The sequence below is a fragment of the Ursus maritimus genome, unplaced genomic scaffold (genome assembly GCF_017311325.1).
Source record: "Ursus maritimus isolate PB19 unplaced genomic scaffold, ASM1731132v1 scaffold_2, whole genome shotgun sequence".
NCBI lineage: Eukaryota > Metazoa > Chordata > Mammalia > Carnivora > Ursidae > Ursus > Ursus maritimus.
Window position 1 is genome coordinate 103,259,775 of NW_024424452.1, and position 67,839 is coordinate 103,327,613.

General features: G+C 56.5%; 5 protein-coding genes across 10 annotated transcripts in view; 1 reads left to right on the forward strand and 4 right to left on the reverse strand.

Annotated features, from left to right (window-relative positions):
• Positions 1-2,308, forward strand: part of SOX13 (SRY-box transcription factor 13) — a 44,253-nt gene extending 41,945 nt beyond the window's left edge. For all 3 annotated transcript variants that reach the window (XM_040636492.1, XM_040636490.1, XM_040636491.1), the window contains exon 14: positions 473-2,308. In XM_040636492.1, the coding sequence (XP_040492426.1) occupies positions 473-746 (274 nt within the window). In that variant the 3' untranslated portion in view covers positions 747-2,308. The remainder of the gene's footprint in view (positions 1-472) is intronic.
• Positions 2,309-5,176: 2,868 nt separating this feature from the next.
• ETNK2 (ethanolamine kinase 2) lies at positions 5,177-23,034 on the reverse strand. Of its 4 annotated transcripts, none has more exons than XM_040636494.1 (8): positions 22,616-23,034; positions 20,633-20,892; positions 17,521-17,643; positions 12,855-12,997; positions 12,174-12,257; positions 9,515-9,586; positions 7,991-8,064; positions 5,177-6,406 (listed from the first exon to the last, which is right to left on the reverse strand). In XM_040636494.1, exons 1-7 carry the CDS (start codon positions 22,871-22,873, stop codon positions 8,000-8,002), a joined length of 1,005 nt encoding a protein of 334 aa, XP_040492428.1. In that variant the 5' UTR covers positions 22,874-23,034; the 3' UTR covers positions 5,177-6,406; positions 7,991-7,999. The 4 variants fall into 4 exon arrangements, with proteins under 4 accessions (XP_040492428.1, XP_040492427.1, XP_008683380.1 ...); XM_040636493.1 differs by having other exon boundaries at positions 9,515-9,660; positions 22,616-23,028; XM_008685158.2 differs by lacking the exon at positions 22,616-23,034 and adding an exon at positions 19,147-19,256 and having other exon boundaries at positions 9,515-9,660; positions 20,633-20,673.
• Positions 23,035-25,080: 2,046 nt separating this feature from the next.
• REN (renin) lies at positions 25,081-35,264 on the reverse strand. The gene is made up of 9 exons (XM_008685160.1): positions 35,167-35,264; positions 31,980-32,130; positions 31,293-31,416; positions 30,571-30,689; positions 29,449-29,645; positions 27,166-27,285; positions 26,632-26,776; positions 26,260-26,358; positions 25,081-25,411 (listed from the first exon to the last, which is right to left on the reverse strand). Exons 1-9 carry the CDS (start codon positions 35,262-35,264, stop codon positions 25,250-25,252), a joined length of 1,215 nt encoding a protein of 404 aa, XP_008683382.1. The 3' UTR covers positions 25,081-25,249.
• A 14,622-nt stretch (positions 35,265-49,886) lies between these two features.
• Positions 49,887-52,227, reverse strand: KISS1 (KiSS-1 metastasis suppressor). Its single transcript, XM_040634516.1, has 2 exons — positions 52,125-52,227; positions 49,887-50,224 (listed from the first exon to the last, which is right to left on the reverse strand). The coding sequence occupies exons 1-2, from the start codon at positions 52,225-52,227 to the stop codon at positions 49,887-49,889; spliced, it is 441 nt and encodes a 146-aa protein (XP_040490450.1).
• A 3,713-nt stretch (positions 52,228-55,940) lies between these two features.
• GOLT1A (golgi transport 1A) lies at positions 55,941-59,698 on the reverse strand (the record flags this gene model as incomplete). Its single annotated transcript, XM_008685161.2, has 4 exons — positions 55,941-56,284; positions 56,919-56,982; positions 58,234-58,412; positions 59,414-59,698. Coding segments are annotated over 4 exons (567 nt in total), but the record flags the coding sequence as incomplete, so codon positions are not given.
• Positions 59,699-67,839: the final 8,141 nt, after the last annotated feature.

Here is a 67,839-nt window from a genome sequence, read left to right on the forward strand (position 1 = left end):
TGGTTCCCCCCCCCCCCCCCCCCCCCCCGTGGGGCTGCAGGGGTGTAGGGTATAGGTTTGTACCTGACTGGGGTGCACTGGCCGCATGGACCTGAGAAAACCGCGCCTGTGAGTCACAAACTCCGTGAAAAGGTGCAGAGCTACGACAAACAGAGGTGCTTGTTACCCAGGGGGTGCCTGACTCGACGGAGCCAAGCACCGGCGTGGGTTCTTGTGAGCGGGAACCCCCCTGGGGCATTTAAGTCTCTAACTGCCTAATGCGGGATTGCACACACGATCCGCCGGGAATATCCATGTGCCGGCCTGTAGCGGACCGTGAACGTGGCCATCTGAAGGCAGGCCCGGGGGCTGTGTGTGTGTGTGTGTGTCAGAGCCGAAAGCGTGTTGGTGGGGTGGGAGGGCATGCCCCAGAGCGGCCCGGGGGTGCAAAGTGAGGGTCCCTCTGTAAGCCTGCCTCTTCTCTGCCCTGCAGCCCCCAGGCCGGCCAGCTACAGATGAGCTCCGACGTCCTGTACCCTCGGGTGGCAGGCATGCCCCTGGCTCAGCCCCTCGTGGAGCACTACGTGCCCCGGAGCCTGGACCCCAACATGCCCGTCATCGTCAACACCTGCAGCCTCAGGGAAGAGGGGGAGGCCACGGAGGACCGGCACTCAGTGGCGGAGGGCGAGCTGTACCGGTACAGCGAGGACTCGGACTCGGACGGCGAGGAGAAGAGTGACGGCGAGCTGGTGGTGCTCACAGACTGATCCTCGCGGGGTGGGCCCGGCCCTCCACCCATGCGCGCAGCCGGCCGGCCTGGACTCTGTTGGTACTTGGACTTGGGCCTGCCCGGGAGAGGGGCGCAGCCGTGCACTTGTAGATAGCCTCCTGAGGGGAGATGCCCCCCACACCCCCGCCCGTGGCCTCGCCCAAGGAGCTGCTGGCCTCGCTGGGCAGGAGCTATAGAGTGGTCGGGGCTGAGCGCCTCGGCCTGTGGGGCTCATGGCCAGCGGACACTGTATGACCCGCCCCTCCTGCAGGTCCCCTCAGCCCAGGGGTCTGGCAGCTCCAGACCTGTCCCCCTGGGGCCCTATGCTTTGCTTCCATTCTTGTCCTGGCTGGACCAGCCCCCATAGGACCCACACCCCCCCTCACCTCCCCCCCACTCCCAGATCGCTCCTTCCTCACAGGATCACTTTGTGCAAACAGGTCTCTCTGTCTTGATCTTCTGCCAAGCCTGTCGTGCCTCTGGCTGCTGTGTGTAGACGCGTGCACGTGCACACACGTGTTTCCATCTGCTCTGTCCTCGCACAAGACAGTTATGGAGTGCCGCTCCGTGCCAGGCACTATTGCTAAGTTCCTGTGGGTGTGTCTCTCGATGCTACTCTTGCTTCTCTGGGGGCCTCTCCGTGCTTCATTGTCCCCACATTGCTACCTCTTTGTCAGTCTGGGTGTCTCAGGTTCTGTGTGTCCTTGTGTGTTTCTGGCCTCGTTTCTCTGCAGGGCTGTTCTTCTGTCTCCCTTTCTTGGGATCTGCCTCTGCCCTTTTGACACCGCTGGTCAGTCTGGGTTTCTGTACGGCCCGTGGTCAGCCCTGGGGCCCACCAGCTGCCCTGACCTCCCCTGTCTGTCCCTTCACTCCCTCCCGGACTCTCCCCCTGCCGGTTGGTTCCCACAGAGCCATTTTTAGCTCCCAGCAACAGGGGAATGTGCTCAGCCTCCAAGGGGCTCTGTCTCAGTGCCCCAGCCCCTGGTCCCAACCTGAGTGCCAGAAGTTGGGGACAGGAGGATTGATGGTGGCCCTCCCTTCCTGACAGTTGACAGAAGCCCTGGAGAGCCAGGGCTCCTCCTAATGGCAGCTGGTGAGTAGGGACTGGAGGGGGGCTCCCCAATCTTGATTGGTGAGGATAAGACTCTGCCCCTCCGCCGCCTGCTCCTTTCCTCTCCCCCACCCACACTGGGGAACTTGCGTCAGTTCCTGCTCCCATGGTAAAGCTATTTCCCTCAGAAAAATCCCACTGACACCTGACTCCAAAGATTCAGAACAGCCCTTGGGTCAGGGTGGGAAGGGAACCCCCAACCCCACAGGGGCAGATATGGCGTCTGTGCCTAACCCCCTCCCCCAGTCTTCTCCCCTTCCTCTCCCCCACCCCCCTTCCCTCAAGCCCAACTTCTCTCCAGGCTGTTTCTTTTTTTATGACTGTAAACATAGATAGTGCTTTATTTTGTTAATAATAAGATAATGATGAGTAACTTAACCAGCACCTTTCTCCTGTTTACACTTGGGGAATTTTTTTGTTTTCTGTTGGCATAATAAAGACAGACCATTTCAGAATCTGGTCCTTGTGGGGGGGTGGGGAGCGGAGGGGTGGGGGGGGGGAAAGCTGGCCTGGAGCCAGAATTCCTAAATGTACCGCCAGCCCAGGCACCACTGCCCCCTTGTGGCAACTCCAGGCAGCTTCAGGCATGGGATCTGGGCACAAGCCTCTGAGGCCAATGAAGCCCAGGCCAAGCCTTTGGAGTGACAGATGCCACCCACAGAACCTGCAGCCCGGAGAAGACCCCGCCCCGGCCTCCAGGAGGTAAGCTAGACCTCACCACCCATTGCCTACCGCGGTCCTAGGAAAGAAGGCAGTAGTGAGAGCACCGTCAGCAGTCAGGAGACCAGAGCTAGCCCTGGGGCCTTGGCCGGGGAGGCGGGTGCCAGGTCTCCCCTCTGGCTTCATCCTCCTCCTCTGAAAACACGGAGGTTAAGCCGTATCCAGAGTCCTTAACCTCCTTGTGGAAAAGGAGCCCAGTGAAAATCTAATGAAAGCGGTGGGCCTTCCTTCCAGGAAAGGGCTCCCACGGACGCCCTGAGCCCATTTGGGAGCCTTCCAGGATACTGAGTAACTAAGCAAGGGCGCTAATGACGTGCTTCAGGGCTCTGTGACCTTTGTTTTGCACAAAGCTTTCAAATGTGTACCACGCTAAGAGAAATAACAGCCCATTAAAGGGCTGATGACAAACTAAAATTCTCGAAGTGCTTGTTAACAATAAGACAACCAACTCTTATCAAACATTAATCCCACTGTATGGGGGCAGCAAAGCTGAAGGGTAATTCTAGTGGAAGAGGGAGACGTGGGTTGGATTAATAGAGGTGTATGTTCATAACCAGGGAGATGGGAGAGGATGGTGGTGAGAGAAGTTAGGTGTGGTTCATTCCAGGGCCTCTAACTCAGGAGTGAAGACTCCTCCAGGAATTAGGTCCTGGACTTTTGAGCTAGGGAATGTCCTGGCTGCTGGCCTTTGCAGGTTTTTCCCAGCACAGTCTCCCTGGCCCCCCAGGGAAAGACACAGGTGGTCCTTGGGAAGAGGAGCTTGGATGACTGCGGCGCCTGCCCTCTAGTGGTCATGGGGAGAATTGCTCGTTTTAAGTTGGCACTGTCCTCTCCCACTCTCCAGACTCCACTACCTCCCACACTGTGTTCCTAACCAAATCAGGGCAGTCTGTCAGGACACTCCCAGCCAGGCTCACCCCGATCCCCTGCCGGTCCTGAGTTCCTCTCACTTCCCTATTCCCAGGTCCTCTGTGGCTTCAGGAGCCTGAGGCCAATACTGTCGTCCTCCCACTCTAGGAACTCTTGTCCTGCCCTCACTCCAGCTGCCGGGATGGAATTACATGCCTTGCATCCTTTTAGGACAGACAATGCCCTCCACGAGGACCTCTGGTTGGTGCCCTGGAGCCCTACCCCTCCTGCCCAGGAGAGGCAGGATAGGCTGCCAGGACCAGAAGGTCCTGGTCATTGCCAGGAAGGCTGGGGCGTTCTCTGCCCTCTGTGTCTCCTGCAAAGGGCGAGGGTCAGAGCCCAGCAGAGATGAACCTCTGTCCTGGTGTGCTTTGCCCAGAGCTCCTGCTCTGTGTCCAACAAAGGTCAGAAAGAGTAGAGCCCAGGCCCCCCTGGGAGTTGCCAAGGCCTGGTGCTTGGAGCCAGGGCGCAAGGGTTCTGGTTAGTCTGGGGTGGCAGTGAAAGAGACGACTCAGGCTCGGGCGGGGGGTGTGTGTGTGTCCTAAACTACCCCCCCACCCCCTCCCCTGGAGCACTGGAGGAGGGAGGATGTTTCCTCAAAGGCAGTGGGATGGTGCCTGCAGGTTCGCTCCTTTGGTGCAGGTGGTGGCCGGGGCTGTAGGGGCACGGGATGGTACCTGGGGGGGGCCCTGTCCCAGCCAGTCCCTGCTCACCACTGCAACACCGTCTCCAGCGCTGTGACATCAAGGCCCCAGGAGGCTGGAAACGAAGCTGCCTTCACAGTGGTTATTTCTGCCCTCAGCTCCGGGGATGGATCTGAGAGGAACAAGGAGGGTGGGCACTGCCCTTTAGTCCACGAGAAGGCCCTGCCCACAAGCACCTGACCCCACGGTACCCCTCAGGGGCCCTGCCTGCCGGCCCCGGCACCATCCTCCATGTACCCTTCCTGGGCTTGATCCAGCTAGCTACCTCTGGGGGCCCGGCCACACTGGATCACCGTGACCTTGAAGGCCCCAGCTGCTGGGGCCGGCTCCGCTCCAACGGTTGCCATGGCATCCAGTGCTCTTGCCGGCAAAAGCCAAACAGCCAGAGTCTACCTGGCAGGCGGCCACTGCTCTCCCCGCTCTTCAGGGCACTGGGTACCTTCTGGGGGGGCCCTGGAGGTGGCACCGCCGTAGCAGCCCCAGCTGCCGAGAGGGGTGCCCCGGCTCTCCTTTGAGCTGGTCTCCCCTCCAATCTTCTGTGAAAGTAACAGATTCGTTCCAGAAGTCATCCTTGCCTGGTCTCCAGCAGAGCGGCACCCCTCCCCCTCAACGGCTAGGAGCCAAAAACCGGCCCAGGAAGAAGTCCTGAGTGCATCCTGGCAGGATCTCGCTGGTTTACCGCCTAGTGAGGCCACAGCCTAGCTCCCTTCCCCAGCAGCAGTGTCCTCCTGGGTTCCCCTTATTCTAGCAAGACGGTCAAAGGCAGGAGAGTGGTGAAAGCACTAGCCGGGCCCAGGCCTATCCCAAACCAGGAGCCCAGGCTTTGTGAGCCAGGTGCATGGAGGGCAGAGTAAGAAGGCCGCAGCCCCAGGGAACCCTGGAGAAGTGGGCTGTAGCACCCCCCCACACCCCACTGCGGGAGAACTAATCCATCATAACCTCTGTCAAAGTCAAATCCTCACCATAGGCAGACACAGAGTGGTCCAGAAATGGCCATTTTAATGCAGAAAACCATGGTAATTTACAAATGAATCACTTTTTAGGCCAGAGCCAAGAGGCTGTGAGGGCAGACAGGAGTTGGAGGCTGGTGAGAGTCCAGGGCCGTGAGCTCGGCACCTTCACGACCCATCCTACCCAGGCTCTTAGATGCCCGGTGAGCCCCGAAGTCCCTAGCCCAGGCCCCTTGACTCCCACTACTCATTTTCTAGTGGGAAGTCCTTGGGTCAACTTCAGGAAACTTCAGGACAGAAGGTGGAGGAGAGACAAATCCTTGGAAATGAGGGCCTGGAGGGCAGGGAAGGAACAAGGCAGGAAGCTGCTGGTTGCTGCCGGCCACCCCACTCTGGGCTATGTCCCCTCCGGCCAAGCAGGAAGCAGAGCTGGGCTCTGGAGGCCCAGGAGGGCACCACTCCCTTGCCTTCCCTCCCATCAGGTGGCAGAGGGACAGAACAGAGCACAGAGCAAAAAGAACATGGGAGGGGAGGGAGCGCAGGTCCTGGGGTGGAGGTTAGGGAAGGGGTGGTTTGCTTGGATCTGGCTTGGAGAAAGGGAGGGATCTCAGGTGAGGCGGCTTTGGGGGGGGGGGAGCCGTTAAGCCTAGTTCTAGACCATCCCCCCCCCCAAGATCTGTACATCCATCCGTCAGAGTTGGCATGATGCTGGTCTGGGTTCATCAGCACCTCCCACGTGCGGCATGCAGGGGGAGATGGCCGGAGGCTCAGGGCACTGGAGGTAGAAAGGAGCCCTCCCACCTCCCCCTTTCCCCAAGCCAGGAAGGTCAAAGACACATCTAAGGCAGCCCAGACCCAGCAGGGCCTGAGGCCAGGAATACTGGGCTTCCCAGGGGTGGCTGTGGTCCAGGCCCTGGCTGGCTACAGGCACTTCCCCAACCCCGCTCCCCCTGCCAAGTCTGGCAAGGTGAAGGGGACCCCCAGAGCTGGGTCCTATCAGCCCCTCCAAACAAAAGAATGTGGTCTCCAGCAGCATCCACTAGGGGCTGGTGGCAGGGGTGGAGCCTTCTCCCTGGACACCCACCTGTCCCCTCTCCCACCTTGTCCAAGGGTGTGGACCCCAGAGCAGAACCGAGCCCTGGAGAACAGGTCTGGCCAGGCAGACGGCTAAGGGAGAGATGGGGAAGCTGGTCACTTTGGCATCTCCAAGGCAGACACTTGAGGCTTCACCTTGAAGTACTGGCGGAATCGGATCACCGCGTACCTGCCGGAGGACAAGAACAGGAGCCCGGGCTGAGAAGGGAAGCCAGGTGGGCCCAACTGGGGGACTCCCACCGGGAGCAAGTCTCACCAGCTCAACCCCAGGGCAGGTGGATGTTTGTGTTTTTAACTTCAACTATTTTTTTTTCCTTAGATCGGACTGGTGCAGCCCTTCCCCAAATGCTGATTCCCACCCCCGCCCCCCAGTTCTGCAGTGTTAAGCACCTTTATATCATTATACAACAGCTAAGACTTTCTCAATTTGCAAAACTGAAACTCGGTACCCATTAAACAGCAACTTCCCGTATCTCCCTCCCCCCATGAATTGGCAAAACCCACTCTGTTTCTTTTTTAAAAAATTTCTTACGTAAACACCCCACATGTGGGGCTTAGTCATGACCCCGAGGTCAAGAGTCGCATGCTCTCCTGAGCCAGCCAGGTGCCCCCCTACTCTGTTTCTATGAACTTGACTAATTTAGTTATATAAGTGGAATCCTATGGTATTGGTCTTTTAGTGACTGGCTTCTTTCCCTTAGCCTGTCCGCAGAGTTCATAGGTTGTAGCATGGGACATGGTTTTCTCTCGCTAAAAGGCTGAGTAATATTTCATCATGGGTGTAGACATTTTGTTTACCCATTCAGCCATCCATGGATCTGGGCTTGCTTCCACCTCTTGGCTGTTGTGAATAATGCTATCCACATGGGTGTGCAAATCTCTCTCTGACCCCCTGCTTTCAACTCTGGCTACACACCCAGCGGTGAGAATGCTGGATGGCCCAGGAATTCTATTTTTAACTTTTTGAGGAAGCACAGTATTATTTTCCCCAGCAGCTAGGCGTCCAAGGGTTCTGGTTTTCTACATCCTCCCCAACACTTGTTTTCTGTTTATCTGATAATAGCCATCCTAGGTGTGAGGTGAGAGCTCACTGTGCCTTTCCAGTCGCTGTAACGCTGCGAAGTCAGGGTAGTGACTCCTTTCCAGCTGAGGGTGGGTGGGGAGGACAGGGCAAGAAGACTAGACCAGAATGGAGAAAGACTAGACAAAATGATGCCCAGTCCTTAAAGACAGGCATACTTGAAGGGATGGAACCCGGAGTCCATATTCAAGTGCGGTATAGGCCCTTGGACCTCGCTGCAGGAGGAGCTGGGCCCCATACCCCACATGGTAAGCGCTAAACCACCTGAGTGACCTCAGTGAGTTGCTTCCACTCTCTGGAAGAACTCTGTCCCCTCTGCTATAAAATGAACAGTCCCTTTCACCACCAGGCTCCGTGGCTAAGAGCAGTGGCCGCAGAGCAGGAGTAGTGGACTAGGTCATAAGAGGTAGGAGGGAAAGCGAATCTCCTACTAGGCACGAGGGGAGGGTTCGAGAACTTCTGACTACTTTCAGAGTGGTGCTCTGGGCTCACGCGTTTCCCTTAAGAGTGGTGACCCCACTGGATAGGGGGTGGCTGGAATAGGGACAAGTTAGGAGAGCAGAGGAAGGGACTTCGGATGTTCTCTCTGGGCTAGCCTTTGCCCCCACACCCTTGGCTCAAGCTCTTCCTTTCCTCCACTCCCCACCGCCCCAACTTGCCCCCTGCACTCACCTGAGGAAATCAAAGTCGATGGTGGAGAACTGGTTCTGGATGAGGGCCCAGAGTGCCCAGAAAAAGTGAGATGCCTGGAACGGGACCAAAGTGAGTCAGCAACGTAACCATTCATGCCTGTCATGAACCCCACGGAGCTAGAGGAAACGGTCACCCTAGAAGACAGAACTAGGACGCTGGCAGAGACACGATGGAGTCTCCCCAGCACAAGTCGGGGGAGGTCAAGTCACTGGACAGCATTTGGGGGCTTCACTCCCTTGAAAAAAAAGGCAGAGTTCTACCTGCCCCAGGTGGGGGTCAGCGGGATGGTGCTTCTAGAACTTTCAGCTTGTTCCCCAGCCTAGGCCTAGCTCCATCCCTAGCTTCTCCCCTGCCTAGGGGAGTGTCCTGGGGCCCGCAAGGCCAAGGTACCAGGCTGAGATGAACCCCTGCCCCAGAGCACAGGCCCAGTCCCACAGTCATCAAGATGGACCTCCTCCACCCCCTTTCCCTCTTCTGTGTGCGAAGGGAATGTAGATGTGAGAAGAGAAGCCCTGAGTCTGGGCGTTTACTAAGCCTTCAACTGCTCTCCCTGTGGCCACAGGCGCCCTGGGGGCCAGACCATCCCTAGCCTGCTCCTGAGCAAACCGGCAGGGACATCATGACTATCCCAGGCCAGAGCCCCCCACCCCATGTCCCGCTCGCCCTAGGGCTAGCTGCATAGTGCCTCCCCCCACTTTTAGGACTTCAAGAGGCCTAGGTCAATTAGCCAAGTGTCAATGATTACATGAAAACATTTAGCAAGAGGAAGGCGAATGGGGAACGGTTAAGAGGAAGAGCCTGATGGAGAATCAGTTTTGTGCCAATGGGGAAAACGGGAGAGGTAATCCAGAATGACAGCTAAGTAAAGATTCTACTTAAGCTCCATGATATATTGTGAAATTCAGGGCAGTGGACCTGTCTTCTTGCTTCTACACGGCTGACAATAAGACTAGTTAGCAATCCCCTGGGCACACACCAGAGGAGACTGGGCATGAACCAGGCACCCTGGATAAATGGCACTCAAAGTCAAGAACTGACAGCTCCGTGATTTGAGCAGGAAGAGCCTGATGGGGGAGGCTCCCATGGAGTTGAGTCAGTGCAGGTAGTTAACAAGGAGGATTAGAACTGATTCTTTATCTCCACCAAGGCTTAAAAAAAAAAAGATGCGCTTAACTGCAGCATGAAAGGCTCAAGTTAGACACTAGAGAGAACTACTTGTCCAAATGAGGAATGGCTAAAACAGGGCCCTTGGAAGTCTTTCCCCAGGAAGGAGGGAGAGACTGACGGGGTAGGGAAAAGCAGGGAACAGGGCATCTCAGTATTCTGGGGATGCCCAAGAGGGCTCTTCCCAGGCCTCACTTCTAGGGCGGGGTTCGGGAGCATGGGCTGGGGTCCCAGGCCCTCACACCTCCCCCTGGCCTCCACTTCCTCCACCCTGGGCTGTGAGAGCAGAGCAGTTGGGAGTGGGTCCCTCCTCCGCCGCCCCCCCCAGCAGGCACTCACCAGGGCAAACTTGTTGACTTGCACGTAGAGCCTCTCCACCTCCCTGGGGGTCACAGCCATGCCCTTCTGAGCCTGCAGGTAGTAGCGCAGCCACTGCAGCTGGCTCTCCCGGCCGGGGTACCGGCCGTAATCCACCTCGTTCACACCTGATGGGGAAGCGGCCCACGCCGCAGTGCTGGGAGAGGGTCCACCTGGGAGGGGGGCTCCTCCAGCCCAGTGGGTGTTCCCTGCTCCCCTCAAAACCTCCACGTACGTCCTGCGGGGCTGTGCCGAGGAATACAGCCTCCCGACCACCAAACTTAGCCGGTGTGTGGAGCTGGGGGGCTGCTTTCCGTGGGCTGGAGGAAGGCATGCAGGCAGACTGCTTGCAGGGTGAGGAACTGTCTTGGGTGCGACAGGGACCCCCAAGACAGCATCCCTGTTCCCCCGTGCCCTTCGTAGGAACTAGGGCCCCCAGGAGGTGCTCGGTCGCACCGCGTCAGGGGTCTCATCTTTGGTGGGATGCTGACCAGTGAACCCTGCACAATGCCTTTCCTCCCACTGGCCGGGGCCTCTCATTCAGAAGCGTGGGGCCTCTGACTTGGCCTCCTGGACCAGTGTGGAGCAGGCTACTCCAAAACACTGCCTGGCGACCTTGGTAAAAACACGGGTTCCCAGGCACCTCTAGCCCCCTGTCCAGTTCTCCAGATGACTCAGAAATGCAGCCAGGCTTGGGAACCCTGGACAGGGTGGCTTCGATTCCTTCTGGTCCTGCTCTTCCTTGAGTCCTCGAAGTCCCAGCCAAACACCCACCAGCCACACCCTGGGCCGGTGGCAGAGGCCTGCCTTCGAGCTGGGACAGAGAGCCCCAGTGCATTTAAGAGAGGACCAGGACCAGGCCACCTTGCCCATGGTCTCTTCCTCCCTGTCCTTCTCAAGCTTCCCTCATACTCCTGGAGAAACACACTTAGTCTCCTGGGGCCCCAAGAGGATGGCTGGGAAAGAATCCCCTGGTGTTGGTGTAGAAACTCAGGCCCAGAGAGCAGAAGCTGGCTCCCGGTCAGCCAGGTAGAGGTGAGTGCACAGTTGACTCTTAACTCCTGCCTCCCAGGACTGGGTCTCCCTGCTCCCGAGAACCCAGGCATTCTCCCTCCCCAGCTCCCAGTCTCCTTCCCTGCCTTCCTCCTCCATTCTCCAGCTGGGAGCAGGATACAGTCCACCCCTTTGGAAAAATTCCAGCCGGACCTTGCTCTGTGTGGTGGTGAGGAGGGCTTAACACGCTGAAGAACGATCCCCTCCGGAAAGGCCAGCGGGTCTGGCAGCTGCGCGCTCACAGGCCCAGGGCCCCACCGGTGGCAGCCTCCGCTCGGTGCCGCACCCCACAGCATAGTGGCTCCGCCCAGCTGAGGCCCCGCCGTCCCTTGGGTTCCTAGATGCAGCTGGTGGCCAGCTGGGGAAGTCATACCCTCAGGTACAATGAGTGCCTGACAAACCCTGTCACCTGGGGTTCTCGAAGGGACACAGTTGGCCAGGCGTGGGCCGGGGAGTGGCCGAGGCTGGGCCAGGTGGCGGTTTTACAGCTGGCCTGGGTGTGCCTCCCCTGTCCTGCACCCCAGGGCCCGGCTCCGTCACGCTGAGCACCCCCCACTGCCAGCCTGATGATGTCCCTCCAGCCCCAGTGTCCAGCTCCATCCACGAGTTGCCTCTCCAGCCCCATCAAACCGTTTAACAATGAAGCCCTCCAGCTGGAAAAACCTGCCCCGCTTCTTTCACACAAATGATTCTATTGTACCTATGGTGCCTTTACTGAGCAACTGGCTAGCGCAACAAAACACCCCTCCTCCAACCTCATCCATCCCCGCGCCGGTCTCCCTTGCCGGTCTCCCTTAGCTACCGGAAGGCTTCGCTTCCCTGCCCGGTGTCAGCAAACACCAGCATGACGCTTGGGATGTGCCGTACTCATGTGTCTCTCACACTGACACGACGAAGTAGGTTAGTATCTCCACTTTGCAGAGGCCCAGAGAAGGTAAGTAAGCAGCCCAAGGGTCACACAGCTAGTAAGCCACAACGCCAGGATTTGAACTGGGACAGTCAAGTTGCAGAGTATACGCTTTCCACTAGTGCCACCTAGATGATTCTCACCAGGCCACCAGCTCACTGTGCTCCTCTGCATGCAGGACCCCTGCGATCGTGCAGGTGATGCTGGGCAAAGGGACAGGTACAGGCTGTGTCTGGCCGGAGCTGGCCCGTCTGCCAGGGGCTGTGTCTGGCCAGAGGAAGGGGGCTTTTTCTTTTGTTAAGTTTTTAAAATTTTCTAAAGTAATCTCCACCCAAGGTGGGGCTTGAACTCCCAACCCCAAGGTCAAGAGCCACATGCGCCACTGACTGAGCCAGCCCCGGGGTCTGTTTCTAAGTCACACGCCAAGCCACTATCCTTCGGGACCCTACGGAGGGCACATTCTGATCAGTAGCAAAGTGCCAGATGGGCTCGCAGGGGTCTGCTCTGCGTGTGGCTCCGGCCTCCTCCCCCGGACTTGGAGCTCCCTCAGGGCGGGCTGTGCCTCCCCTCCCCGAGTTGTGAGATTCTGGAGGACAGAACTGCTCTCATCCTCACCCGGACGCGGCCAGCCACCATGAGGAAAGTATCTTGGGCAAGGACGAAACGGCAACGCCCTCTCACCTGCAAACTCATTGAAATGGTTGCCAATGTCAAAGGCTTGGTAGTTGTAGCCGGCGTACTCGTAGTCAATGAACCGTACGTGGCCTGTGAGGTGGGAGAGAGGCGATGAGGGTCGGTCCCGGGGCACAGGGAAACGGGGGCCTGGTCAAGTTCCCACAGACCTCTGGGATGCACCCACGGACTCTGGCTGGCCTCTGGGGGCAACTCAGCCCAACCCACCCTCCTCTGTGACTGTCTGCGAAGCTGTTCGTTTGTCCGGCCGTCCCTCTCACAGAGGTGGGTCCTCGAGCTCTGCTCATTTAAAGACACCTGTCCTCAGCATGGCCGAGGGCCAGAAATAAAGGTCAGGGCTCCCTGGGGGTGGAGCTCTCATTAGGCACAGAAAGGTTCTGTCTCCAGGAGGGCCTGGGCCTCCCCAGATGTCCTCAGAAGCCCGAAGTGTCGGGGGGAATGGCTCAGGCGGCCTCACGTCAAGGACCTCCGCCAATCAGTTTCCAGTTCCTTCTGGGCATTGATTTTTCTAAGTGGAAATTTATTTCCTTTTCCCTTTCTCTCCTAAATTAACTTGAGATCTAAACCGGAGGGTCACCTTCTGCTTGTCCAAGGGCCGGTCTGAGGAGCGGCACCCCGAAGGCAGCCCACCCCTCGGGCCCGGCCCGGCCAGAGCCAGGGAGGACGTACCTTTGGTGCTGTCGTAGATAATGTTCTTACAGAGCAGGTCATTGTGACAGAACACCACCGGGGAGTCCAGCTGGGACAGGTGCTCCTTCAGCCAGGCCAGCTCCCGCTCCAACACCTCCACTGTGGGGACATCTGCGGAAAGGCTGGGCCGCGGCAAGAAAGGAGGCTGGTGAGGGGAGGGCCGACAGGAGACAGGCGGACGCTGGGTCTCTGGAGCCCCGAGCTCTGGCCCTGTCACTACCCGTTCCTGCAGAGGAGCCCTGGACGGATGGCCCGCCCTTCAGACCCTCACTTCTGTCATCTGGCACTAAGGCGTCCTGATTTCCTGACTTCCTGCAGTTACTCTAAGCAGCTTATTCAAACACGGGCGGGCGTAAAAGCAGTTTGCAAAGTGCGTCCCTGATCCGACCGGCATCCCTGCTACTTCGTGAAAGGGGGTGGGACGTAAGGAAGGAGGCACAGAGCGAGGACAGGAGGGGACAATGCGTACCCACACTCAGTGACTCCAGATGAAGAGAACAAGGGCAGAGGGGAGAGTTGCGAACAGACCCTCTTTCAGGGCGCTGGGAAAGATGCCTGGGGGGAGGTTTGCTCTCAAAAGAAGACTGTGTGGGGAGGCATCACAGTGCCCTGCGGAAGGACTGGAGCACGGACACTCCTGGTCGGCCCCCTCCCCCTCAGCGGCTGGTGTCACAGGTGGAAAGGACCAGAGAGCTCATAAAGCCTAACTTCTCATCTCACAGACAGACCACTCCGGCCCACTTAAGAAAGCAAACAAACTGCTTCCTGGGCTCACTCCTACAATCGAACACTTGCTCCGTAGCTCCCAGGGACTTGTCCCCTGCACCCTGAAGTAGGAGTGTGTGTGTGTCTGTCCTCGTCCAGACCACACGTGCGTGGGCAGCAACAGATGACAGAGGCCACCCCTCTTCCTGCCCTACCCCACCCCGCAGCACCCAAGGCCTTGCTGCTGCAAGAAGCCCACGCTGAGGAATGAACAACCGGGTCAGTCGGACCCGCAGCAGAGGCCCCGTGCAAGTTGGCGAGGGCACACTGTGCTGGGACGCCCTGAACTTTGGTCCCAGGAAGCACACGGCCCTGTGTACACTGAAAAGCCAAATAGTCAGCACAGCCCTTAAAACCCCAGAACCACCAATGGGTGGAGGGGAGGAGGCGGGGGTTTGACCTCTTCTGTCGCCATGTAGCTCCTGTTTGCTTTCTTATCCGGGGCAGCCAGAGTCTGCGCAGGAGGAGGAGCACGAGGTCCTCCTCCCGATCCTCCCAAAGGGTGCCCCGTCACCCCGTCACGCGGCCCAGAGGCCAAAACATGGCAAAGAGCATTCAGCGACTAAGGCGTCCCCCTGTCCCCCTGGGAAAGGATGAGAGGCAGGCTCCCTCCCAGACTTTGAGAAGGTCAAGGCTAGCGAGGATCTTCGGCCTCTGGTCCGACTCTTTGGGGAAATGGAGGCTCAAGGAAGGGCAGAGGCCTCCCAGCTTCCAGATGTTTCTTGTACAGTTGGACCCTCTTCCCCCTCACCCAAGGGAAGCAGTCCTCAGCCTGTCCACAGATGCAAAATCAAGCTGAACCTCTGAGCTGCGAGGGCCCCGGTGCCCCTCAGAGGCTCTGCACAGGCCACTCTGAGCTGGGGAGAGTCTAGGAGGGGGGTGATCTGGGGGAGGCCTGCCTTTACCCTCACTGGAGTTTATCTGTGTTGACCAGTCTGCATAAACGCATTTCAGTCTTGGCTCTCCTTAAGAAGATACCTTTCAAGATCCCCCCCTTTTTTTTTCTTTCCCTTGGCCTAAAACCATCTAAAGATAAGAATTAGGAGGACCCTTTGATTTTCCCGGGTCTCAGCCTGAAAAACATGTCTTTGACATCTAAGCTACCTGCTGCCCAGGCCCTGACCTCTGCCTGACCCCCACCTTACCCACGCCAAGGCCACGCAGCTGGTTACTGTGGGAGCGATCTATCTCCCTGGGCGGCCTCCCTCGGCTGCCCCGCTGCCCTCCCCTGAGCACTTGAAACACCGCCAGCTTTGCTGCCTTCAGCCCCGACACTACGGGACGCTCTCCAGGCTGTGGGGTTGGCAGAACAACAGCCGCCAGCGCATCACAGAAACTGTCGCTCCCCAGGCAGCCCGCTCCTCCCGCTCCTCTGTCCCTTAGAGGCAGCAGGAGGGGGATGCAGGAGCTGGGGCCCCCCTCCCGGGGAAGGCTGGGGGTTCCTCCTGATGAAAACACTGCCGCCGGTTTGCCAAATATCCACTCAGCTCTCCGGATCCGGGTGGAGGGAGTACCTTCTCCCACCGCCGACTAAGTGCTGGAGCTTCTGGCTCAGCACCTTGGTTCTTCTACCACTCGACCCGGCCGCATCTCCTCCTGATGCCCCCGAAGCAGCCATCGCCCCCACCTCTATGCCCAACCAAACACCGAGGCCGCCAAATCTATTTCCACAGGGTCCCTGACGCATCCCCCACCCTCCATCCCCCCACTCCACCACCACGAAGCTGCCCAGGGATCTTGCCCATCCGGTTCTAACACTCCCTGAGCTGGTCGCCCTACCGCCAATCCCTACCTCACTTCCCCAAATCCCACCGGCTTCTGTCCTTTACAAGGCCAGACAGCTTTCTTCCTAAACCACACTCGTGCTCCCTGGCTCAGAGGCCTCCACAATGACTTCCCACCATCTGCTAAATGAAATGCTGGCTCCTTAACCTGGATTGGAAGGGTCCTCCCCATCTAGCTCCAAGCCACCTCTGCACCCCACCTCCCATAGCCCTCCCCGATCCCCCCTGCAGGCCTGCGCCAGCCACCCTCATCCACTCGCCACCCACAAGCCCAGTGTGTTCGCACCCTCTCTGCCAGCCCGAGCGGCCTCCCTTCCCAGCTCTGCCCCGCTGCCCCTGCCAGGAAGACTGGCCCTGGTTCTCCCACCCCCACATGCATTATACACCCTGCCTTCTTTTGTCACTATGCACGGGCGTGTCCTATTCACCCGGATGGTTCCTAAGCTCCTTGAGGGCAGGGCCAATGTCACGTCTGTGTTTTTCATTGTTTTAAATCCCAGTTGATGTTTGTGAAATGCAGGACTGACCACATCAGGGTTATTAGACTGTGACTACAGCTCCAGTTTCATCTCATCCAGGTGACTGTCATCACTGCCCCACTTGGGGCAGGTTACGCACTTTAAGGCAGGCACCGTCCCCTAAAGGGGCTCCAAGAAGTTAAACAGCTCCATTTGCCAAGGTCAAAGGTATGACAAGAGCAAAGGTAGTCGGTTGGTCAGCTCTTCTCCAGGGACCACACTGCTCCCAACAAGGTCACCCCTGAAGGTTACACAGTGACAGTACAAAGGAAGCTAAAATGACCAGGGTCGTGCCTGAGCAGCAGGTCCGGACTCCAGCCCTTGAGCTGCCACTGACCTTGGGCAAGTCCCACCCCCTCTCCAGGCATCAGCTTTTCCATGTGCCAAACGAAAGTGGCGGGCTGCACGGTCAGAGGGTCCCGTGGCTTCAGACACCCCAGGATCCTGCTCTCCACGTGCTGTTTTAGCCCTAAGCGGGTAGGCAGTCCTTGTCCCAGATAACATGTGGCATCGAAGGTCTGCATGTGGGCCATCCTGGACAAACAGTCCTAAAGCTTGACAATCATTAGGTGGGAGGATCTAGATAAAGTCACGGCAGTCGTGTGTGTGTGTGTGTGTGTGTGTGTGTGTGTGTGTGTGTGAGCACGCGCGTGTGTGTGTGTGTGAGAGAGACAGAGACACATGACGAGGATAGAGTTAATTATTGTCTTGTCTTAGAGAAGGGAAGGAGATACCCTACTCCCATGAACCTTTGGAACAAGGGAGACGTTCAACCCAGCAGGGAACACAGAGGGATCAGAGACTCACTACTGCGTTTTCCTGGGGGGGACAAGGGTGGACACTCTTCTTTCCAACTCCCCATGCCTCCTTGAGCACCCAACAGTATGCTGGGGAGCCAGGCAGCTGAAGGCTAGAAGCGCTCTCAGGGGGCCGGCCAGAGAACCTAGCTGCCGGGGGCCCGTCTTCCCTGGGGAAGGGCACTGTCAGGATGCGTGGAGTAAGGGCGGCAAGGAAACGGTAAGCTGTCAGCGCGAACAAGGTGAGGAGCAGGGACCCCAGGGGCATGTGGGGACGAGAGGCGTCTGGGCAAGTAGCAGGAGTCTTGATGTCCCACGGGCTTGTCAACTGACGAGCTGAGCTCTGACTGTGAACTCGGCCTCACCCCATTCTCAGAGGCCAGGCTCTCCCTTCTGGTTGCTCAGAAAGCAGCCTAGGTGGGAAGGGCCCTGGGCTAGGAAACAGAACCCTGGCTCCTGACACTCCGAGCCCCTGACACTGGGTCAAGTTTAGTCTCTGCACCTCAGTCTCCTTTAAGTCAAAGGGGAGACGCCGTCTCCAACCCTCGTCTGGACCACGACCGGAAGACTCAGAGACAACTGAGCACACAGGCCTGAAGCTGGGGATCTAAGTTCCTGAGACTCAGTTGATCGGCCCAACTCCGCTTGGGGACAGAGACGCAGCAGTCCGGACTGAAGCCCCTCCAGCTCAGGGTTGGGGGGACGGAGCCAAAAGAACGGAGGCGGGATCACACGAAGGCGGCACAGACAACGGCGCCTTGAACCCTCCCCGATCTCGTACCTGGGGCTGATCTCATTCTTCACAAGGGTGAAATAATTATGCATCTTGTGCCAGAGGGTGGGCCTGGGCAGGCTGCCATTGGCGTGGATGGCGTGAATCTTCGCCATCTCTAAGGCGATTAGCCTATGCAGAAAACAGGAAGGGCAGAGTATCAGTGTGGGGCAGGCCCATCCCCACTCAGCCCCTCCTGACCAGAAAGGGGTCCTACAGGGTGAGGACTGGGGGCCAGCCACAGGGCTGAGTGCGGGGACAGCTCTTTTAGGGCCTCTTGCTGCTGCAGGAGGAAGGTCTTAGCAGAAGGCATGAAAATGACTCAAGGCCTTTAGCCCAGCACCGACCTTTCCAGAACCAGAGCTGGGGCTGCTTCAGGGAGCAGGAAGGCAAAGCAGCGGGCCCCTGGCCACAGGTCAGTGACCCTGCCCCACCCCAAGGTCATGTACCCACAGCAACCCCTGAGGACAGAGGGCTCACCTGGGGATGGGGGCAGTGGCCCTCCTCCCTCCTTGGACTCTGATCCATGCCCTCGGGGGGAGGTGAATGCTGGGCACCGAGGGATCAGGGGGGTGGGGATGCCAGGCTGGGAAGAAATGCCCGCCTCTTATCAGCCTGGCCAAGGTGGGGAGGGAAGCAGGCCGGCCCAGGGCAGCCCCTTCCTCTGCGGCAGGGAGTTGATGCTGGCGGCCGGGTGCCAAGGACGCAAAACAAACCAGCGTTCTATTTTCAAGTTCTCCTGTGGACATTATCCAAGGTCCCGGGAGAGAAGGAGGGGGCGGTGGGGAAGGGGGCTGGGAGAGGGCGGGGGCGGATGGGGGACTGACCGGTCAGAGAGGGAGGGCCTTGATAAGGACCCCAGCGTCTGAGGCCCTGCGTCCTAGCTGGGCTCCCCCAGCCCTCTGCCAGCTCTCCCTGCTGGAGCCCCACCCCCAACCCTGCTGCCAAGCCTCCAACATTCAAGCTTCCTTCGCCTCTGCCTGTTGCTCGAATAATAATCACTGGGAAAGACAACAAAGGCATTGGCTGTTTGAAACCTTGTTACTGAGCTGTTCCAGGGACACCCCTCCCCTTGCCAGGTCCTGGGAAGGGGCAGGCCGTCACCCAACAGGATAACAGGGCAGTCTAGGGTCTCCTCCGGAAGCCCCCAAGGCTCCCACCTCCTGAAGGGTGGAGGGGGCAGGGGGCGTGGCAGCCACCGAGAGGGTGAGCCATGAAGGCCGCGCTTTCAGAGGCTAGAGGCCCCGGGGCAGGAGGGAGCCCGCCAGGGTTTTAGGCGAGGCAGGGAAATAGACCTGAGACCCAGGCCTTCCCTTCCCGAAGGAAGATTCCGACTAGAGCACGAACAGAGCGTTTCCTTGAATATCAATAGGGCTGTTGTCTGGAAAAGCAATACAAGTAACCTCAACACTCAGCATTTTTACTCTGCAAAGTCTCAGCAGGAGAGGTTGGGAGGTGGGCTTCAGGGGCACGAGGACATGCCTCCCCAAGGCCGCCTCCTCGCCTTTCCCGCAGAGATTCACCTTCACCCGAGAAAGATAACGGTCTATCCTTGGAAAATCATCAGGGAAGAGCCTACCTCCTACACCTATCCCAGTTTCTGGCTCTCCCCCAAAGGTAAAGTTGTTATCGAACCTACATCCATCTTCCATCTTCCTGACAGTGGTAATTGTTTCCACAAGAGAATGAGGAACAGCACCGCGTTCACAGAGGCGGCCCGGGACTGGAAGTGACCTGGTGAGGACCTGCCGATATTTGAGCTTTATTTACACAAGACTGAAGGAGAGCCAGGAGCACCGCGTGGGAGAAGCCAGGCCAGGGTTCCCCGGGCCCCCGCCCTGCTCTGACCTCCTATCTCCAGGCTGGGCACATTTGCAAGAGCCTGAGAAGACCATTGAACAGGTTTGTATGTCCCCCTAACTCCACACACACACACACACACACACACACACACACACCCATACATCTCAACATAAATATTCCAGGGCCTGAGCAGCCCCAGAGGCAGCGCTCTGGAGCACTAGAGGGAAAGGCATCTCAGAGTCCCTTCTAAGTCCCCGGAGGGCCTGCGAGGGGCTCTCTGTAAATAGGCCAGGTGCACTTACTTGGGGTTAACTGGGTAACAGGTGAGGAAGCAAAGAAACTTCTTGGTCTACTCCCTAGATGGGCTTTTATTGTTTCTCCTCGGTATTTGGAAAGCTCCTTCTCCTTGGGTGGGATGGGACTGATCCCAAGGATTCCAGGCCCAGCCCTGCACTGCTGTCCAGGATGGAGAGTCAACCTCAGCCTGCCTGGGACCTCGCTGTAGTCTGAGGGCTCCGCACGCAGGTGTGGTGCAGGACGGAGAAGGTGGGTACTGCCTGACATCCCTGCCCAGAACAGTTAGAGGAGAGAAAAGGCTCTATGGGCACCTCTTTACTTCTGCCCCTCCCAGACCCCACAGAGGCATCCACGATGCTTGAAGGTTAAGTATACTTCCTGGGTCCTGCACATCCAGGCATTTAATGGGAGGGGCTCCTAGGGGGTTAGGGGATCTTGCGAGCCTCTGGAAGGAAGCCTTGGCAGCTTCCCCACTTTGTCGGGGAACCTGGAAGGAGCTCAGACTGGGGGAGGGCTGGTGTCTCTCTGGGCTGCTAAACCCAGGCTCACCCTGGAGAGGGCCCATTCTCCTAGCATGCCTGAGTTCCTGGCAGGAGGGGAGGGGCAGGAAATCCTGGGTGCTCTGGGGATTTGGCTCAGATTTCACTTCCAAGGCTCCAAGATGTTTCCAGGTCAGACGAGGGGTGGGCAAAGGGCTGAGGCATGAGGCCAGGAAGCAGAGCGCTGCTGCATTTAGGGAACTGGGTCCTTTAGTCCCAGGTTCACCAAATTCTCACTTGCCTCCCTAAGAGGCAGGGCCCCCTTCTAGCAGATGCCACTGAAAATCCATACAAAGCGATGGCCCCTCTCTGCAGAGCAATGCACACACACACATAAGCACACACACGCACATTTTTCATGCAATTTCAGGAAGTTCACAGACCTTATGACTCATTCATGGACTCTACTTTATGCCAAGGAAGTTGGCCAAGGCTTGAGGAATCACAGAAATGAATGGTCCACCCCAGGGCCACCTTCTCACCTGAAGAGCCGGGGCTCCCGGATGTGCTCAGGTCCCAGAGCCATGCCCCTCATGTACTCGTAGCACAGCCCGTTCTGGAAGGTACAGTAGAGTTTGGGGGCGCAGCCATGTGCTCGCAGCAGCTGGAAGTTCCTGACCTCATTCTCCCGGTCCACCAGCAGCTCAGTGCGCTCCCCATATACCCGGACCAGCACACAGTCCCGCATGTCCTCCTCCACGTAGCAGGCCACCAGCTTGTTGGTGATGCCATCAGTGAAACGCTGGCATGGGCAGAGGGCAGCACAAGAGTGTGTGGGGCAGGGTCTCTGCTCTTGCCCCATGGCTCCCCAGCCCCAGCATGGGGTGCTCATTTGCACGCCCCGCACAACCACACAGAAACACCCCCCACCCATCCTTTGTCCTCTAACTTAAGCAGGAGCTCAGCACTGTTCCTAATGTTTTACCCTTCTCAGTGCTTGGGATAGCCTAAGAGTTCGAGAAGAAAACCTCAGCCCAGGCACCCTCCCCTCTCCTGGGCCTGCCGCTGGCAGATAGGATTTGGCAGTGGAGGAATTTCCACACTCCTTGGTGGGAGAACCCCCCCCCCCTTCTTACTCCTCCATCCCTGAAAGAAACCTCCATGGACCAGAATGTGGCCAGGGAGGGCTGGGAGTTGCCCGGGACAAGCACATCCTGAGCCAGCAGCCTCTCATCATCTGCGCAGCGAGGATTCTTTGAGGCCCCTCATGCCCCAACCAGCCCAGGAGGTGCGGGAGGTACGGAGGCTGGCACCCAGCCGAGGGCTTTGGTGGTCAGAGCTAGTTAGGGCCTCTGAGTTCCAAACCAGAAGTGACAGTAGGCCATGGGCTGGGGAGAACAGACCCTCTGGGTACCGTGACAAGGAGGAATGAACCATGGGATTTATGGGGCCCGGTGTGACAGAGCTGGTAGGGGCTTCAGAGGACATCTGAACCAGTTCTAGGTGGGGAAACTGAGGCCCAGAGAGGTGAGGGACTGGCAGGTAGCATGTTCAATCAGGGCTGGAATTAACCTCAGACCTGCTTGATGCCTTGTGGTTTTACAACCAAAGTGGGTCTTTTATTTTGAAAATGCTACCCACCCCTCCTTCCCCCAAGAGGTGTCTGTCAACCTCTGCACTTGGTCGGGGAACCTGGCCTTTCCCCACCCAGAAGGCGCCGCAGCATGGAGCGCCTGCCACTCCACACTAGCTGCAGGTGCGGGGCGCAGGACTCCTTCCTCCACAGGCAGCTCTCCGGGGGGCTGGGCGGGGGAGGGGGAGCAGGTGAAGACTCTTCAGAGGACGCGGCTCAGCTGGGGAGTCTGCCTGAGGCTCCTCAGTGGGAGGCTCTGCCCACATCTGTGTCCCCGAGAATGTGCCCAGCTGGGGGTGGGGAGGCCCCCGGTGTGGGGGTGCTGAGCCGGAGCCTGCGGCGATGGGGAGGGTTTCCACCCAGCGCGGGGGCTCTGGGCTAACCGGAATTCCACCCGGTGGCTCCTGGGACCGGCAGGAACCGCTCAGAGCCTGGAGACTTTGCTCCCACCACCGGGGGGAGAAGGGGCAGGGATGTGTGTGTGTGTGGAGGTGGGGGGTTCCCTTAAAAGTTCCTGCCTCCTCAGGTTTCAGCGCCCGCCGCGCGCGCTCCTCGGGGCGGCGAGGGGCACCGGCGCGCGGCGACAGGGGGTGGGGCCCGAGCGCGCAGCATGCTGACGGTGGGCAGGTGGACCTCTGGCGGCCCGGGAGGAGGGGGGGTGTGGGGCCCGAGGCGGGGGGTGTTGGGGCCGAGGGAGGTGGGAGCCTGGCTGGGCTTCGGGACCAGCACAGATGGAGCAAAACACACACCCAAACCACCATTGCAACCCTGCCCTGCGCAGCAGCCGCGCACCCCTGGGACGGCCACCCGGAAGGATGCACGGACAGACGTACACGCATCCCCGCTCCAGCCCCGCCAGGGCCCCAGCCCGGCCCCGCGCCCGCTCGGCTACCTTGGTCCGAACTTGCTCGGGCTTCCAATGCGGCCGCAGCTCCTGGATGAGGCGCAGGGCGCCCGGGAGGATGTCGTCCTGGTCCACGGATATGCCGAAGCAGGGGACGGCGGCGGCCCTCGGGGCGCCTGGCGGCTCCCGGCAGCCCGCGCTGGCCGCCGCCTTCTCCTCCATGCCCCATGAGCACTGCGGGCACGGCGCCTGCCGCCGCAGGTAAAAGGGCGAGCACGGCAGAGGAGCCGAAGGGGGCACAGCCATTCCCAGCAGCCCCACCCCCTCGGAGCCGCCGCGCGAGCGCTAGCCCCTGCGGGGGGGCCCGGCGCGGCGGTGGGAGTGGTAGAGGAGGGGCCAGGGGAAGTCCATGACTCAGGAGCCCGCTGCCCGCTCGGATCGGCGCCCGAAGCCGACCCGGGAACGCCGGAGCCCGCCGCGATTGTGACATCATCACGGGCGGCGGGCCGCGGGGCGGGGGCCCGGGAACGCCCCCGCCCCGCCCCCGCCCCGGCCCGCGGGCCGCCGCGGCCTCGGCGGCAGCCGCTACCTGGAGCGCGGGGCGGGGGTGACGCCCTCGGGGAGGCCGTGACGCAGGGGGCGGGGCCTGGGCTCGCCCCGCCCCTCCCTCCCGCCCCCGCCCGGGTCCCAGGTCCAGTGGCGCGGGGCTCGCTCCCCAGCCTCTGAGCTGGCGAGGTGGCCGGCCTCCTTCCTCTGGCCTCGGCGGGGGCCGCTTTCCCTGGGCAGCCTGGGGCAGGGCCGGGGAAGGCCTCTTCCTGCGCCCCTGCTCCAGCCTGGTGGATGGAGATCTGGCTGCCTCCAAGAGGTCGGCTTCGACTCGCCCACCTGTGCCCCAGGTCCCTCTTGGAAAAGAAGTCCCCCGCTGCATCTCAAAGGCCCTTTCCTGCAGGGAGCTCCCCAGGCAAATCCTGCCCCCCCCCCCATACACTAGGTGGAGAGGTGACATTGGGTGATACATGTGGAGGGTGGGTGTGCCAGTGGGAACCGAGCTCGCTAGTCTCAGCCTGGGGAGCGCTCTCGAGGCCCCATCCAGAAAAGTGCCTACAGAGAAGGGGCGTTTTTCTGTTTCTCCAAGTTGTCCCTTTGGCCTCTTCAGGAACCTCTCAACCACAAGGCTCCTATCATTACTGCTGTCCAGAATCCAGCCCTGCCCAGCGGAACTTCTGCGATAGTGGAAACGTTCTATATCCGTGCTGTCCAGCATAGTGGCCGCTAGCTACATGTGACTGCCCAGTACTTGAAATATGGCTAGTGTGACATTCGACTTAATTTTCATGTTAATGTAAATAGCTCTATGTGGCTATCATGCTGGCCGGCTCAGGAGATGACGGGGAAGCCTGCCTGTCGTGGAGCCCCAGGATACAGAGCTGGAGAGGACACGGACTCCAGCTCCGCCTCTTTGCAGTGAGGAAATCAAGCCAGGCTGGCAAGAGACCTGAGAAAATGGGGCAGGGGGTCCGAGGCTGGGATCCAGGGCCCTGAACCCAGGCTCGTGCTCTTGGCCCTGCGCTGTACCCTGCAGACAGCTCCTGCCTTCGGAAATCTGCCCTAGAGGAGCCCCCGGGTCCCACTCCACTCCAAGGAGTTGTAATTCTAGAGGTATGAGGTTTGCCGGAGGCCGGGTTGGGCCACTCTGTGCTCCCCCCTCTTTGGTCAAAAGAGGGGTGAACAGCTACCACGAAGGGGAACAGCGCCCATGGCTTCAGCTCGGTGCTGCCTCTCATTCCCCAACATACACCCCCATACCGATAGCCCGAGTAAGAGTGGGAGAAGACTTCAGCCTGTCGAGCCCCATGTCTGGGGGTGCGGGCAGCAGTGTGTGTGGCTGTGTGCTTGTGCCCGTGGGCCCCTTGCCAGGGTGTGTGCAGCTCTGTACTTGTGAAAGCACCCCTGCACGGGATGAGGTGCCCCCAGCACCTGAGTCACATGGGCTGGCTTCTAATCTTGACTTTATGCATTTCGACGAGCCGTCTTGGTCAAATGCCTTCCACTCTCTGAGTCTGTTCCCCCCCCCTCCCGTGTACAAAGGGAGTATCAGTCAGATCTCTGGTGTTCCACGTTTTCAGGTGATGGAGTCTTAGACTGCATGTGTAAATGGTGATGTGGGCCGGGGGGCTAGGGGGCTCTCGGTGCCTGAGAGGCTGGGTGGAGCCTGAGCTTGAGGCTGGCTTCCTCCCGCTAGGAGCAGCTTTCTGACCCACAGTCCACTGTCACAGCATGAGCCCTGGTCCCGCAGGGGCTGCAGAGAGCAAGGAGCTAGCTCTGTGTGTAAGCAGCTCCACCTGAGCAGGGCTGAATGGCACCATCCGCGCACGCAGGAACCTGTGCGTGCGGGTGAGTGCGTAGTTTGTCATTTGTGTCACATTCCTGTCTGCACAGGATCCCCGCTGCGCCTCTTTTCTCAGACCCCAGTGAACCCAGGTGCAACGGGGTTGTGAACATGAAGTCTTTATTCTGCTTGTTCTCAAAGCAGGGAAGAGCTGGTGCTGGAGGCAGGGCGAGCGTCCGGGAGGAGCTCCACACCCCATGCCCCTGCGTGAGGGCACAGGCAAGGGAGCGTCCCAGAGTGCTCTAGCTCCGGGCTAGGGCCCAAGGCAGCGCCCACCTGGGCAGTAGAGGGCCTCAGCGGGCCAGGGCAAAGCCAATGCGATTGTTATGCCGATCAAACTCCGTGTAGAACTTGCGGATGAAGCTGGCACCCAGGACCCAGACAGGCCCGGTGGGCGGTGGGACATCCAGACCATGGAGGGCCAGGGTGCACAGGTCCTCATTACCATAGGGATCCTGGCAGGAAGCAAGAGGGTTTCCCCCACTGCCTGGCACATAACCTTTCTCCTTCCCCCTTACCTGAACCCAGCAGCTGTCCTCAGCAACATCCCCCCTTCCCCCCCACCTCCTCCGGCCTCTCTTGCCCTTTCAAGTCACCATGCATCCTCCTGGACGCACGTACGGAGCTAGATACTGGGCAAAGCAGGCATCAGGCACGGTGCTACCTTCAAGAGCTTACGGTCTGGCAGAACTTCTGATCTTAGGCAAGTTATTTAGCTGCCCTAAGTCTGTTGTGTATAAAAGGGGGTAAGAGTATAGGAGCATAGCATTACTGGGGGCAGCTGCCGAGAAGACGGAGACAAGGGGCTGAGTGCAGTGACTGGCAAACTTGGCGACACATTGGAGTCACCTGGGGAGTTTTGAAAACCACTGATACTCAGGTGCCGCCCCCAGAGGTTCTGGTTTAATAGGTAGGGGATGTGGCTTGTTACTGGGATTTTTTAAAAAGATTTATTTACTTATTTGTGTGTAAGAGAGCGAGCGAGAACAGGCCAGGGGCAGAGGGAGAGGGAGAGAGAATCTCAAGCAGACCCCGTGATCAGTGTGGAGCCACACTCAGGGCTCAGCCTCACAACCCCGAGATCATGACCCTGAGATCACGACCCCAAGCTGGAACCACGAGTCGGACGCTTAACCCACTGCACCACCCAGGCGCCCCTTGTTACTGGATTTTTAAAGCTTCCAGGTGACTCTAACCTGTAGCTAAGTTTGAGAAGCCCTGATGTCGCACGAGGCCTGGTCCCTTTTAGGCAGCCTCTGAGCACCTGTCCTCCCTGTCGCTGAGGGGCAGCTTGCAGCCTCACCTGTAATATGTAGTCTGTACTGGTGAGCGTGTAGGCTCTTCCTCCAAGGTGGAAGGAGATGTCGGGGAGCGTAGGCACCTGGTTACAGTTCACGACATACTGAGGGGAAGGCAAAGGGGGTCCCGCTGAGTGTGGGAAGTCCCCCAGCAGACACAGCCCCGTGCCTGTGGCTGGGGCCCTCTGCTGGCGGGGGCTGGGCACAGGGCCTGCCCCCTCCCTGGGGCACCAAGCCACACATGGGAATCGGGAGAGGACAGGAGGGGAAGGCCCAGAATAGCCCCATTCGGGACCTACTGCTTCTGGGGTAATTCTGGGGCCTGGAGCAGGTGGTGCACCCCAGCCCGTGGTGTCCCCGCTCCCCCAGCTTCTTACTTCATTTGTGCTCAGCTCCTGGGCCCCCAGGGTGTCCATGAGCAGCCTCAGGGAGCTGGTGGGACCCGAGATGTACGATGCGCCGGTATCTACCACTACCATGCAGCCCTCCTCGCAGACCACGGTGGCCGACCTCACAGACACCCTGGGGGAGGCCAGTCGGAGCGTCAGACAGACAGCAGGCTGATGGGACACCACCAGGCTGCGTGGCTTCCCTGACTGAGCCCGGTGACAGGAGGTCATGCTGGTGGACCCAGGATGTGCTGGAGGAAGAAAGGTGCCATCCCCTCCCCCAGCACATACCGGGTGGCTTGGTGACCTGCCACCTCCTCTCAGTGGACCCCCTCCCCCTCTGCTCTTCATATCTCCACGTTCCCCAGCCTTGGACAGAGCGCTCAGAGAGCAACTGTTGGCTGTGCCTTAAGAAGTGAGTGCATTAGGAGAGAGGACACGATGGTAAAGCGGCACCTTCCCAACCCCACCCCCAGCAGCGGCAGCATTTTTGGAGAGCGGGGAGGGTCGAGGGTTCCTGACCCTTTCATTTTGATCTGCCAGGAGCCGGTCCGGCTGACGCTCACGTAGTGGAAATTTCCGTGGTAATACTGGGGGTCGCTGCCTCCCAAGACGAGCTCTCCTCCAAGCAAGTGGGAATCCCTAGAGGAAATATCAGTGCTCCTGAAGACCCACAACCTCGAGACCCAGCACCCCAGCAACAAGGGAAGTTGGGCAAGGGTACAGGGTGGGGCAGAGGAGGGCGGGAAGGGTGGCATGGCCAGGAGGCTGCAGGAACACCACCTCTCCACCTTTCTCGCCCCTCCCCAAGCCCAACCAGTGGAGGCTCCAGGATAGTTCGGGGCACTGATCAAGCATCCCCACCGAGAAGGAATTTGGCACAAGGGCAGCAAGAGGAAAGCAGGATGAGAGTTGGCCGCACCATCCCTTGGGTTTGGGGATCTGCAGGTTGAGAATGGTGGGTGGGGGGACTCTCGGGACCTGTGGGGTCGGGGTGGGTCAGGGGCAGGAGATGAACTGGAAGGAGGAGTGGACAGCTTCGGCATCCGGCAGGGCCTGGGCCTGCGGAGGCGAGTTGGGCTTGGTGGCATCTGTGAATCTGGCCCCGGTGTTCAGGAGGGTCAGGGCCGTGGGGGGGGGCTCGGCTCCTTACTTGGAATTTCTGCAGGAAAGAGACACAGCGGAAAGGGGGCCCATGTTTCAGCGGAGCCTCACCAGCCTCTTGTTGGGCGGGGTGGGAATTATGCCCTCTTTTTACCCTTTACGTGAAGTCATTTGCCCGAAGTCACACAGGGGGTGGGTGGGGTGAGTGGAGCCAGGCCCCTGGTGCCCCGTCCACAGCTGATCCCCTTGCCTCCCCCAGCTCAGGGCCTACTCTGCGGGGCTGGTTTCCCGTGTGTATGTGCGGGACGGGGCTCTCCGGCAAACGTGTGCCCAGGGGCTGGCACATGCTACGCGGGCACCTGTACCTGCCTTTGCACAGTTGCGCATATGTGCCAGCCCCAGCAACGTCTGCCCCACTCCCAACATGTCAAGATTCCTCTGAGATTCCCTCCTTCTTGTCCCAGGGTCAAGGAAGAGGCAGGCCCTCTTCTCAACAAGGCCCTTCTTCCTGCCTGCTGGATTCTCCTCGCTCCCATGGCCTTCAGGCTCCTGGGCCCTCAATGATCTCCTTTTTTCCCAGTTTCAATCTCTCGCTTTCCATTGGCTTCTTCCTCCACCTGCAAGCAGGCTCTGGCCTCCGCCAGCATTTCCAAACACCCACCCTTCCCTCTGTTTCTCCCTGCGTCTCCACCTGGACCCCCTTCCTGACATTTCCTTCCCTGTCGAATCTCTCAGGGCATTCTACACCTGCCCTCACTTCCTGACACCCACATCTACCTCTCAACTGTGGGCTAGCTGCCACGTTCTACTTTTTAAACAGCTCTGCCCGAGCCTGCCCCTGGCCACGGGGCCCATCGGTGGCCTTTGCTCAATGCCTTGCATTTTTTTTTCTCCCTTTTACCTGTGCGATCTCTCTGGGCCCTGACCCTCCCCTCCACTAGCCTTGTGTTCCTACCCTTATGATCCCTCACGTCCGGCTCTTACTGTCTTTCCAAACCCAGCACCTTGGGGTCGATTACAGCCTGCTGTACAGCCGACAAGCGTTCCCCAGGGCCGGCTGAACTGCACATACCCTCCGCCCAGAGTGGAGAGGCACCTATGTGTTTCAGCCCCACGCTCCCTGCTGCTGCTCATCGTGCCGTGATGTTTCTTGTTTTCCTTCCAGACTCTGTGAGGGCAGGGACTCTCTCTTGTACACCGTGTTCATGGCTACACCCCAGAACCTTCCATGGTGCTTGGCACATAAGCACCCAATATTTGTTGAATCAATGAAGGAGCAAATGAATGAATGAATGAATGAAGTCAGCTTTCTGTGTGAGTGGAGTCATGTGCCCCGTACAGTAATGCTTTCCTTTCCATCACCCTCACCCTGCATTTTCCTCCTGTTCTAGAGCACTGCTAATAGAACTTTCTACCATGATGGAAATGTCCTGTATCTCTACGACCCAGCATGTAGCCACGAGTCACTGTGGCTGCTGAGCACTTGAAATGGGGCTAGTGTGACTCAGGATTGAATTTTTTAATTTTAATTAGTTTACATTTAATTGTGGCTTCCATATTGGGTAGGGGAATTCTCCATACGGGTTGAATACCACCTAATCAGGAACACGTCACAATTCCAGTCCCAACTCTCTTCCTACTCTCCCAGCTCTCCTGCCTCCCTCCCTCCCCCTGCCGTGGCCCCTGGAGTCCCAGGCTCACCTGCTGTAGTACACAGAGAAGACATCCTCCTTTAGCACCCCCTGGGAGAGGATGTGGTCAAAGACGGGGGTGACCCCACCAACAGCTTGTGCAGGGAAGCCCATGCCCAGAACCCCATCAAACTTGGCCAGCATGAAGGGGATCAGGGGCAGCTCTGTGACCTCTCCAAACGTCTGTGTCACTGTGATTCCACCCACCTGTGGAAGGAAGGACCAGAGGAGACCAAGTCCACTGCCCCGTTTCTGCCCAGCGTCTAGTCTAGCGCCCATGTGCCCTCGGGTGGAGCGATTTGGGATGAGACTAGTTCATCAATCTCCCCCCCACACACATATCCTCTCCTCTAATACTCGTGCAGGCTGTGGGGGTCCAGAGAGAACCGGGGCTGCCCCGGGACTGGGAGGGGCAGAGGCTGAGAAGGCCATACTGCCAGGAAGTAACAGAAAATGTGCCACACCCCCTCCCCAGGGGCCCAGCTTCCACACGGACAGGACTGGGCCTCAGCTCCCCACCCTCACTGTTGGTAAGGATTTCTTCAGCCCAGCCAGTCTTTGTCCCCTTTTGTCACAGACAAGGGGAAGGTAAGGGCTCATACTGATTTGCTCTCACGTTCCACGTGTACCCCTTCTGTAACTCTGACAGCAGGAGATGGAGAAACCCCAGAATGGAGAGGGTCAGATGCAAACCAAATGAAAAAGAAAAACAAGCCCTGGCCCTAATCCTAAACTTTAACCTCGGCTGTGACCTTAAAACCTATGCCTGACCCTAATGTCACCAGTACCGCTGACCCTGACTCAGACTCTGATTTTAGTCTGGGGTCTGGTTAAGAACCCAGTCAGATCCGGGTGACCTCAGGTAGGTTAGCTGAGTGCAGGGCTCAGGACAGGCTCTCCCGTGAGCTCGATGTAAAAGGCTCCATAAATCACCCCGCGGGGAGTCAGGGACTCAGGCCTGCTATGTCCCAGGCTCTGCCACTTGGCCTCACTGGCCCCTGGCAGGTGGCAGGGCAGGGTTCCATCCCCTCCCAGGCTCCAAGGTGGGCTGAACCGTACCCTCCCCAAGTCTGGGCCCGCAGGTGGGGGCAAGAAGGGCAGGGGTCAGATGACCTGGGGCACTCCCACTTACAGTCACCACGTCCTGGCTCAGGAAGCCTTTGACCTTCCCAGTTCCGTAGTGGATGGTGAAGGCTGTCCCGTTCTCCATGTAGCTGGAAGATTCCGAGGAGTCGTAGAGGCTGTGAATCTCTGGCAGAGGGACATAGACTCAGGTCTGTCCAAGAGAGGCCTGGGCTGGGGGGCTCGGAGGCAGGTGCCTTGGGTGAATGGTCCCAGTGATTGAGGGCTTAGGTTCAGGGGTGGGGTGGCCCTGAGGTTGGAGGCTTGAAAATGTGCTTCATCAATCAAAGACTGTGTTTCCTGAGCCCCTGTCAGGTGCCCATATCTGTGAGAATTTTGTCTCAAATGAGGCATTTCAAAGTAATTTCTAATGCAGGGACGAGGAAAAGATTCTGGTCCCAGTAAGCACTCACTAAGAGGCTGTGGACTAAGGAAAGGGGTAGAAGACACTAAGTGCCTGGGTGGGTCTGAGAATTCAGTACCCTCCCGATCTCAGGAAAGGGGAGAAATGGCCTTGTGGGTGGGCTGGGGACTCCTCCTGCTTGCCATTTTAGTTGGTGGAGGTATCAGGAGAATGGGGGACATTTTTGTCTCTCCTCTCCAGGGCAGTGGGAGCAGGGGCAGAGAGGAGAGAGCTCTGATGGTGGCAGAGGGCGTGAGGCAGGACTGGCCAGGCGCGGAGGGGACCTGGAGAGAGGGACCCCAGGCCGTGCAGAGATGGGGGGGGCTCACCACAGGCCGTGTAGAGAGGGCTGCACTTGGTGGAGGGCACCCAGAGGTTGGCCGAGCCAGTGTCAAAGATGACTTTGAAGGTCTGGGGTGGGGTGCCAATGCCAATCTCGCCATAGTACTGGGTCTGTGGGGGTGAAAGGAAAGAGGTGGCTGGAGGGGCTCGGGAGCCTTGGGCCTTGGGGTTTTGCCTAATACCCCCCCGGCACGTGGGGTGAGATGAGGGAGATCACACAGCCTCTCTGGGTTTCCATGTTCTGGCAGGGCCCGGGGGAAGGCTGGCACCGACACTGGACTTCCCAGGAAGCGAGACAAGAGGGCAAAATAAAAATACTGAAAATGAAGCAGGAAGGTGCCCCACCTCCCGTGGGGCTCCTGATGCAATCAGCAGTCAAGCTGTGCAGAGTCCGGTCACAGGAACCTGCCCCTGAGGTCATGTACCCGTCCTGCCCACCGTGGACACCTGGGCTCGAGGCCCAGAGCCTGGATTCCCGCGTTCCCAACCTAGATCTGCCTCTGGGCTCCTTTCTGCCCTCTGTGCCTCAGCCTTCCCAGCTCTGAAATGGGAATTTTATAGGCTGCCTAGAGTGTCTCCGCAACTCCGTCAGAGACAGCGTGGAAAGAGCCCAGAAAGCCTTGGGCCTGAGAGAGAAAGGAGACGGAGGAGCAAGGCCCCAGCCGGGCACTCACATCCAGGTAGTTGGTGAGGACCACGGGGGAGGTGCTGTTGCCGAAGGAGAATCTCTTGGTGAACTGGTTCCACTCAGCACCAAGCCTGGCCACATCCACGCCTCGCTCCTTCAGGCTTTCCCGGATGGAGGGCATTTTCTTGAGGAAGATCCTGGCCCAGGGTGAAGGAGGAAAAAAACCCAGAAGAGCTCTGTACTCCGCCATAATAATGGTGGGGTCCTAGAAGCTTCTAGTACAACACTCCCTCACCCAACCTAGCCCAGACACCACAGAACCGCCCTTGTGCTCTAAGGGCTCTCAAAGAGAATTTGCAAGGCTCCTCACGTCAGCTGCGCTGGTATTAAATGATCCTCAGGGCACTTCCTTCTGCTGATTTTGACCCCTATCACTACAAAGCCATGTGCTCCTTTATTCTCTCGTTCCATAATTACATGCTGAACACTTACTCTGTGCCCGCCCTGCGCTGGGTACTAGAGATAGAAAGATAAAGATCATCGCTGCCTTCAGGGAGCTCCAGCCGGCAAGGAGCCGGAGGAGGAAGAGGAGGAAACCCAACAATGACATTCCCTCTAAGATGACGACGGGCGTGCTCCCCTCAAGGCAGGGCAGGGGGAGGCAGTGCCATGGCAGGCCTGTAGGTGGCAGCAGGCACCCACCGCAGCCTGCAGGGGCCGGGATGCCAGGCCGGGGTAGACAGCCGGCTAGGGCTGTGGGTTGGAGCAGGGGTGGAGTGGGGAGAGCACCCAGCATCTCCAGAGTGCCTGCACCCCCTCCCCTTGGAAAGATGTGCCTTCTTGAGCCTCAGTCCCAGTCCTGCTGCTTCTTTTCCCTGACACCTGCCTCTTGCCCTGGGGGTGGGGGTGAAGCACGCCGCGGAGCTGCCACCTGGTGAGGGCCAAACACTGCACACGCCCCCGCATAGCTCTCCTGAGGCCAGTTGCTGTCCTCACTCTATGATGAGGAAGCAGAGGCTCACAGGGATGAGGTGACTCAGAAAGGATGGAGCAGGGATTCAAAGCAGTGTGTCTGGTCCTGTTTCCCAGAGAACATCCCCAGGGCTCCCATGTGAAGGCCCTTTGCGGAAGCCTGAGGGGGGGTGTCCCTAGCTGTTGGCCAGGGGGTCCCAGGATTCCAGCCCAATTTATGGGGAACCTGTCTTCCTTTCTAACTGTACGTCTACTTATACTGTCCTTTCCTGCTCACACCCAGAGCTCCCGGACCCCCTCACGCCCACGGATCCCAATGCAGCTTTCCTGCCAGCCAGTGTCCTGTCGTAACAGACATGGCTTGTCATAGTCACGTCACCGTTTACTGCTCACCAAGTAGTTTCACAATTATGATCTTACTCTCAGCCATCCCACAGGGTGGGTGATTATTCCCATTTTACAGACGGGAAAATGGAGGGGCAGAGAAGGTCTGATCCCAAAGAGGGTGCATTTTCTACCTTTTACCCTGAACAGCCTCTGCTCTGGACCTTTACCTTTACTGTCCTCCTTTTAGAAAGTCCGTTCTCCCCACACCCCACCCTTGCTTGGGCTCCTGCTTCATTTTCCCCCGGGCGCTCACAGCCTGCACAGCGTCGTGCCCATGGAGGTGGTGCTGTCTGGTGGTGCGGACGCAGCAGTTGTGGGCACACGCTTAAATCCCTTATTACTGTAGGATTCGGATCAACTTACCTAACCTCTCTGGGCCTTTTGAGCCCCCATTAACTCCCCTATGAAATCAGTGAGCAGATCAAGGAAGCTGCCCGCTGCTCAGCACGTGGAGAATGTGCGTGCCGGAGGCTAGGCGAGCACCTAGAGATGGGGTCCTGTGTTCAGGTCTCCCAGAGTGCCTTGCGGGACGCCGCGCACAGAGCAGGCGGCAACATTTTGTTTCAAAAGCCTCTTTCTCTATTCCTGGTCCAACCCCTTCTTCTTCTCTTTTTAAAGAGAACAAGCGAGAACATTTTTACCTTGCTCTGCCTCTACCCTGGGGGTGGGGGCTGCGTCCAGGCGCACTCTCACCCCACACCCCTACCCTAGCAGTTACCCTCTGGGAGCCTCAGAGCAAGGGAAGAAGCTCTGGAAATAAAAGGTCCCATGTGTGTTGAGTCTCAGCCTCTCTCACGTGACCCCCCTGAGCGTCGGTGTCCTCACCTGTAAAATGGGACTGCTGGGTTGTCGGGAAGGGGATTTGAGATACGCAGAAAGATCCTGTGAAATCCTAGGCATTTTACAGGCTGTTGAGACCTATCCTCTTAGGGGCGCCTGGCTGGCTCAGTCAGTAGAACACGTGACTCTTGATCTCAGAGTTGTGATTTCGAGCCCCACTGGGGTGTAGGGATTCCTTAACAGTGAGATCTTAACAAACCCACAAAAAGCCCCACCTGCCTTTTTACCTTGCGGTCTTCTGGTTCTACCTGCCCTCCCCACACGAAACCCTTTCTCCCCGAGGTCCTCATCATCTTGCTTCTCCCCCCTCTGCGGCCTTAATGAACCTAGTGAACCATATGAGCCCAGTTCCCATAGGGCCTGGCCCTGGTTGTGGGTCTGAGGTCCTCCTCCTCCCTCCTCTGGGCCGCCTTAAGCTTTCTTCTAATGCAGGCGACAATCCAGCCTGTAGGGCTGACACCAGCTGGTTTTTCCCGCATGTTGGCATCACGCTGAGGGCTTTGCCTACGTTATCTCATTAAATCTTCAAAGCAGATCAGCAAAGTAGGTGCTGTTATTATCTGTTTTTTAAAAATGGTAAACCGAGCCCTCGAGAGGTTAAGTAACGTGCCCACGCTTTCAGAGCTAGTCAGGTCCGCTGCTGGAGCAGAATTTAACACCAAGACAGTGCAATGCTAGGAGGCTTGTATTCAACCCCTATATTGTTCTTCCTTGGTAGGCTTACCCCTACCACCCCCTTCTTAATAATTAGGCTGTGAGCTCCTTGAGAACAAGGGTAGGTCTTAATCATCCCCAAAGTGCCTCGCCTGGTGATCGGTGCAGGGAGCAAAAGCTTTGGGCAGAGATCAAACGACATGGCTTTTCGGCCTGAGGAGTGTGCCACTATTGGCCATGTGACTCTGGGGAGTCACCTCCCTGAATGGGATCGCACCTCCCTCCCAGTTGGTCGTGAGGACTGGATCACACCCCTTATCTGGAAGCCAGGGGTGTCAGGAACCCCTGTGCCCCCCTCCCACCCTCTCAGCCTGAGTTACCGTCGGAAGGCGCCAGGGTCTGCAGGGAGACCAAGGGTGCAGACGCCCCAGAGCGCCAGCAGGAGTCCCCAGCGAGGTGTTCTGCTCAGTCGGTCCATGCTCCGCCTGGGTGCTCGCCTCTCCCCAGGATCCCCTGAAGCCTTGTGGCTCCCAGAGCCCTTTGCCTTTTATGCGCTCCACCCTTGTGATGGTTGTGATTCTGCTGTGCCCTGATTTACGATCCTGGGGCACACGGAGGGCAGCCAGGAATAACCCCCCCACACAGGGGACAGGGCTAGGTGGGTGAAGGGTGACCAGGTTCCGACGCAGAGCCTTGGAGCCAGGGGAGCAGGGCTGTGGGAAAGCAATGCTGTGTGCCCCGTGACGCCAGCAGCCCCATCTCGGCCTGGCCCTGCGACCCCTGACCCCCGACCCTCAACCAGGCAGAGGCTGATGAGAACCGGCAGCGTTCAGGAACACGGTCAGGGCTGAGACAGGAGCAAAACCGAGGTTTCCCACCTCCCGGCCAGACTCCACACTCCATACCTTTCAAGCTCCATCCTCTGCATTAACCTGGCTGTATCCCTGTATCCCTGACTGGCCTCTCCCACACCGTGTCTCAGTTCCCTTCTGGAACCTGGGTGACTCTTCCTGGCTTGTTCGCAACACAGCCAGACCCAGGGCCTCAGGGCCTGTCAGCAGCAGCCGCCCAGGGGAAGTATACCACAGCCCTTATGTGGCCCCCTAGAAGCAGGGAGCTGGGGGAAGGGGTGTCTGTCCACTGGCAGTTGACCCAGTGTTGGTGGGAGGGAAGGGCAGCCCTCAAGGGCTTGGGGCAGCTGCTGCAGAAGAGTGAGGTGGGGCGGCTGGTCTCCCAACTCCTCCTTCCCTTCCAGCTTGGCCCCGAGTCCCTTCTGGGCCCTGTCTCTGCTGCCGTCCCTTTTCCTTGCAGTTTGCAGTCTGGGGCAGCGCTCCATACACACACACCTGGCCCCTAAATCCCAGGATCCGGGCTCCGATGTCCTCTCCTGGCTGCTCCCTGCTCATTCTTCCACGTGCATTTCAAATAGCCCCACCTGCTCCATGCAGCAGGCCCTGATTCAGCCTGGAACTGACTGCCTTCGGCTGTGGGCTTCCACTGAGCAAAGCAAGCCCTTCCAGAAGAGTGCGGACCTCAGCTGCCCCCTCTCAGAGTTACCTCTGTAGACATGTGTCAGCTTCTTACCGAAGCGGTGCTTAGCACTTATCAAACGAGTGAACTGGGGAGCTGGCTCTCGGCTAGATGTCTGGGACCTGGGTTCTGGCTTCGACTCTACCACGAACTTGCTATGTGATGTTGGACCCCTTCCTTCCCCTCTCTGGGCCTCAGTCCTTAAATCTGTAGCACAGAGCAGGTGCTGGATGGCCCCTAGGGTGCCAGACCCTCTAGTGTTCTGTCCTTTGCCTCCAGGGTGCTGCTCTCTGCACCAGCTGGGAGAGGTAAAGACTTAGAGGAGACGGGGTGCCTGCGTGGCTCAGTCAGTAGAGTGTCTGACTCTAGATTTCAGGGTGGTGAGTTCAAGCCCCACTTTGTCGTGGAGCCTACTTGAAAGAAAAAAAAGACTTAGAGGAGCTGATCTCAGTTACTAATGTGTTGGCTAATGAGTATGTTTGGTCCCCTGAGATTTTGGTCCCATCACCGAACGATGGGAGGATCTGATGTTTCCTGGTGTAGACACTTATTGGGGAATTTTCAGGCACTGGGGTTGGCAGGGAGGGAGGTAGCTGAGGGCAGGGGAAAGCTTTTTAAAGCCCCTCAGAGTTGGGGATCTGTCTTGTCAGATTGAAAGAATGTTTATTAAGCATTCCTGTAGGCTTTGGTGCTCTTCACTCGTTAGACAATATTCAGCAAGCATTTATTATTTGTCAGACGCTGGGATCACAAAGGTGACAAAAGTAAATGCCATTTCTGCTCTTGTGGATCCCACGGTCTGTAGGAGAGAGAAATTATCATCACAACATAAATGTAAAATAATGACGATGACCAGCACAGTCAGGGGGCTCCAGGAAGGCATCTCCAAAGAAATGACACTTGGGTTTTGATCTGAAGGCTATGTAGGCAGGGCAATGAATAGCTGAAGAGGGAGAGAAATAGAGTCCCAATGGGAGTAGCATGTGCAAAGGCCCTGTGGAAAGAGGAAGCACAATGAGAATGAGGCACAAAAGAAAGCCAGTGTGGCTAGACAGAGAGCAGAGGAAGTGGGGCGAATGATGAGATGGGGAGGCAGAGGGTGGGAAGACCGAACACTTGCCGAATGTTTATTACGTGCCAGATGCCATTCTAAATGCCTAAGGCGTTCAACTCTTGTTAACAACCGCATGAGGGGGTCTCCTTATTATTCCATTTTATAGATGAGGAAACAGATAGAGGAGGATTCAGAAAGGAACTTGCCTGGGATCACACTGACAATAACGGACGCGGTCAGCCTGTAAGCTCAGGCTGTATGTCCCAGAACTCATCCCAGAGCGGACTTGAGTGTCAAACCACGAAAGTTCTTGCGCCCCGTGCTGTGTTCACCTGAAGAGCACAAGGGGTAAACAGGTGAAGAAGGGAATGATGATGTAACCAGATGTGTTTTGCAAAGACATGGAGGCTACAGTGTGGCTTAGCAGGACTTTAGAATGGTCCAGAATCATGTGGCATATGCCAATTAGACAGCCATAGCCACAAACTAGGTTGGACCAGGGGAGGTGGGCATGGTGGAGGTAGAAAAGATTGGATGGCTTTGAGAAAGATTCAGGAAATAAAATTGGGTGATGGTTGGGATATTGGGAGTGAAGGAGAGGGAGGCTTCTGGATGCCCAGTGATACTGAGGGTGCAGTGGAAGAGAATCGGGATTCCAGANGGGAAAGAGGTCTGGGGAGACCATGAGTTTGAGGACTGTTGAATGTGGGGTTCCTTTGAAATATCCCAGGTGAAGGGGGGGTGGGGAGAAAAAACATGTCCCAGGTATGACACGAAAAGGCAGGTGCACACACGGACCTGTGTGAAAGCTTTATGCGTTATTTGCAGTTGGTCATTAATGTCACAGATGTGAATAATTTTAGCCAGGGGAGAAGGCAAAGAGATGGGAAGCCCCAGACTCCAGCTTTCACAGGTCAGCGGTGGAGGAAGAGACCACAGAGAGGAGAACGGAGAGGCAGGAGGAAACCAGTAGGTGTCCCTGGAGCAAAGGAGGAGCAATGACGGGTGCCGCTCCAAGGTCAGGCAGGACAGGGGTTAAAATGTAGACAGGTGGCCATGGGGGCTCTTAGTGGGAGCTGTTTTGGTGATGCAGAGGGATGGGAATCCAGACAGGGACGGTGGAAGAGTGACGGGAAGTAGGGGAAGTAGGGAGATGAAGGTGGTACAGAACAGGCAGTTATTTTGAGAAGCTGGGGATAATGAAGAGGAAGAAGTGGTGGCTGGAGGGGAGTGAGGACCAAGTGCAGTGTTTTCTCTCTCCTTTCCCAGCCCTGCCCCTCTCCCTCCTTCCTTTCTAATGGTGGGAGGGAGTTGAATATATTTAAAGGCCTAGAAAGGACTCAGTAGTGAGGAGAGGGAATCACCACCGTAGGACTCCTGAGCAGGTGGGAGTGAGGAAGGTGAGCAGGCAGGGCACGTGCCTGCAGCCACTTACCTGCCACTTACCTGCCGGGTCCCGGAAGCTGAGGGCCTTCCTGTGTGCTGATTGTTACCTTCTCAGACAAGCAAGGAGCAAGGACCTCTGCTGAGACTTGGGGATGGATGGGGTTTGGAGGCGTGAGGGACACGGAGGAGGCTTGAGATAGTTACGGAAAGTGAGAAGGAGCTGACCAGGGAAACTAGGAGGGTTTCTGGGAGGAAGGAAGACCTTTAATGGCTGGAGATCACACCTTCGTAGGAAGCCAGCCTGCCCTGCTCTCTGCCTTCCGGCTGCCCCCGCAGTGCTTGGCTGCCCGGGTACGGACACCAGGACAGTGTGTGGCTGGCTTCATCCAGGGCTGGGGTGGTGCCCTGTTGGTGATCAGAGAGGAGGGACAAAGGGTTTTAGAGTCCTGGCAAAAATGTATTGAATGATAGACTGTGGCCTAGAAGGGGGGTGTGGGAAAGAAGGACAGCATAGGACAGATGGACAAATGGGAAGGAAGCCGAGGACCATGGGTGAAGAAAGGGCAGGGGGGTGGGAACAGTTGAAGCCTAAAGCCAGCAGATGACAAAGAGCTGGTCAAGAGTGGGATGTTCGAGAGAGTCTTTTTCAAGGTACGGAAGTGACAAATGATGGCAAAGCCAGAGCAGGATGTGGGGGTGAGGTCCTTGGCAGGAGGGCACTTAAGGAGGGGAGAGGCCAGGGTGCTGGCCGGGTCACCATCTGCGTGGATGGTGATGTCATCCAGAAGGATCGCAGAGGGCATAGGGTAGAGGAAGGCTGTTAAGTCAGAAGCCAAAGTCTTTGATAAACGAGGGGGTGGGACCTGCACATCCGGAAATGACAGCAGTGAGTGAGTGGGGGAGGGGAAGGCCCAACGCAAAAAGCAAGGGCCTGGAGGGAGAAGGGTCTCCTCCCAATGTCCACGTCAGCCCTGGGTGGCGAGTGGACCAGTAGTCCTCTGACACAGTAGGAAACCAAGATCTAGGAGGTATGTAATGCGTCCTAAATTTATAGCTGGTGCGTGGCCCCACATCTCCCCTGTGCCAGCCATTACGTGTGTTACATGGGGGGCCAGCTGTCAAGGGGTCAACCCCCAATGGGGCTGTCCTGCCCCAGAATCTCACTTCTCCCCACCTTGAGGGGCTCTGCTGATGGAAAATCAGGTGGGAATCTCAGGAGGGGGACTGAAGAGTGAGATGGTCTCCTTTCCCGCCCGAGACCCTGACAAGCTTGTGACCTGTCCCGGCCAGTGCAGGTGACTGACCACTCCCTCCCTCTACCCCTCCCCAAGCCCCAGAGCAGAAGGAGCAGGAGGTTGGGCAGGGGAGAGCAAGTGGGGAGATGGAGTCAGCCTGGAGGACCCGAGTCCTCTTTATGGAGGACCTACCCTGTGCGCTGAAGTGTTTTCTATTCTCTGGGCAGCCCGAGGAAGGGCGTGTCTTGTACCCACCGTTCAGATGAGGAAGCTGGGGCTTCAGGGAGCTCAGGGAGGGATGAGCTGAGCACTGGGCTGTGACTCCGGGCCCCTCTGTGTGGCTGTGGGTATCTGACATGCCTGGCAGAGCCAGGGGATTCAAAAGAGGGGGTGCTGAGCTGGGGCCACGAGATAGGGAGCGCGGTCACCCCACAGTGCTTTCTGTAGGGGGGGAGCCCTTGAAGCCCAGCACCCAGCTGCAGCTTAGACACCTGGTGGTGGTGGCGCGGGGCAGCAGGGTCCTCAAGTATAGTCTAGGTTGACAGGACTCTTCTGTGGCAAAGGCAGGGCTGGGGGTTCCAGCCTACAGGCCTGGGTGCCCTGTGGCCCTGGGCACTGTCCAAACACCGCTAGCAGTGGGACACAGGTGTGAATGAGGAGTGTGGATAACCCACATGAGAGCAGCTGTGAGATTGAGGAGAGGCCCCCCCAGGAGGCGGGGGGACAGGCCAGGCGAGGAATCAGCTCCCAGAAGGGCGGCAGGGCCCAGAAGTAACTGTCTCTAGTTTTCCCCAGTCACTGCAGCTCAGAGGCTGGGACAGAGGCAGCTGCTCCTTGCCCTTCCCCCAGCTCCCCTCAGTCCCCCTTCTGAACTCCTAGGCTGGGGAGCCTGAGACCAGAGACCAGGTGCCACATCCAAGCAGAACAGTTCGAGGTCTGGAGTGGGAATGAGCAGGATCCTAAGGTTTCCTGAGGGCTCGCCACGTGCAGAGGCTGAGCCAGGAGAGACACCCCGGGGCATCATAAGGCCCTTGAAGGGTCTTCCCAGGGAAACAGAGCCAGACCGGTTGGTGCAGCCCCCCAGTGCAGAACTGAGGCCCTGGGGGAGGACTGGTGGGGAGGAAGAGCCCGGGTTTAGTTGGCTTCCAAGAAGAACCGTCTAGCAGTCGGCACAGCCCAACAAGAGCGAGTGCCTTGCCAGGAGGTGCTCTCTGACCCTGTGATGGTCAGCTCTGGGATCTAGGACTCTGTGTGTCCCTACTCCCTGCCCAGTGGCCCGACCTGTGACTCTACCATTTCCATTGTCTTGGGGAGAATCCAGAGGGAGGTGGCGTTACCATAGGAGTCTCTCCTCTCTGCCCGGGGGCTGTGCAGGGCTGTGGGCTGTGGGCTGTGGGCTGTGGGCTGTGGGCTGGGAAGGAGAGTGGACGGGACCCTTATCGGGCTATCTCCCAAGCCCCCGTCAGCCCAGGGTCCACTTTTTCTCGCAGAGGCTCCCAGGATCCCACCTCTACATCCCAGGCTGCGTCCCCTCGAGGTCGGGAGTCGTGGAGCTGGTGGAGGCTGAGGGAAGGGTTGTGTGGCACCTGCCCTTTCCCAGTGGGGCAGAGCCTGGACGTGAGAACCAGTCAGGGGAAGCATAAATCCAGCCCAAGCCCGGCCCTCTGGTCAGATCCCACGGCCGGGTGTGCGCAGTGGGGTCGGGGCTTCCGGAGGCCAGGTCTCTCTCAGGAGACAAGGGGTGCCCAGGGTTTCTCTAAAAATGGCCCCAAATCCCATTTTCCTCCATGATACTGATCCCAAGGAGATTCGGGTGTTGTGACCAAGGCTGGGAGTGCCGAGCGGAGTTTGAGGATGGAGGGAGAGAAGGCTGGCCACTTCAAGAGCCAGATTTATGCTGCTTGGAGCCGGGCATGGACTTATTCCTGGCCATCGTTAGTTTAGTGAGAAACTCTTGCCATGACCACTGCCCTGGGCAAGGGGGTAAGGAGGTGGAAATTGACCTTGCTGAGCCTTCAAGTTGGGGAGATAACCGTCTTCAGGCTGGTCCTGCCTCTGTCCATAAAAAGCGAACAGGGAAGCTGGAAAAAGGATTAAAAAAAAAAAAACGACATGCCTTTCTTCCACCGGACCTCCTGCCCACATCACGCTGAACTCCCCTTCCCCGGAGGGCCCCAGCTGGCTGCTCAGAGGAATTTTTCAATCAGATGGGGGTACTGAGCTCAGCAGCGAGGAGCAGCTGGGGCCTTGAGAGGGAAAGAAAGACCCAGAATGGAGTTTAATAACCCCGGCTGCCTGTGTGGGTGGGTCCTCCAGGAGTAATTACTTGGAGAGCTCTGGGGAAGGCACCGGGGCTGGGACCAGAGCCTCAGAGCTGCGGGGCAGGGGTGGAGAGAACCAAGTGTCTTTATTGGCTTGTTCTGGGGACCTTGGGAGGAACAGGAATTCAGCCACGGGTTGGGGTGATCCCAACCTGAGGCCTGCCCGGGTGATGACCCAGGAAAATGGAGGGCCGATCGCACAGGTCTGGGTAGCTGCGGGGGCCTGAGGGGGAAGAGAGGACTGGCAAGGGTTGGTGGGAGATCCTGGTCAGACAGTGTCCTGAGACGAGATGCACCCAGTGTCGTGGGACCAGACCCCAAACCCTGAGGCATGAAAGCGAGAAACGTGATGAACTGCTTTCCCCCAAATGGCCGCCGAGGTCTGTTTCATCATCCGGAAAAGCTTAAACTGGAAGATCCCTTTGCCAGCGAAGCAGCTCCGTGGAGGAAGAGAGAGAGAGAGAGAGAGAGAGAGAGAGAGAACGGTGGGGACGGCGGTGGGGACGCAGGCCGCAAGTCTGATGGACGGTGCTTAGGGGTTTGTGTGCTCATGCGTCCCCAGCGGGACGATGGCGGGGTGGGGCAGGCTGCTGGGGAAAGTGTACCCCAAGAACACATTTCCTAGAAGAAGGACCTCTTCTTTCTCCCTCCTTCCCTCCCTCCCTCCCTCCCTCCCTCCCTCCCTCCTGCTTTTCCTTTCTTCCATCTATAACTTCTTTAAGTAAGCTCTACACCCAATGTGGGACTTGAACTCACAACCTCCAGACCAAGAGTCACATGCTCTACCGACTGAGCCAGCCATCTTACTTTTCATCGGAAAAATACTCTAGTTTAAAAAAAACAACAATAGAACTAAAAGGCCGATAATGAAACCTAGCCGTCACCAGCCCTGCCCCAGCCCCCAGCCCCCCCCAACCCCCCCCCCCCGGTCCTGTTGCACAGAGGCAACATCTTTTTTTTAAGACTTTATCTATTTATTTGAGAAAGAGAGAGCACCAGTGGGGGCAGAGGGTGGGGAGAGGCAGAGGGAGAAGCAGAGCCCCAACTCGGGGCTCGATCCCAGGACCCCCGAGATCATGACCTGAGCCAAAGGCAGACATTTAACTGTCTGAGCCCCCCAGGCGTCCCGAGGCAACACCTTTGGACCCTCTGGGCTATTCGCTATTGTCGTTTGTACTTCCCAAGATTATGCTTATCCTTCCGTTTCTTAATTCTTCAACCTCATACATTATTTATTGATCTCCTTTCGTGGCAGATGAAGATTTCTCTCTCTCATCCTCCACCCCTCCAATTTTGGCAAAATCAGAAGTCAGTATTTATACTATTATAATTCAATTATTGTTCACAGTGTATAATGTAATTCCTTCCATATATAATTTTTTGCTATTCAGTAAGTTCCTCACTGAAAACCCCTTGGTCTTCTTCCCACTCCTTGTTTTCCTATGAGCTGTGAATTCTGCCCAGATCCTCCAAACCCCCTCTCTGCCTGGCCCCATGTTTGCAGACTGTCAGTAGGATTTTCTCCTGGAAGCCTCCTGTTCCCAGGTTGGCTGCACACTTTTTTTTTTTTTTTAGAGAGGGAGAGCTGGGGGGGGGGAGGGCAGAGGGGGAGAGAGAATCTCAAGCAGGCTCTGCACTGAGCCTAGAGCCCCACGCGGGGCTTCATGTCAGGATTTTCAGATCAGGACCCTTAACACCTGAGCTACCGGGGCGCCCCCAGGCTGCACACTGTGGCCTGGGGCCCTCTTGCGGCTCCCCACTGCGTCCACGCTCTGGGGGCTCCCCGTCCTCAGGCTGCACTGCTGTTGAAACCCTGAATGTGCTCTCAGAACTTGCCAGACAAGGCGCGCCTGACAAATCAGGGCTTCCAGGCCTGGCGTGTCGACAAACGCTTCCGCTCCGCGCTCACTCTTGATAGCTTGGGTGTGAATAGAATTCTCGGTTGAAATTTATTTTCCCTCTGAAATTGGAAGCTGTGGTTCAGATGTTCACAAGTCTGGTGCCACTCTTGAGTCTCGTGGCTCCTGTGGTTTTATCTCTGGAGGCGTTGGCCACCTTTCCCTTGTCCCTGGTGTGGGTCTTTTCCATTCATGTGCTGAGTACTCAGTGAAGACTCTCAATCTGGAAATTCGTGTCCTTCCTTTCTGGAACCCTGTCTCGCATTTGGTTCCCTGATCATGTCTTCCCTCCTGTGTTCTCTCTTCTCTCTTCTGGAACTCGTATTAGTAGCACAGTGCAAGCTCTGTTTGTTTTCTAAGTATCGTGTATTTTATCTCCTGAGTTCTTTTTTTAAAAGATTTTATTTTTAAGTCATCTCTACACCCAACACGGGGCTTGAATGTCCAAGCCCAAGACCAAGGGTCTCACTCTACGGGCTGAGGAGCCAGGCGCTCCTCTCCTGAGCTCTTTTTGTTCTACCTTCTAGGGGATTTCCTTAACTTTAGGTCCGAGTCTTCAGTTTCTATACACATTTTTTCTCCTGTATTTTTTACTTCCTTTTATGATTCTTGATTCTTTGTTTCTTGCATCCACTAGTCGTTTTATGGATGCAGAATTCTCTCTTACGCCCCCTGAGGATATTAACTACAGACTAGTTTTGTGTGGGGTTTTTTTGTTTTTTTTCTTTATGGTGTCACTGTTTTCTTTGTATTTGTTTGGTTTGCTCTCCATCCAGACTGGATTGTTTCTTCAAATCGCCAGGACTTCTTGGCTCTTGGTTCACGGTTAAGAGAGAGAGAGAGGTGGAGTGGCCTAGAAATTCAGTGTGCACAGCGGGTTCATGCTGGTGCACCCCGCTTTAGATGGGGGTTCTTTTTTTTTTTAAGATTTTATTTATTTATTTGACAGAGATAGAGACAGCCAGAGAGAGAGGGAACACAAGCAGGGGGAGTGGGAGAGGAAGAAGCAGGCTCCCAGCGGAGGAGCCCGATGTGGGACTCGATCCCGTAACGCCGGGATCACGCCCTGAGCCGAAGGCAGACGCTTAACCGCTGTGCCACCCAGGCGCCCCTAGATGGGGGTTCTGAGCTGGCTTTTCCTGGAGCACTACCAGAGACTGAGACGTGGAAATCCTAACCCCCAAAAGTGATGGTATTTGGAGGTGGGGCCTTTGGGAGGTGATTAGGTCATGAGGGTAGAGCCCTCGTGAGTGGCATTAGTCCCCTTAGAAAAGAGACCTCAGAGAGGTCCCTTCTCTTTCCTGCCATGTGTGGACACAGCAAAAAGACAGCCGTCATGAACCAAGAAGTGGGTCCTCACCAAGCAGTGACTCTGGGGTCCCTCAGTCTTGGACGTCCAGCCTCCAGAACTGAGAAATACATTTCTGTTGTTGTTACTATTTCTGAAGATTTTATTTCTTTATTTGAGAGCGAGCAAGAGAGAGAGAGCACAAGCTGGGGGCGGTGGGGCGGGGAGGGTCAGAGGGAGAAGCAGGCTCCCTGCCGATCCCGGGACTCCAGGATCATGACCTGAGCTGAAGGCAGCCCCCCAGGCGCCCCAAATTTCTGTTGTTTATGTCACTCAGTTGATGGTATTTTGTTAGACTAGCCCCGATGGATGAAGACAGGCACCTCCAGTGTCTGCATCCGAGGTCTTCTCTCTGGGGCCTTCTCTCTGGGGAAGTGACACCTTGCTACTTACATCTGGGAACAGAGATTTGGGATGGGGCTGGACAGACAGACTTACTCAGACAGACTTTCACACAGTCCCTCTCTTTCAGCCACTCTCTTTAGCTCCAACCTCATGGTGCCTATGTCCCCATGACTCGAGGTCTCCACTGTGTCCTCAAGAGACAAAACTCTAGCCTCTTCCCAGGGCATAGCCTGGCTGTGTGGGCTGGGGAGAGGGGACCTGGAGAGTCTGAGTTTTCCGTGTACAGATTTCCAGCCAGCATCCCCTCACCCCCACCTCTACCATTTTCAGTCCAGGGTTCACCCTACTACCTCCCAGTCCTGAGACTCGGTCCTGGTGTGCCTCAGGGACCCCCTTTGCTGGCTTTGAGGTGGTAGCTTCCCTCATTCTGCCAAGCCCTTTGTCTACTTGCCATCTTCAAAATCTGCTTGTCATTTCTCATCTGCTGTGGCTTCCTCTCCCTTCTCTTTGTCCTTGAGAATTCATACCTCTCTGTTCCTTTGGTGTCTTTTGTAAGGGGCTTCAGGAGGGAGCAGACAGCCATGTTTCAAAAGCGGTACTTTTTTAATGTTTTGTGAAGGTAATACACCGAAGGGGCAGTTGTTGAGACTATATTGGACAGTTTTCGAGAACACAGAAGCAAACAGAACCTGAGAAGGTAGTGAAGAGGGGGCTGTGTGTCCCATCCCCGGGCTCCCTGCTCTGAGCCAAACATGGAGACAGTCCAGGCTCTGACGGCTTTAACATGGAAGCCGGCACTGAAGGTGAGGAAGGCCAGGCTAGCTCTCCCTGGACTTGCCACCTGTCACTCCCTGTGACCAAGTTGGACTGTGGAGCCCGCTTCTGGAGAGAGTAGGAGAACAACGGGGGCAAAATTCAGATAGTTGGCCCCTGACAGGAGCTTGGAGGGGAGGAGCCCTGCTCTGGGCATCAGTGACCTCACTGGTATTGTTATTAAAGCTGGAGAGGCATTGGAGAGGGATCGGCTTGGGGTTACACTGGCTGCCCGCCCCTCTTCCCAAGACGAATCGTGCAGGAAAAGGGGTGGCCCCCCACACAGTGGGGCCTGAGACAAAGGAAAGACCGCAGTGTGTAGGGAGATTCTGGTGTTTGGAGTGAGAATGTGGGGGCCGGACTCTCGGCTCTGGAATTTTTATGCTATGGGACCTTGGGCATGCCCCTTACCCTCCCCCAGCCTCAGTTTTTTTTTTTTTTAAGAGTTTATCCATCTATTTGAGAGAGAGTGAGAGAGAGAGCGAGCAAGCTCAAGAGATAGGGGTGGGGGAGGGGGAGAGGCAGAGGGAGAAGCAGGCTCCCCACTGAGCAGGGAGCCCGATGTGGGGCTCCATCCCAGGACCCTGGGATCATGACCTGAGCTGAAGGGCAGACGCCCAACCGACTGAGCCACCCAGGCGACCCCCAGTTTTTCTCTTTTGTCCAATGGGGAGAATGTTGCCCAGCTCGTGCAATTGTTGTGAGGATGACGTGGCCAGCTTGGCACACGGCAGATACTCACACATTTCTTGTTAGTGTTCGAAGAGTGATGCTTGAGGCAGAAGCGTCCCTATCCCCTTATTCCTTTCCACACAGATGTGAGACCAGCTATTCTAACAGACTTCCCAAAAGGGGTGGAACTTGGGAAGAGACCCTCCCTCTTTCCCTTCCTCCAGTGAGGGATGCCCAGACCTTCCTGATTCTTCATCCCTTGGGGACTGTCGGGAGACCCCAGGAAGGAGTGGGTCTGAGTGCCCCCAGGCAGCCTTAGCTCCAAGTCTGTGGGCTCCCATGCCCTGGCTATCCGAGCTCACCCAGCAAGTCTGGAGAGGCAGATGGGAGCCCCTGGGTCCAGGAGCATGTATAGCCCCTCGCAGCCTCCAAACTGCATTGAACCTTCCCTCCAACCTAGGGAGCCGAGTCAGGCCGGGAGTCCCGCGAAACCAGAGATCCCTTTGTCCCAAGATACAAGGCCAAGAACTGGAAAGCCCAGAGTGTTCCAGGCAGCAGTCCTGGGGCAAGAAGCAGGGGACCAGCTCCCCTCCTGCTGCCTGCTGAAGCGGACATCCTGGAGGGCACTCGATAAAGCCTGAAATGTAGTTCCAGGGGCCCACACCACAGGGTCACACAGACACGTGTGTACGAGCGTGCATGCGGTTCTCATGGTTACTCCTTACACACGCCCTCTCCCGCACAGACAGGCTTGCTTCTCGTAGGAGAGAACCTCTCCCTGAAGCAGTGTGTGTGCTCCTATCTCCTGTCTAAACTTAAGGCTGTGAGGAAGGATGGGGGGGCGGTGGTCGCAGGGAATCTTGTAAAACTGGGCTGCCAAGCACGTTTCAGAGACTCCTCAGCCTCTTCCCATCCACGGTCTTCATCAGAGAAAGGACCGGGTCAGGGAGTAGAATAATAGCTCACTTATCAGACAGGTGTCGTGTTTAGGACTCCTCTCCCAGAGGCACAGAGACGCGCCCCAGGCGGTCTGGGGGAGGAAGAGCTTTCCCGATCTCCGCAGCAGCCCGCTGTCACGCTAGGACAGGAGCTCACAGCGGGAGCGGTAATTTGAAAGATCCTGGAGGACCGGTTCAGGGTAGCGATGGGGGTGGGGCCGGTTGTCCTGTTCCCATGGCAGCCTATCTCATTGCCATAGCAACACATCCGCCTTCATTCAGCGCAGTCCTGGTTTGTGTAATGGGTGGAACACTGTGGCACTTCACGGGATGGCGGTGGCCCCATAATCCTTCTGGGAAAGAGCATTTCCATCCTAGACCAGGCAGGGTGGGAGTAGCTGCAGGCTGCCAAATAGGGCTGGGTTTTCCTGTGGGCGGAGGGGTGGATTTCCTCTCAGTTTCCCTACGGACAAGCCTCTACTTCTTACTACAGCAACCGACACCCCAGCTCTTGGGGGCCTCCGAGAATGTCCCCACAAGGCAGACTGACCTTTCCTGAAGTCCAGCACAGCTGACTCAGATGGAAACCCTTCCTTCTCAGGTGGATTGTGAAGCCGGGGAGCCAGGCTGGTGTTGGGAGCCTGTGTGCCTTCAGGGGGTTATGTATCTTTCTGACCCTCAGGGTTCCCACCTGTGAAAACGCGGCTACCACATGCCCCGCCCTCTGGGTGAGCCCAAGGTTGCAGAAAAGAGATACACGGGAAGACCTGGATCCATCAAGGGCTTTCCCTGGGGGGGAGGGGATGCCCCTTGCATGAGAGTGGGGTGTCAGGGCCTCCGGTCTGAGCGCCCAGCAGAGGTCTGACTGTGGGGCTGCGGTGATCTTTAAACTTCATTGGACAGGGCAGCGGTTGGCATCATCTTCCAGATCAAACTGTCCAACTGGCTGTGCGCTTCCCTGGGAAAGGGGAAGGTACTGACGCTGTCTCCCCCAGGCCTAGATGGTGCTTCTCAAGAGTGTGGGCCGAGGCTCCCGCCCCTCTGCAAAATACTGTAACCTGTGGGCAGTGAGAGAAGCCCAGGAATGAAGAGGACGGCCTCAGAAATTTTCATAGAAGTTTGATATTGCTGAAACACTGAAGCAACATCCAGTTTGGGTTTCTCTTTAATTACTTTTACATTTTTCAGTTTTTTAGTGATTCACTGTGTGTGTGTTTATCAGTATTGATCTGCCCCAGACTGGGGAAAAACAATCTGGTCCTTCCCATCTCTAGTTTGAAAAGCACGGTTGTCTGTGCTTGATAACACTAAAAGCTGTCGTAAAATCAGCAAAAGATCCAATTGAGGAGAGAAGGAAAACAATCTCATCTGCGCTGCTTGCAAAAATTAGCCACAAGTCACTCCAGGGTGTGTCGGCAGCATTCCCTTTATTACTTCAGGACAGAGACTCCAGTCGCCCTCCCACTGCCTTACCAACCCCCCCGCCGGCCCCCGCTCTCGCTCCCCCGCAAACCCGGCTCCCTGGTCCGGGTTTGAAGTTCACTGTCCCGCACGTCGCGCTCAGCCACGCCCAGCGCCCCGACCGAGCCTTGCAGGAGGGCCCCGGCCGAGCCTTGCAGGAGGCGCAGTCTGCCGCTTGCCGTAGCGCAGGCCGAAGGAGTTCCAGTTGTAGGCCGACAGGTCCTTTTCCCGCTGCACCAGCACCGCGCCCCGGGGGGCGGGGATCAGGCGGCTGCGGGGGGCGCACAGGCCTGGCCGCTGGGGCCCCGCAGGGCTCTCGGGAGGCGGGCACAGCGAGGGCCCCCGCAGGCTGGGCCGGGCGCCGGTGGGCTTTCTCTCCGCGCACCGAGGGCTCTGCTCCCACGGGGCCAGGAGGGCCTGGGGTCCGAGCCGCTGGCCTAGGACAGAGCCGCAGAGAGAGGCTGCGGTGAGGCCAGGGCCCAGGAGAGACGGCTTTGGAACACCTGCTCCCATCCCCATCCTGTGCTTCCCTTTCCTTGACCTCTAGGAAGCCCAGAGCCCAAAGCGGGCACCACCAGGAGCATCTTAGCTCAGATGGTTAAGCCATTGGTTCCCTCTCTTTCAACCTAGCTTTGGTTTCAAAGGTCTTCAGGATGATCTTAAACATCTTTTATATTAAATCACTTCCTTTTGGGAAGCAAACAGGGTAGAGCTTGGAAATAAGCCTGCCTTATTTGCTGGACACTCAGCTTTGCTGCTCTTCTTGGCTCCCTGCCTGGCCCTCCATCCTGTCTCTGCATCAGGCTCCGGCATGGGACTGAGCTCCTGGGGGCTGTTGGGAGCCGCGTGCATTCAGCTCTAGCTTGAGACAGTGACCTGCGTGCGGTAGAGCCTCAAATGCTTGTTAAAGACATAAAAGCGAATGAACAGCTTGTAGTTACAGAAACGAGAGTAGAACGAGGACCACTGTGTCCCACACCCCTCCGCAATTACTGTGACCCCTAGGAAGCTACAGGAGGACTCCGCGAAGAATGGGAAATTATCTGGGTCACCTTAACCTGCTCACCTCCCCCACTGTGTATAATCTCTCCCCTTCACGCTGAGGGCTAACAAGGCTAATTTGGAATGCACTTCACATGCAAAAGGCTTGTTAAGTTCACTCTAATTTTTGGCAGTAAAATAGTGCGACTAGCTCGGAGTAGACAAGAACCCCAGCCAACTGTGGCACGAGATTAGTGGAAACGAGGCCTGGTGTGTGAGTGGGTGTGTGTTGAGGGGGTAGCTGGCTTTGGGCCCTGCTCCTCAATGCCTTGGCATACCTCGGAGAAGAGGAGTGTGCGCGTGGTTCAGAGTTAATGCTAATCTTCCTGGAAGGCTCCTCCTGCCTTGCTTAAGGCCTGCCTGACGCAGGGGGGGATGATGGCTTCCTTCCCGGTGAAGCCCCTCATCCCTGCAGGATTGCTGCTCAAGCTATTTGTGGCCTCACCTAAAGCCATTTGCCGGAAAGAGCCAACAGGTCTTTCTGTTCAATGTCCCTGGAGCTGCGGTGAGGTTCTTCTCTGGGGGAGCCTCCTTCAGTCGAGAAAGAATACCTGATCCCAGGACACTCTTGGCAAAGGACATGCGGGGCCCTGTTCTCTTTGCCCTGGGATAGCTTACGGGCTTGATGATATCCTCCGTGGAGAGGGTGCGCTCCGAGTTCCAGAGCTAGAAGAACTGCGGGCAGGAGAGGCTAAGCCACGTGCTAGTTTGCCGGGGAAACTGACCACCAAGCAGTGTCAAACCCACAACTCCTGTCTCGGGGACTGGCTTGTGCCCCTCAGAGACACACTCCTGGCAGCTCCTGCACCTGCTGGGCTGCTCCAGCATTGGTTGACTTTGGGGAGGTTTCTTTACCTCTTTGGGGCTTGCTTTCTCCAGCTGATCAGTTGCACAATGAACTCACAAGGTGGACAGGTAATAAGGATCTGTCCTTCCCCCCCTCCCCAATTCCCCACAAAGGGCCTGAGATCACCACTGAAGGAAACTTGCATAGTAAATTCCTTCCCAATGGATCTGCTCAGATGGGTGGTTGGCGTAGAGCAGAGAACAGTGTGAGAAGACCATGAAGGAGCTCCGTGGTTAACAAGCACCTGAACCTGGGTGAGCCTACTGACGCCCAGAAAGGGCAGTAAGCCATCCCTTACTTGCAAGATTAATGGGGCCCCCAAAAAGTTGCATGTGCTAGTCTTAGGTTCTCATTAAATATGGTGTGAACATTGACAGACTAGCTTCGCTCTGAAAAATATGGTGACTCATTTTGCAACAACTCCCACCCTTCTTCCAGACAACGCATACCTGTCGGTCTAGGATTCTCCATGGGTGCCAGCTTTTCAAATGTCTCCCTCAACGAGGTGGCACAGAGGAAAATCATCAGCTGCCAAGAAACCAGCGAGTTCATCATCGTGGTGAGAAGGCACCGGTCCTGGCAGTGTCCTGAGGCTGAGACAGAGGGAGGGGGAGGGGACTAAGCCAGGTGCACGGTGAGGGCTGGATGCTGGGGCAGAGCCCAGCGTGGAGAGGAGAGTGAAGGGCAGTGTGTGGCAGTGGGGGGGGGGGCGGTGAAGTCAAGCAGGGCAAGGAGCTCCACTGAGTGGAGCACGCTGAGGTCCAGAGATTTTTTGGAGCCTGGGAGCTCCATGTGGGGCTCTGCATATATCTTGCCCTTCCTGTGCCCAACTCTCCCCTTAGACAGCGCTTTCCCCAACCTGGCCCACTCCCTTCTGCTGCAACAGAGACTTCATTTCTTTCGTTTTTCAAGAAAAAAGGAAGAAAGAGGCAATCATCTTGTTCTCTCTCATAACTCTTTACAGCCTTGAGGACTGTCATCGAATTGTCTTATTGCCTGTAAGACAAGGAAGAGAAAAAACCTCCTTCGATTAATTGGATCAGTTGTCTCCTTATTCTATTCTTCGTGGGCTCCAAGAAAATATGAATTGAATTGACCTCGTGATTTTGGCTGCTGAGATGGGAGCTGCCTTCCCCCTCAGGCCCCGCCCCCACTCCAGCCCTTCCAGCTCTCAAGTCGAATTTCTCTTTGAAGAAGTCATCAGGTACTTTGAGATTGTCCAACAAACATGAGTAAGGACAAACTGATGGGGAGGCAGGTCCAAAGGCTGGACAAAAGGGTGTTGACAGAGCCTCTGTGATCCAGGGGAGCAGGTGGGAGGAGCGGTCATGGGCGCCCATCAGCTGCTAATGACTGCTCAGCCCCATCCATACCTTTGTTCTTGCCCCACCCCCATTCTTATCCAGGACTTGGGCACAGGGCAGAGAGGAAGACTCCTGAATGGGACCAAGAACACTCAAGTCTGGCCCCAGTTCTGCCCCGCTCCCTGGGAGGTGGGAGCAAGTTACCCCCATCTCTTGACCAGATTGGTACTCTGTGAATAAGAGCATTGCATCAGACTGGTCCCCGACTATCCCCTCTGATAGTCACTTTTCCTTACAGACTTTGACTCGATGACGTTCTGAAACCCAGACCAGGCTTTCTGCACCTACTCTGAAGAGGAGAGGCGGGATCAGTTCACTAGAGAGAGCAACCATTTCTTTTCTGGCTTCAGACCATGAACGCACAGGCTCCAGGTTAGTTCAGAGGTCATTGTCGATCACAGCACCCACTAGGTGCTGTGGTAGGTGCTAGGGGGGGCGCAGGTGTACGAAGACACAGGGTTGCTTGTTTCCAGCACCTCCCCAAGATCTAGCTCAAGAAATTGAGGCTTCTTAGCCGACCATTTCAAAATAACACCGGAAATGAAAGGCTGGAGGCGTGTGGGTCCCCAGGGAGCTGTGGGAGCCCATGGGAGCTCATTCTGGAGCGGGGCAGGCGGGTTTGCCACGGGGCGGCGGGGGGGTAGCCGAGTTTCTGAGCACTGATCAGCGGCAGGAACACAGGATTAAGGCAGGCATTTCCAGCAGGGGGCGCTGGAGCGGGCCAGCAGGGGCCGGGCGGGGCGGGGACCACAGGCCCCCCAGCCTGCGGGGAGGGCAGAGTTTGGCTAGAGACAGAGACAGTGGTGAAGCTGGAGGAGGGGTACAGGGGGGCTTTATCCCAGAGTAGGCAGAGCCTGAGGGGGCATGTGCGTTGCATTTCGGATGGAACATTCTGGCTGCTCTGCAGAAGCAGGGTGCTGAGTGGGGAAGGTGGGGGGTGGGCAGGCGGTGTGGTTAGAAGGTTAGTGTTCCTTCTTCCAAGCTCCTCCCACCGGTAACACCTCCGCCTCACAGATAGCACTTACCACCTGGCCAGGTGAGCACACACACACACACACACACACACCACCACCACCACCACCACCACCACCACCCCACCCCCCAACTCTTTTCACTTCCCAGCACAGAAGCATTTAACACGTGTGGAAGAGTTGAATTGTTTGGAAAAAGAACCTTTCACGAGGCCTGGAGAGGCTGACCTGCTGTGGGCAATTTTTGTGCCCCCGCCCCAGGCTTTATAGCTAATGGGTAATAGATTCCAGGCGCGGTGGGAAAGCTTTTGAAGTGAGGGGGCTTCCTTCCTGGGGTAACCCCCAGTTCTTAGTGCAGGCGGCTACCAGGGCGCATAGGGGCTCTTTCGTTAGGTTTGTACTTGCCATCCACACGCTGGGGGAGCCGCTTGGAGGAGTCCTATGAAGCCCCTGAGCCCTGAGGGGTTCCCCAGCTCCCTCCAAAAGCTTCTGTGGCCTCTCATCGCAGCCAGAGCTCACTCGCTGCTTTTATTCCTTCCACTGTAAGGGATCCTCAAGGTCCTGGTTTCCTAAGTGCGAGTCAGGGTATTCACTGAGACATTCCGGAATCCTCTGGCCAACCTGATAATCAGGAAAGACCAGCACCCCCTTTGCCTGTCTGGGATAGGTCTGTCAGTCGTAGAAGGAAATGCCTGCTCCTCCCTGGGGGTCCTCCCTGGGGCTGCGCAGACCCCTCTCCAGGGGTGGCTGCCCCCGTGCACCTACCTGGGCTCTGTCCGGCGGGCTCGGAGCTCCGTGGGGTCTCCAGGCGCTACTTGGGTTGCTGAGCACCCACAGAGAGGGGAGCCGGGCTCACCAGGGGCCTGGTCACGTCCCTTTTATAAAGCCCAAGGTGACGTCTCCAGGCACAGGCCCACCTCTGCCTCCTCCCCCCCTCAGACCCCTCAGAGCACAGTGTTTGCGCGGCCTCCCACCACCTGGCTCTCGTGACTGAAATCAGCCTCTTTTTCCCCCTCCAGAAGCCCTCCAAGGCTGACTCTGATTCCCACCTCCTCACCCCCTTCCGCCCCAGACTCACTTAGCTGGAGACCCATTCTGCTCCGAATGACACGGACGTGGACGATCTGAGGGGGAACGGGTAGGGGGGCTCTTGTCCTCCAGACAAGAGGCGCAAGAGCACCCGTGTGAAGGGAACGTAATGAAGGGGGCGGAAGGGAGAGAAAGGCACAGTCTGACCTGGAGGACTAAGAAAGCAAAATGAAGTGGCAGCTCTAGAATGCGGGTGTCCCTGGGAAGTGCCCGGGGACACCCAGAGAGCTGGCCTCCATGTACAGCACATGACAACGGGGCTCCCGGGCCCCCCTGCACGTCTCATGACCACACTGCTTTGTGATCACCGAGTACTTGGCTCTGACGGCAGTGGCGGGCTTCCGTTTGCACCCTCAGCCCCCACTCCCGTGCTCAGCATGGACACCGAGGGCCTCACAGATAGTGACTAAATGTTTCCTTCCTGGCCCTGCGAGACCACTCTTTACCCTGGGCGGTGGGGCTCCCCAGGACCAAGAATGTCTCCTCCATCAGACTGGGGCTCTCTGAAGGCAGGGGCGATGTCTCCACCCTCAGACAGGAAAGCTCTCTCAGCACAGGGGCTATCTGGTGGGTGTACTGTGCCCACACCCGCCTAATGAATGGTTGAGTAGCATTTCCCACAGTTTGCAGGATTAATACCCATCACTTGTCTGATGCCTACTGCTAAGAAGGCTTTACAAACATATCATCTCACTCATTAGGACTGTTAACCACCAGGATAAGAATGATAGCCTCCGAGAGCAGGCCGGCCCCTCACTCCGTGGAGTGCTGTGTTGTCAGCCTGCCCTGAATCGGGGACTGCACTCGACAGGCTGGAGACAGTGACTTTGAGTCTCAGACACACAGCTTGGGGATTTAATCTTTGCTTTCCTCCCATAAATACAGGGCAGGATGTGATACCAGTCCCAGTCCGGTCTCCGTGGGCCCCCCCGCCCCCACCCCCGGATCTCCGCTCCCAGCCGTGCCGACAGCCTTTTGAGTTGACTTGGGGATTTGTGGTCAGTCATTCAATTCCATCCTCCTTCTGGACTTGGAGAGGTCTGGGTATGAGGCGGGAGATGAGTCAGTGCAGGGTGGGGGCAGCCCCCATTTCCTTTCCAGCCCCCTCAACCAATGACCCAAGTTCAAGGAGCTCATCTCTGCTGTTCAGACCATTGATCTGGTGCCCTGAAGCCTCCGGAACAGCTGTGGGAGCCAGGAATCATTACTTCAGACAAAGAATGAGGAGCACACCCCGCATCTATCTAGGTTATTGCGGAACGGGCCTTTAGAGCTGGGAGCGGTGCCAAGAGCAGATAGGGAGAGGGGGCACGGGCTGAGCCAGCTGGCTGCAGGCCCTCCCCGAGCTTCTCAAGGAGCTCCCGTTCTGTCAGAAAATATCCTTTAGAGAAAGGGTGGGGTGGCGGCTGGGGACCACTGCCCCACACCTGCCCCAAGGAGAGGACGGAATCTGCCCCCCGCTGCTGCCGTCATTGGCTGTCATCCATCCTCTCCACGCCTGAGGCTGGCTCAGCATCCTCCCCAGAAATCTCTGGCACTTTCTGGCTGGGTCGCCTAGACTCTCTGTTTCTTTGGCTCTAATAAGGAGCTACGAATAGCCACTTTCCTCTATACTCAGGCCTCAGGCACAATGCTCCCGGGGCCCCTCTCCTCAGCTGCTCTTGTCAGATGGAGACGGTGTGGGGACGGGAAGGGATGCTGAGGCTGGCCAACCTGGGGAAAGGGGCTTGAGGGGGGATGTGGGGGCAGCAGTCTCACCAGGGACCCCCCACCCCCACCCCAAGGCAGCATCCCCAAGCCACAAGCATCACCCACTTACCGCACTCAGGTAGGGGATGTTGGAGGCATTGCCCAGGAAGCCAAAGACGACAGGGAAAAAGCCCCTAGGAGCAGAGGGTGGGGAGAGGGGTCAGCGATGGCCTTGGGGGAGAGGGGAGAGGGCGTCCAGGCTGAGGTCCACCCAAAGGCTCCAGCTTTGGTTCCCAAGAAAGCGGGCCCCTGGGCACTGGGAGCAGGCTTGGTTCTGCACCCCTGGTTGGGGGAGGCAACCACGTGGAGAGCTTAAGAATAAAGGGGCTGGGGTCAGGCTCCTTGGGTTCACATCTTGGCTCTACCACTTCCTGGTGCTGTATAAACTTGGGCAAATTCCTTCACTTCTCTGAATCTCAGTTTGCAGCTGTCAATGGCGTTAATAATAATAGTGTCTACACCACAGGGCTTTATACGAAGAACTGTTGGGGGAGCTTCTGTTTGTATTACTGTGACCGTCTTCACCGCCCTAGGTTGGGTGCGGACCACCTGCCGCAGGCCTCCTGGGCTCCAGGCTTGGGCGGCTGGAGGAGCCTGTGCTCCTACCGATTTTCCCTTTCGCCTCGGCATCTCGTGCGTGGAGCCACCCTTTGCTCTTGGCACACCCCCACTCTTATCAGAGACACCCTGGCATCCTTTCCTTTCTTCTCCTTAAACACCCTCCAGTCTCCTCTTAAAGCCTGCCTGTCCCCAGGGCCTGTCTTGGGCCCTGCTTCCTCTAGGACCCCTCCCCTGGCCCTGGCGGTGGCCACACATCTTTGCAGACTTCCGATTCACTTTTCAGCAGGCCAGGCCATGGGATGTGGGGCCAGCAGCCGGGCACAGCTGGGTCCAGTCCGGATCCTCGGCATACTATCTGTGAGAGCCCGGGCAGGGGGCAGCCTCTCTGAGCTGCTTCCGTCATCTGCAGAGAGCAGTCCTGCAGCGGGTCGTAGAGATCACAAAGTGAGCTGAGGATGGTGGGCGTGCTTGGGGCATAGGAGGGGCCAGGCAGAGGCTAGTTCCCTGCCCTTCCTCCCTGCTGGGTTGTTCGACTTGAAGGCAGGCCCTGTGTCTCTCCTCCCTGGGGGCAGGCACAGTGCCAGGCACACAGCAGGTGCTCCATGTTTGCTGATGGATGGGCCAATCCCTCCAATTTGTCCTTCATCCTACTGTTGGAGGGGCCTTTCCAAGTGTCTGCCTGGTGCCCCTCCTGCCCTTTCAACCCTTCCAAGGCTCCCCTCTGCAGGATGAAGTCCCGGCTTCTGCACCCCCTGCTGGTTGTGCTGCCCAAACCTGGGGTGCTCTCAGCTACTCAGAGGTCCGGGGGAAGAGGCGGCACTCACTTGAAGAGGCTAAAGAATCCATAGGTCTCCAGGAACATGCCCAGGAGGGGCCAACGCAGGAGCACAATGACTACCCCCCCCAGGAAGAAGCTGGTCCCCTTGAGCTTGTGCCTCTGGAAGAAGAAGGAAAACGTCTTCCTCAGGCCGATGATGAACAAGAGGCCGGTCAGGAACAGCAGCTGCGGGGGAGGGAGGGAGAGAAGCATGAGAGCAAACACACCACCCCCCCCAGGGAGGCAGGGGCCAGGCCTGGTGCCCCGCGTCAGGCATGGGGCAGGCCTTGCTAGCTCTTCGGGGAGGGACACATCAGAGAGGGTGACCCCGCCCTGGGGCCACCTCCCAGAGCCTTGAGCCATTTCTGCTTGTTCGGAACGGAGCTGCCCAGCGACAGGCGGAGGAACAAGGAGAACTTTGGTCTCCAGTGGCTCACCCAATTCAACCCAACTTCTTGGATCCCAAGTACTTTTTCGTGTATGACTTCATTTCTCATCACAGCTCGCAAGGCGGGTGGGATAATAGAGTCTGCCCATTGTACAGAGCTGAACCCTGAGGTGTAAGAAATAGGTTAGGCAGCCATATCCGGAGTCACATGGAGCCCTCGGGGCTCCACTGTCTGGCCCGGTCACTGTCTTCAGCTTGGTTCCTAATGGTCTCTTAGGAATGCCTAGGTGTCCATCAAATTGAACTCTCTGGCTTTCTTCCAGAACGTTCCATGCCTTCTCTCCCCTTCTCCAAACCTTTTCTCTCGCTACTCCATCCGCCTCAAAGTGCTTCATCCCCCTTCACACCTATTTCCTTTCCAAATGCCTTTCCATCCTTCTGCAGTTGGACGTGCTTTCTTTCCCCCAGGTACCTTGTTTTATATTCAATGTGCTTATCTTACTGTGACTTTATGGCTGCCCCTGCCTTTCTTCCCAGTCACGGATGTTCGCATTATGTCCCTATCCCTAGATGGGGGGGATCCTGGTGGCAGGGATGGTGGCTGAGTCATCTTGGTAGCTGCAGGCCCTCACCCAGAGCTTGGATTCTCCGTGCCCAGCACGCCTCACTGGGCACCCCAACCACCGTCACCTGCCCGGGCTGACCCCTGGAAGGGCATGATCTGAATCGACTTGGGGCCAACCTTCCATAGAGACCTTAGGTAGGTTGGTGGGGGAGGGACACAGGCAGGGGGACTCACGTTTCCGAAGGCCAGGAGCACGGAATCAAAGTACAGGAGTATTCCAAAGAGGATGAAGAAGATGCCGAAGCCGGTGGTACCCACACCGATCTCTGCAATGGGCAAGGAAGTTGGGGTGGGATGCGCTTTGGGGAGAAGGATGGGATGCTGGCCGTTTCCCCAGTCGCCACTGGACAGCGGCTCTCTGGGGAGTGGGGGATGGGGCAGTCCATTTCCACGCAGGAATCTCCGCTTCTGTGCTCGAGGGGAACGATGGGATGAGAACGGAAGGCGGGGGTGGGCACAGGTTTACGTCTAGCACCTGAGCACTGCTGGGTGTTCTGTCCTCACCACGGCTCTGTGTGCTAGCTGGCGCTCCCCTCACTGCTTCCTCTTGTCTGCAAATGCTTAGCCAGATAACGGTCAGGGTCGGGTCCCTCCGATGCTGTCCTCCTGCAGCTGCGAGCCGCTGATGCCCAACTCAACACCCAGGCAGAAGGGCGCCACTGACAACTCACGACCATGAGCCCCGAAAAGCCTTAGCACCGCCCAGCGGTCCTGCTCAGTTTCTCAACGGGTTTGCCCTCCAAGAGAACCCTTCACACTGTGTGCTTCCTCCTGTCAATGCCCCTGTCCCCAGTTTTCAGGTGATGACCTCTCGCGCTTGATTGGAAAAATGGAAGGTGCTCACGTGGGAGTCTGCCCTCTAGCCGGCACCTGTTGCCCCATTCTGCACCTTCCCTCCTGCCGCTGCACCTCGGGTGCGCCCCCCCCCACCCCGCCATGCCCCGAGGCTTCCTCTAACAGCAGTCCCATGGCTGGGCAGTTCTGCAGAGGTTGGACCCACACCGACAGCACCCCTCCCTACTTTGTACTGTGTGTTTTTGCTTTAGGTCTCAGGGCAATCTTTGAAGCTGCAGGAGTTGGCTGAGAGCCAGCGAGCCCAAGGGATATTAACCCCTCATCAGATATATGATTTGCAAATATTTTCTTCCATTCCATAGACTGCCTTTTTCACTGTGTTGATCGTGTCCTCCGAGGCAGGGAAGTTTTCAGTTTTGATGTACTCCAATTTAACCACTTTTTCCTTACTTGCTTATCTTTTTGGTATCCAATCCAAGAAATCATTGTCAATTACAGTGTCATGAAGCTTTTCTCCTAGTTTTCTTTAAGAGCTTTATAGTTTTAGCTCTTACCTTGAGCTGAAATAAAGTTTGAGTTTATTTTTGCAGACGGTGTAAAGTACAGGCTCGACTTCCCTCTTTTGCAAGAGGGTGGGTGTCCGGTTTGCCCAACATCATTTGTTGAAGAGACTGCCATTTCCCCACCGAATGGTCTTGGCACCATTGTTGAAAATCATGTGACCATCTTTGCCTGGGTCTATTTCTGGGCTCTCTGTTCTATCCCCTTCATCTATGTGTCTGTCTCTATGCTAGTCCCACCCTGTTCTGATGGCTGTAGTTTGGTATTAAGTTTTGAAATCAGGAAGTGTGAGACCTCCACCTTTGTTCTTCTCGTTCAAGATTGCTTTCACTATTTGAGATCCCTTGAGGTTCTATGTGCATTTTATGATGGATTTTTCTATTTCCACAAAAAATGCCATTGGGGTTTTGATAGAAATCACACTGAAACTGTGGATTGCTTTGGGTAGTACTGACATCTTAACAATATTAAATCTTACAATCCATGAACACGGGGTGTCTTCTATTTATTCGTGTCTTTTAAAACTTCCTTCAGCAACATTTAGTGGTTTTCAGTAAGTCTTTTGCCTCCTTGGTTAAGCTTGTTCCTAAGTATTTTATTCTTTTTGATGGTATTAGAAATGGAATTCTGTTGCCTCTTTTGAAAAAATTACTGAAACTAGTATACCACTTCAAGCTTATGTTGTATAGTCTTGCAACCTGACCTACTTCACATAGCTAGAATGCCTTCTTTTCTTTTTATTGTAAATCACATGGTAGATGGGGGTACGGCAAGAGTGTCTTTTTAAACTACAACATGTATAACTGTATTAAAAATGGCTTAGGGGCCCCTGGGTGGCACAGTCGTTAAGCGCCTGCCTTCGGCTCAGGGCGTGATCCCGGCATTATGGGATTGAGCCCCACATCAGGCTCCTCCGCTGGGAGCCTGCTTCTTCCTCTCCCACTCCCCCTGCTTGTGTTCCCTCTCTCGCTGGCTGTCTCTGTCAACTAAATAAATAAAATCTTTAAAAAAAAATGGCTTAATTTTTAGGAGCACCCGGCTGGCTCAGTCAGTGGAGGGTGTAACTCTTGAACTTGGGTCGTGAGTTCGAGCTCCACATTGGGTGTAGAGTATACTAAAAAAAATAATAAACTTAAAAGAATGGCTTAATTTTTAGAAATTGAAGTTGGCTAAATTTTTTAAAAGGGAACATACAGGTAATTTTTAAAGAGAAAAATTTTACTGGAGTCGCTAATTAACATCTTAGAATTAGTCCTCACAATACCTATGAAAGTGTTATCATTGCCATACTTTTAGAGATACTTGTAAAAAGCTGTTAAAACTCTGGCTGTTCAGGAGCGCCTGGGTGGCGCAGTCGTTAAGCGTCTGCCCTCGGCTCAGGGCGTGATCCCGGCGTTCTGGGATCGAGCCCCACATTAGGCTCCTCTGCTGGGAGCCTGCTTCTTCCTCTCCCACTCCCCCTGCTTGTGTTCCCTCTCTCGCTGGCTATCTTTCTCTGTCAAATAAATAAATAAAATCTTAAAAAAAAAAAAGTCTGGTTGTTCAGGGGCAGAATTGTACAAATAAAACAAAAACAAAATCTTCGAGACTAGACTTACCGGCTAAGTTCTGTTTACAATGGAAGGAAAATAAAACAACACTATTACCCTCTGGTCATTTTTCATAATCTGTTACTGTGCAGATCTTAAGAGGGTTGGGATCGGTTTCAGTACAGAAATAAGGCCAAAGGACTTCTTTAAAAGAAGCATTAAAAATATAGAGATTAGGGGCGCCTGGCTGGTTCAGTCACTAGAGCGTGTGACTCTTGATCTCAGGGTCATGAGTTCGAGCCCCACGTTGGGTGCAGAGATTACTTAAAAATAAAATCCTAAAAAAACAGAGATGAGATTTCTCATTTAGATTACAGGCCAAGACCTCACTTAACTCATAGTGCAGAAAAATGCCAGTCTCACTGGGTCTCCCTTTTGGAAGAGCTGGATTTTGTTAGGACCCAAGGCAACGTCCTCTCTCTCAACACACCGTCCAGCTGCCCAGAACCCATCTTCTACGAACGGCTGATTCCTCCCGTTTCTGACAAACCTCTGTGATCTAAACGGATTGGTTTCCTACATCTACTTCCCGGCAACACCTGCTCGAATTACAGCTAATCTTAGAGCCTAGGACTCCGAGCAGAGTATAGCCTCTGGGTCCTTACGAAGGTTGCATAGTCTTTCCGTACTGCATGATTTATTTATTTATTTTTACTCCTCAGAGACAATAAATTGAGCATCTAGGAGCACAACTACTTCGTCATGATCATTTTATATAGACAAGAATATTGTGGAGGAAGACCATAACCCTGCTTCTCTTATCTGAATGGCAAAGGTGTTTTAAGTTTTTATGCCTCTTTTAAAAGTGTCTGTTGTTAGCTTACACCTGCCATAAAAATACGTCATTGATTCCAATTTTGATGATACACCCTTCTCCTCGATCTCCTTTAGTAGATGTTTTTGTGTGGAAACACAATGTGAGTATCTTATTGGCTTTCACTGTTTTGTTAAAATGCCTCTTACTCATTTTGTAGAGAGAGCATAAATTTCTCAAATTCACACTATGTCTTGTCTCCTGTGTCTACTTTCTCCGGCGACAATGATTTACTGGCCTGCATAGCTTTTACTTTTCCACCCTGCCCCACATTCTTCTTCAAGGGCTGGTACAATTCCAGAATTTTCCTGTGATGGGGGCAGCCTACTGCTTTCAGGGTTCAGTGGGGAAACTGCGCTGTGAACACAAAACCTCATAGAAAAGCGTCGCAAACTGTGTTTCTCATATGCAAGCCTCAGACCTTCCTTTGCCTCTTGCTTCCAGTAGCTTCGTGATTTGTCTTTGCCAACGGGGTGGGGGTGGGGGTGGGGAGGGGTCGCTCCTGAAGTTCTTCTCCTCGGGGCAGCAAGCATGGCAGAGAGGGCTGGAGATGGGACATGTCACCAGGAGTGACAGAAGTGCCTGCAGCCAAGGATCCTGGGAGCCAGACAGATGGAGCAGCGCTCCCCCTGCTGGAGAAGAGCCAGAGCTGATGTTTCTCCAACGTTCGATTAAGGTGGCATCTGCTGGGATCCCCCCCCACACACACACTATAAAGTTACTCTCCAGCCCCTACCCCAACCCTGCCAGGATGCCCTCTCACCCTGCCTGGCAGACGGCTGCCCCCAGTGCGAACACCCTTGTCAGCCGGCGAGGGCTCTGACGCCTGCTCCGGGCAGCACCCTCCCCCCCTTCAACCTAATGGCTTCAGGACTGAATCAGGAATAGGAATAGGAAGGAGGGAAATGGGAGGAGAAAGAGCCTTCCAGTTCGCTTTCAAGGTTAACAACAGTGATTAACAGGGATAACTGCTAACGCTATGAGCACCTGTGCCAGGCACAGTCTAAGCACTTTCCATACACTAACTCACTTAATTTTCATAACTGTCTATGAAGTAGGTTATGTAGGAACCCCCCTGTGCTGTTAGTCCCATTTCCCAAACAGAATGGAAACACTGAGAGATTAAGTCCTTGCCCAGGGCTACACAGCCAGGAGGTGGCAGAACCAGGGTTTGAACCCAGTTGTCTGGCTCTAGAAAAAGTGCTTTTAGGGGTCCCTGGGTGGCTCAGTTGATGAAGTGTCTGCCTTTGGCCCAGGTCATGATCTCCGGGTCCTGGGATCAGACCCCCTCCACCCCATCGGGCTCCCTGCTCAGCAGGGAGTCTGTTTGTCCCTCTGCCCCTTCCCCCTGCCCCCTGCCCTGCTCGTTCTTGCTCTCTTTCTCTCAAATAAATAAAATTTAAAAAAATTTTAAGTGCCTTTAACCAACCCAGTGCCATTCACTCCCACCCCCAGGCCCGTCCCCAGGAGCTGCTTGCTTTGGCCATCCACGGCGTCCGTGTTCCCAGATCCGACGAAAAGACGTTGGCGCTCAGCTGCCAGCAGTTGGCCACTTCCTTCTGAAAATACCCTCTCTTGCCTTCCACCACACCATATCCTTGATTTTCATCCTGCTGCTCTGACCACACTGGCCCAGCCTCCTTTGCCGGCTCCTGCTTCTTTCTCTTTCTCTTGGGGTTTGAGATGCTCAGGGCTTCTGCCCAAGCTCACTTCTCTTCTTCTCTTTCACACATATTCCCACGTGTGTAACTACCCCTCGTGTGCTAACAACGTCACTGTTTCCCCTTCTAGCCCATGCCGTCTTCGAGCTGCCAAGCTCCTATCCAGCTGCTGATTCGGCATCTCTGCTGACTTGGTTTCCCTCTCCGAGGCATCTTGTCCTCAGCAGGTCCAAACTGAGCTAGTGGGCTTCTTCCTTCACCCTGTGCCCTTCCCTGTTTCCCCAAATGAATACAAATGTCACCCCCCCCCCAGGTAGCTGCTTGAGGCAGAAGCCCGAGGGCCATCTGTGAGTCCCGCCCACTGCTCTTGCCATCCCCCCCCCACCATGCGGCCCACAGCTAAGTTTTATTGCTTCTTCTTCCCCAAGGTATCTGAAAGCGGTGCCTTTCTCTCCACCCTTTCTGCTTAATTCCAAGCCACCATCATCTCTTTCCTGGATTTCTACAACATTCTCCAGTTAGTCTGGGGCTTCCATCCTGCCCCATCTCATCCCTTCCCCACACAGTATTCAAGGGGCTTGGAAAGCATACAACCCCACCGTGTTAATGCCCTGCTTAGGGTCCTCGCTGGCTTCCCACTGGGCTTCAACTAAAAGCGTCCTCCCAGTCCCACCTTGGCTTACAGACCCTTCATGGTGGGGCCTCCACTTGCTTGTTCATCTTCCTCTCTTGTCACCATCCGCCTGCCCTACCATACCCTAACCACATCACCCTTCCTTCCTTCCTTCCTGCCTTCCTCCCTTCCTTCCCTCTTCCCTCCCCCTCCTTTCCCTTCCCTTCATCACTGTTTCCATGATGAGCCTTCCTGCCTCAGGCCTCTGTATATGCGGCTTCCTCCCATGTGTTATCTGCCTCAGGCATACTCATCCTCGGGGGCTGAAGGTTCCTTAGGGAAACCTGGTCCCCTCACCAATACCTGACCTGAATCTGGTTCCCTCATCTCTCCCTCTCGTAGGACTTAGCACACTTTGGCTTAATAGTTGGCTTGCCGGGAGACTCGGGCCACAGCGCCCTTCTCCTTGGATTTTTATTCCCTAAGTCAGTAGTTCTCAACTGGAGGGATGGGCAGGAGTGATTCTGTTCCCTGGGGGACATCTGGCAATGTCTGCTGACATTTTCCATTGTCACCACTGGCAGAGGGACATACTGGCATCTAGGACAGACCGCCCCCCCTAAGGAATTATCCTGCTCCAAAATGTCAGTAGTAGGGAAGCTGAGAAACTGTGCCCTAGGTGACCTCATGGACGCTCATGGTTTGAAATACCATCTCTATGCTGGCAATTTCCAAATTTGTCTAACTCCGGCCTCGGCCTTCAACTCCAGACTCACACGCCTGACCGCCTACTTGACGTCTCGCCCGGACGTCTACTAGCACGTCAGACTCAGCGCGCCTAACGCCCAACTCGACCCTTCTAATTGCTCACGCTCAAAATACTGGCGGGATTCTCAACTTCTCTCACACCCATATCCATCAGCAAATCCTTCTAGCAATTTTCTCAGAGCTGATCCAGCCTTGACCATTTCCACCACTTCACTGCCGCTGTCCTGCTGTTCTCCACCAGCTCTCACCTCAGAACTGGTCTCCCTGTAGCTGACCTCCCACCTCTATGGCCTATTTTCAACCCGGTACCCAGAGTGATCTTTTAAAGATGCATACAGATCACATCACTCACTTCTCTGCACAAAACCCTCCAGTCGTTTCCCATCTCGTGGAGATAAAACCCAAGTTCTTACACAGCCTCATCTTTCAGTGACCTCCTGGATCTAAACTCCTACCACTCTCCCCTTTCCTGGCTTTGGCGCAGCCACACCACACACTAAGTATACTAATACCTCAGGGCCTTTGCACTGGCTGTTCCCTCTCCTAGAACATTTCTCCCTCTAGACCATTGCATAGCTTTGCTTCCTTGCTTCTTCGTGTAGGTCTCTGTATAAAAGGTACCTTCTCACTGAAGCCTAAGTACTCTATACAACACAGTAGCCCCTCCCACCTCACTCTCCCTAGCCTCCTTACCTTGTTTTATTTTTGCCCAGAGGACCCATCACCATCTGACCTACTACACGCTGATTTCTTTATCTGTGAATTACCTGTTTCCCCACTGCAGCATGGTTGCGGAAACACGTCTGTTCCATTTCAGTATGCTCTCGTATGCTCTATACCCAACACAGTGCTCGGCACATCGTAGACAAATTCGTTCAGTGAATGAATATTATCACCAGTTCACAGATGAGACCCTGGGCTCAGGGGCTTTAAGTCACAGTTCTCCGGGCCCCCGCCAGGCCTGGGGACTACCTCCCTGCCATCTCCCCGCAGAGGAAGGGGAAGGATAGGATATTTAGGAGCGAGGATACGGGAATTTGGGGACAGGAGTGGACTTGAGTTTCTGGTAAGAAGCGACCCAAGGTGGGGAGCCTGGCTGACTCAGTGGGTGGAGCGTGCAATTCTTGATCTCGGGTGGTGAGTTCAAGCCCCACGTTTGGGATAGAGTTTACTTAAAAAATAAAAAATAAAAAAATTAAGAGAAGAATAAGAAGAAGGCCCCCAGGGCCACAGGGGACCCTGAGAGTTTGTGGGGAAAATGTCTCAATGGGCAGAGGCCTCCTGACTTCACCTTTGCAGCACCCCAGGTCTGGGAACCGTGATGGGGAAGGGACCAGCGTGCGTGGTGAACTTGCCGCTTCCCCCAGGCACCAGCGTCTGGCTCCCCGGGGGTCCTGAGCAACCCCCACCCACTGGGAGGCAGCGGAGCCACACCCGGTCCTATCCTGCTGCCTGCAGGATGCCAGCACAGCAGCTCCCGGCCACTGGCTCCAGAGGTCGCCTTACGGGTTCCCCAGCGCGAGATCCCGGCTGGGAGGGGTGGCGTCTCCGCCCCCCCCCCCCAGCCTGGAGCCTCCCTTCCAGCCTAGCCCCCTGCGCAGCACCCGGCCCTCCACTCACTCTGCCACTCGGTGATGGAGATCATGCCGCAGGCTGCCTGGGGGGCCTTCCGGGTCGAAGCCGCCAAGGGGCGAGGAGCAGAGAGGACCAGACTTGTGCATGCTCCAGGGAAGCTGACCCTTGATAAATTGTGAAATGAGCGTCTGATAAATCATTAACTCCCTCTCCTCTCCAAACCC

Excerpts from the sequence above, each read along its gene's own strand:
- ETNK2 (XM_040636493.1), bottom strand. The coding sequence starts at position 22,873 with ATGGCTGTGCCCCCTTCGGCTCCTCTGCCGTGCTCGCCCTTTTACCTG. Across the intron at positions 17,644-20,632 it reads CGGGAGCCCCGGCTCTTCAG|GCTAATCGCCTTAGAGATGG; the intron begins GTGAGAAGGTGG and ends TTTTCTGCATAG. Across the intron at positions 12,998-17,520 it reads AAGAATGAGATCAGCCCCAG|CCTTTCCGCAGATGTCCCCA; the intron begins GTACGAGATCGG and ends GCCGCGGCCCAG.
- KISS1 (XM_040634516.1), bottom strand. The coding sequence starts at position 52,227 with ATGAACTCGCTGGTTTCTTGGCAGCTGATGATTTTCCTCTGTGCCACC. Across the intron at positions 50,225-52,124 it reads GGAGAATCCTAGACCGACAG|GCCAGCGGCTCGGACCCCAG; the intron begins GTATGCGTTGTC and ends GCTCTGTCCTAG.
- REN (XM_008685160.1), bottom strand. The coding sequence starts at position 35,264 with ATGGACCGACTGAGCAGAACACCTCGCTGGGGACTCCTGCTGGCGCTC. Across the intron at positions 31,417-31,979 it reads TCCTCACCAACTACCTGGAT|ACCCAGTACTATGGCGAGAT; the intron begins GTGAGTGCCCGG and ends TCACCCCCACAG. Across the intron at positions 26,777-27,165 it reads TGGCAGATCAAAATGAAAGG|GGTGTCTGTGAGGTCGGCCA; the intron begins GTCAGGAACCCT and ends GGCCTCCCCCAG.